The 69541-nt window shown below is 38.1% G+C and overlaps 1 long non-coding RNA gene across 1 annotated transcript; it reads left to right on the top strand.

Annotated features, from left to right (window-relative positions):
• Positions 1–9386: 9386 nt before the first annotated feature.
• Positions 9387–30970, top strand: LOC309606967. Its single transcript, XR_014232166.1, has 2 exons — positions 9387–11638; positions 11943–30970. It is a non-coding gene; the product is annotated as an uncharacterized lncRNA (long non-coding RNA).
• Positions 30971–69541: the final 38571 nt, after the last annotated feature.

Here is a 69541-nt window from a genome sequence, read left to right as displayed (position 1 = left end):
GAGTTAATCCAACAATCCTCAGGTCCAAAGTTAATTGGATTCTAAATCTCCTAAGCGCTCTCTTCCTTCCATACATAAATACATTGCTTAAAAATACCACTGGGAGCCCAAGACGTTTTAAGGGCTACAGTGATATAGACAAATGAAAGAGAAGGGAGGGGATTTACAGCTGACAGCAAGGTGATATTTCCATTAGGTATTCCTTCCACTTCAAGTTCTAGATTTGAGGCACACGTATATTTGGCCTTGGTCCAGAGCAAGTAGCTCCCAGCCTCCCCTCTAGACTCTCCATATATCCCCACGGCTTGGAATTCCTGGAGGGAAGTGATAGTTTGTACTCCTACCCTGCCTGAGGGGGGTGTGGGGCAGCCAGAAGAGGAGACACTGAGGAAGAACGGACGCTGTGAGAGCCACACTGCAAGGGCGGGCTGAATGCTTTCTTCTTCTCACCTGCTCAAGTGGGAGATAAGCATGGATATAATCCTTTCATTTTCATCTCGATTCTTTGGGCAACAACAAAAGGAACAAAGCATGGGGATAGTATCTTTATTTTAAAGCAGGAAGCATAAGCAGCTACAAAGAGGACTTTACATTTTTACCCTAAAATATCAACGTATCCAGAAAGGGGGAAATGTGTGAATAAATATGGTATCTTAATTTTTAAATTACTATTATTGACAACCCAAGAACAATACGTAAAAGTCAACTAAATGAAAGTGTCCGCACATTCCTAAATAATTGACTTTATAATGTAAAATTTCAATTTCTGGCAGGGGGTGGTTAACTCTAAACATTCTTTTTTTTAAAAATTAATTAATTAATTAATTTATTTATTTTTGGCTGTATAGGGTCTTTGTTGCTGCGCGCAGGCTTTTCTATAGTTGCCGCGAGTGGGGGCTACTCTGCGGCAGTGCGCGGGCTTCTCATTGCGGTGGCTTCTCTTGTTGTGGAGCACGAGCTCTAGGTGTGTGGGCTCAGTAGTTGTGGCGCAGGGGCTTAGTCGCTCCGCGGCATGTGGGATCTTCCCGGACCAGGGCTCGAACCCGTGTCCCCTGCATTGGCAGGCGGATTCTTAACCACTGTGCCAACAGGGAAGTCCTCTAAACATTCTTGAAAGAATCAAGCATTTCTTGGCAGTTAAAAAACACTCATTTATGTAAAATATAACAAATGGATTACAAATTAATTTGAATTACTCACTAAAACTTGGAAATCCCCCCAAACTTACAGACAACATCTATTTGTTAGATAATAAATTATAAAAAATGTAAAGAGAATTTTTATTAAGAAGTTTTCATAAATCATATCTTTCTGGCATTAGTTTGAAGTAATAAAACTTTACGTTAGTTCAAACTCAACTTCTGATAATGGGAAGTCAGCTTCTCTGGGTTTATGGATTGGTTCATGTATCCTCACCTGCTTTAGCCATCTAATAAAGTTATTGTGGGTGTAAAATAAGGTAGGAATTTGGAAAGTGTTTTGAAAAAAAAAATGTACGTTGTTAACATGGTTGATAGTTTATGCTATTGATTTAGAATATTTTTAAGATTAGACCAAAAACTTTAATCCGAACTGTAAAGCACTGCAATCACCTGGACCCCTTTGCCCACTCTGCTAACATCAACCCCGTGAGTCTCTCTCTGACTTGGCTCCATTTCATTGAAAGAGGGGCTGCGTGGTACTGAGCACGTGAGGACCACTTAAATGCTAACTCTTTTGTCCTCAAGGGAGGAAAAAGTTGTATGGAGAGGGTATGAACAATTCCAAGAATTGGTCTCAGAGATATCCTTCACTGAGAATGATTTCAAAATACTTAAAAGAGTGCTAATGGCACTGCAATGACAGGAAGTCTGATGACATGGGTCTTTCTGCTTACATTTAACTGCTTGATACTGTAGCTATGGCCAGAGGGGGAGTTCACCTTCTTTTTAGGTAGAATTCTCTTTAATTATTGGGTAGCAGGGATTCTTTAAGGGTCCTTCAGCCTAAAGGCACAGAAAGCAAGGTCAACGCTGTGAGCAGTGAAGTGGATGAAATTAAACTGCATCAAATGAAGAAAAACACATGGCTCCTTTAATATTCGTAATTTCTAAACTCTCCCTTTTAAAGCATAAAATTTGCTAATTTTCTTGGTTGGAGTTGTAAAGACCATTCAAAGTCTTTCCCTTCTGAATTGGTTTGGTAAGGCTGCCACAACGAATACCATGGGCTGGGTGCCTTAAACAACAGAAATTAATTTTGTCTCAATTCTGGAGACTAGAAGTCCAAAATCAAGATGCTGATTGGTTGGTTTCTTCTGAACCTCTCTTCTTGGCTTGCAGATGGTCTTCTTCTCCCTGTGTCTTTACATGGTCCTTCCTCTGTGTGTGTCTCTGTCCTATCTCCTCTTCTTTAAGGACACTGATCATATTGGATTAGGGCCCACCCCAAGGATCTCATTTAACTTAATGACTTCTTTAAAGACCCTATCTCCAAATGCAGTCAACAATCTGAAGTACTAGGAATTTGGACTTCAACATATAAATTTTGGGTGAACACAATTCAGTCCATTACACCTTCCAAAGCTGTTTCTGATACTTTAATTAGTCCATTGGAAGGAACCATTTATAGCAACTTCTTCTCAGAGCATTGGTGTCTTGTGCATATGGTTTCCAGGCCTTGGAGTTGAATCTAAAACAAGTTCTAAATCTAAAATATAAAACAAGTTCAGCCTTTAATTCCATATGATAACAGTTTGCTAATTCTGTATATTGAGGATCATGTAGATTTAGCATGAATTTTCGAGAACCCTTCCAGTATTATATTGTGTTTCTCTTACAATGGCTTTATTGAGATATAATTTACGTACTCAAAAAATCCACCATTTAAAGTGAACAATTCAGTGACTTTTAGTGTATGTACAGAGTTGTGCACCCACTAATCTAATTCCAGAAGATTTTCATCCCTCCCCTGCAAAAAACCATACCCATTAGGTACTGCTACTCCCCTTTTTCCCTTCCCCCAGCCTTTTGTAACCACTAACCTATTTTCTGTCTTTAAAGATTTACCTATTCTAAACATTTCATATAAATGGAATTAAAAAGTATGTCGTCTTTCGTGACTGTTTTCTTTCACTTAGCAAAATGTTTTCAAGGTTCATGTATTTTGTAGCCTGTATCAAAATGTCATTCCTTTTTATTGCCAAATAGTATTCTATTGTATGAATATATGACATTTTGTTTGGATATGTCATATTTTGTTTATTCATTCATCAGGTAGAGGACATTTGCATTGTTTCCACTTTTTGGCTATTATGAATTATGCTGCTATGAATATTTGTGTACAAGTTTTTGTGTGGATATACATTTTCAATTAGCTTTAGCATAAACTGAAGAGTCAAATTACTAGGTCAGACAGTAACTCTACGTTTAACATTTTGAGGAACTGCCAAACTGTTTTCCAAAGTGACTGCACCTTTTTATAACCCACCAGCAATGTGTAAGCATTCTAATTTCTCCACATTCTTGCCAACACTTGTTACAGCCTGCCCTTTTTTATTTTAGACATCCTAGTGGGTCTGAGAGCATATGTTGTATGATTTTTATCCTTTTAAATTTGTTAAAGTGTGTTTTATGGCCTACAATGTGGTCTCTCCTGGTGAATTTTCTGTGTAAGCTTTAGAAGAATGTGAATTCTGATCCTGTTGGATGAAGCAGTCTATAGATGTCCATTATATGCATTCTAACTGGGGTGCTGTTGAGTTCATTTCTGTCCTTACTGATTTCCTGCTTGCTGGACCTGTCCATTTCTGAGAGAGATATTGACTATCAACTAAATAGTGGGTTTATCTATTTCTCCTTGTACTTTTATCCATTTTTCTCTCAAATTTTGACTTTCTCCTGTTAGGCACATACACATTAAGGATTGTTATGTCTTCTTGGAGAAATGACCATTTGATCATTATGAAATGCCCCTCTTTATCCCTGATAACTGTCCTTACTTTGAAGTCTGCTCTGTCTGAAGTTAATAGAGCAACTCTAGCTTTCTTTTGATTAGTGTTAGCATGGTATATCTTTCTCTATCCCTTTACTTTTAATCTATGTGTCTTTATATTTAAAGTAGATTTCTTGCACACACCATATAATTTTGTCTTGTTTTATCATCCACTCTGACAATGTCTTCCAACTGATATTTTAGAACATTGACATTTAAGGTGATTATTGATATAACTGGGCTAATATCTACCACATTTGTTACTGTTTTCTATTTTTTGCCCTTGTTCTTTTTTCTATTTTTGTTTTCTACTCTTCTTCTGCCTCTGTGGTTTTAATTGAGCATTTTCTATGATTCCATTTTCTCTCCTTTCTTACTATATCAATTACATTTCCCTTTTTAGATTTTTTTTTAGTGGTTGTCCTGGAGTTGTAATATACATTTACAACTAATCCAAATTCACTTTCAAATAACACAATACTGTTTCATGGGTAGTCCAAGAACCTTATAAAAACAAAGTATTCTTAATTCTTCCCTCTTGTCCTTTGTATCATTGCTGTCATTCATTTCGCTTTTACATAAGCTAAAACCATTGAATACATTGTTGCTATTATTATTTTAAACAAGCTGTTATGTATTAAATTAAGAAAAAGGAAAACAAACATTTTAATTTTACCTTCACTTATTTCATCTTGATTGCTATTTCTTTCTTTAAGCAGATGTAAGTTACTGGTATGTCAGTTTTCTCTTCTCTCAAGAACTTCTTTTAACATTTCTTGCAAGGCAGGAAATATCCCTACTGGCTACAAATGCCCCCAATTTTTGTTTGTCCAAGAAAGTTTTTATTTCTCTTTCATGTTTGAAGGATAATTTCACAGGATACAGAATTCTAGGTTGGTGGGTTTTCTTCTCTCAACACTTTAAATATTTCACTCCACTCTCTTCCTACTTGTGTGATATCTGAGAAGTCAATATAATTTTCATTTTGCAACTCTATAGGGAAAATGTCTTTTTCCTTTGACTTCTTTCAAAATTTTTCCTTTATCTTTGATTTTATACCATTTGAATATGATATGTGTAGGTGTAGTTTTTTTGTTTGTGCTTTTGTTTTGCATTTATCTTGCTTGGTGTTCTATGAGCTTCCTGGATCTGTGGTTTGGTGTCTGACATTAATTTGGGAAATTCTCAGTCATTATTGCCTCAAATATTTCTTCTGTTCCTTTCTCTCTTTCTCCCTTCCTCTCTCCCTTCCTTTCTCCCTTCCTTTTTTCCTTCCTTTCTCCCTTCTTTCCTTCCTTCCCTCTCTCTTTCTTTCCTTCCTTCTTTCTTTATCTCTCTCTTTCCCTTCCTCCCTCCCTCCCTCCCTCTCTTCCTTCCTTCCTTTCTTTCTTTTCTTCCTTTCTTTCTCTTTCTTTGTGTATTCCCACTACAACTATGTTACACATTTTATATATATCTCACAGTTCTTAGATACTCTGTTCCATTTCTTTCAATCTTTTTGCTCTTTGCTTTTCAATTTTGTAAATTTTTATTGACATATATTCAAGTTTAGAGATTCTTTCCTTAGCTGTGTCCATCAAACAAGCATTTCTTTTTTATTGTTCCTTAGAACTTCCATCTCTCTGCTTACATCACCCATCTGTTCTTGCATGCTGTCTACTTTTTCCATTAGAGCTCTTAGCATATTAACCATGGTTGTTTTAAATTCACAGTCTGTTAATTCCAACATTACTGCAACATCTAAGTCTGGTTCTGATGCTGGCTCTGTCTCTTCAAAGTGTATTTTTTGCCTTTAGTATGTCTTATAATTTTTTTGTTGTTGTTGAAAGCCTGACATAATGCACTGAGTATAATGAATTGAGTAAATAGGTCTTTAGTAATATTGTGGGGAGGTATGGGGGAGGGGAAGCATTCTATAGTCCCATGATTAGGTCTTAAACATTTAGTGAGCTTGTGCTCCTAAGCTGTGAACTTTACAAGTACTGCCTGTTTTTTTTGCCCCCTTTAGGTGGGACAGGATAGCTAGAGGGGCCTAGAGTTGCGTATTTTCCTTCCATCAGGTTAGTTAGGCTCTGATAAAGACTTGGTAGGCTATGCCATGGTCAAATAGCTTCTCTTGAGGTCAGGCCTAATTAAGAAAAACAGAATGCTCTGACATATTTCAAAATGTCTACTCTCTCCCTCCGTCTTACAGGTCTTCACTGTGCGAACCTAGTAGAGCTCCTGGAGGTAAAACTCACAAAAATCTGCCTCCCTCTCGGCCAAGACTGGACCCCCCCTAGAGTTTTTAGCTCTCAGAGTTGGCCACATTGAGCCTCCAGTAATTCATCCATTCCAGTTCAGGTTTTCCTGTCCCAGCACTGGTTCCCATGGAGGTTCTGCTTATGGAGTTTTCTGACCAAAAATTTCAGTACATTATGTCTCTCTGTATCCACCTGTCTGCTTTTACAATTTTGGCAGCGGTGTTTTCCCCTGCAATCTCAGTTCTCTGATGGATCTAAGAAGAATTGATGACTTTCAGTTTGTTCAGCTTTTTACTAGCTGTTAGAATGGAGTGACAACTTCCAACCTCCTTAGATGCCAAACCAGAAACCGAAAGTCACCAGGGAAAATTTTAGCCTCTGACACCGACAGCGACAGCTACAGTGAAAAAAACCTAATTCATAGTCAGGTTAACATAAAGCCACATGCTAAAGGCCCAGTTACCTCAATTCCTTTCACCCAATATGTCATGTCTGACTTTCAATAAAAAAGGCATACTTAATGATATAATGTGAAATCTTTGGAGATCAGATTTTCTCTCCACTTTTACAGTTTTTTTTCTGTTGTTTGCTGTCATTGTCTGTCAATGGAAATAATCAATAAGCAATCTATAATAGGAATAGAAAGAGTTTTACTCAAGCCAAATTGAGGACTATGTCCCAGAAGACACAGATTCAAGAAGCACTAGAATTGTGTTCCACCAAACTACAAAGTGGGGGAGGCTTATATAGGCAAAACCCACAAAGTTACGCAAGTTGTTTGTCAAGAATTAGGATTGGAGCTGGCAAGAGGTAGGGATGCTTGTTAGGCAAGGATTGGTTGAGGTCTGAAATGGTTGCATAGTTACAAGGGGAGACCTTGAGACCATAAAGTTGCAGCTGGCAGCTACTAGCACATAGTATTTTGAGAACAGCTGGTGGTGTCCTTGAGTTTGATACAGTTCCAAGAATTCAAATTCTCAGGAGGAACGTGTCTGAAACCACATCCACAATGGCCACCTGGATCCAATTGGATGCCTGAACCACAGTTACTCCATTTTGACTTTTTTTTTTTTTTTAATGAATTAATTTATTTTTTTATTTTATTTTATTTTTGGCAGTGTTGGGTCTTCGTTTCTGTGTAAGGGTCTTCTCCAGTTGTGGCAAGTGGGGGCCACTCTTCATCGCGGTGTGCGGGCCCCTCACCATCGCAGCTCTCCCGTTGTGGGGCACAGGCTCCAGACGCACAGGCTCAGTAGGTGTGGCTCACGGGCCCAGCCGCTCCGCAGCATGTGGGATCTTCCCGGACCGGGGCATGAACCCGTGTGCCCCGCACTGGCAGGCGGATTCCCAACCACTGCGCCACCAGGGAAGCCCTCCATTTTGATTTTTAAATGCTTTCTTTTCTTTAATGGTTAAAGCAGATGTACAAGGCATGTTCGACAGGCCATAAGACAGGCTGTTCTAGTTAGCATAAAGTTCAAGACAAATCAAATATAAGGCAGAATGACTTCTCCATACTTCAATGTGTGAAAATTTCTTCCATCACATTGTTACTACTGTTTGCTTATGTTGCGACTTTCCTGGTCAAATTACAGAAAGTCTGTATTTTTTGTCATGTGAAGTTACCAAAGACTGTGCTTGGTTAGCTTGGTAGTCAGGTAATGGTTATTTAGAGATTTCCTTGAACCAGTAAGTCTTCCTGCCTTTGCCACAGTGCTCTTTGTGTGTGCTTGGGCACACTTTCAATGCACAGACTGGCAGTTTAAAACTCTGCCCTAACCTTCACTTCCTGTTGCATAGAGACTTATGATCAGCCAAAGGTGAGAGAAAAGGGCCTTCTCAGGATTCTCCTGAGCATTCACACTGCCCTGCACATGCCTGTGTTCTAGGTTTCCCAGAATATGTCTGGGATTTTCAAAGCCCCTTATGGACATCTAATTCCCCAGCTTTTCCCTTCAAGTGTTTTTGTCAGGCTCTTGTTAGCCTCAACTGATATCACCACCTCAGGAAAGAGTAATGTTAAACAACTGCTGCTTATTTATTTATTTACCAATGTCTTAGTGATGGTGCTGTTTCCACAGTGAGCTCTGAATTAGGGCAAACAAAGACAAGCCCTGAAAATGGATCTTCTCCAAGGAGTTGTCAAGTAAGTCAAAGAGTGACAATTATTATGCTTTTCTGGGGACTCTAACCTGTCCTGCCTCCTATAGTGGCGGTAGGCTGCTGATTTTCGTAGATACCACAGTTGTGAGGCTGTTTTTTATCATGGCTACAGTAGAGCTGGGGAGATGGGGATGGAAATAGGGAGAGACGAAAGCCACGAAGCTTGCAGTCTTACTGAGATACAGCTGTTTTTCTTGCATAAATGTGTAAATAGCCAAAGAACGACTGCAAGCATTTGGTCAATATCCAGAATTCTGAAAATGTTGATTTTCATGATTGTTGCCAGTGTTCTCATTGCTTTATAAAGGAGCGGATTTTTGGAGGACCTTATTCTGCCATTCCAGAAGTGTTTCTCTTGTATTTTGTTAACAGCATATGTTTTGATGTGATTGATTCACTACCATTTGAAACTCTCCCAGTCATGGTGAGAACTACCTGATATACAAGCACTGCTGGGAATGCTTTGCTGGGAATGTTTTGCTATCATTACCTGATGCTCAGTTTCTCCTCATGTCTCTTTTCTTGAAGGTAGCTACAAATGGAGGATAAATGAAAGAAGCTTTGCGAGGATATAAGAGAATGAATGCTAACTCAGTTAAGCAGAAACTCCCAAGGATAAAACTAATCAGCTCCTTGGATCCAAAAAATTAAAAAGATTCAGTTGTTCTCACTTTCGGGTAGATATAGTTTTCCTTCAAAGAGCATTTGAAGTAAAATACTATGTTACTTTAGGAAAGCTGTCAAGAGAGTAAATTCTAAGAATTCTCATCACAGAAAATTTTTTTTTCTTTTTTCTTTCTTTTCTTTTTATTGTACCTACATGAGAAGATGGATATTAGCTGAACCTCTTGTGGTAATCATTTCATAATATATGTAAATCAAACCATCATGCTGGATGCCTTAAACTTAAAAGTGTTGTTTGTCAGTTATTTTTCAATAAAACTGGAAAAAAAGTAAAATGAATTACAATGGTCTGCATTTAGTTGTCCTATAGAATTAGACACTTAATTATATCACCCAGAATTAATTTAGACACTTAATTATATCACCTCCTTTTGCTCCTAGCTTATAAATAGGAAGTGGCTTATACAATAAAACCTTGATTCCTAGTCTGATATAAAGCATCCACTATGTCCGGCTTCACTGGTGGTGCAGTGGTTAAGAATCCGCCTGCCAATGCAGGGGACATGGGTTCGAGCCCTGGTCTGGGAAGATCCCACATGTCGCAGAGCAACTAGAGTCCGTGCTCTACAACAAGAGAAGCCACTGCAATGAGAAGCCTGTGCACTGCAATGAAGAGGAACCCCCATGCACTGAAACTAGAGAAAGCGTGCACGCAGCAACAAAGACCCAACTCAGCCAAAAATAAATTTAAAAAAAAAAGCATCCACTATCTCCAAACTTTACAGCAAAACTGGCTATATTAAATCACAATAAATACTACCCAGTAATCTTCTTTCTATTGAAACATTGCTAAATTATTACTACCCCAGTTAATATAAGTAATTCCCTTAAGTACTGTCGGGGCTTTAAAAAATATTTGTTTAGTTGAATTATACAAGTTAGCCTCAGACCTAAAGAAAATCTTAGTGTCACACTATTTCAAGATTTAAATATAGAACTATTGAATGTTTTAAAACAAGGAAAAGGCAAAAGCAAACACTTTGCCCTCACCCTGACACACATGATCTTGCAATGATTGCTATTTTTTGAAAAAAGGTCTTTAGTTGGAAAACCAAGGTAACATGAGATGACCGCCTGATTATATATGCAAAATCAGAGTCAGAAAGGAGCCTATGAGAAGGGAGATGGTTATTTAGGTCATCCAGTCTTAGAGTATGCTCTGTCCTCCATCCCACCTTCTGAAATAACCTGGGCTGACTCATAAAGGTGGTGGCCATGGAATTATAAGCTTGAAGGTCAGTGCCTAACTAAGTTTGCTAAAGAAAGGACAGAATGCTATTTGACATGAACATATTTTTTATCATATTTCTAAAACTGTGATGTTTCAACTGTGTTGACTGAAAAACTATTATGCTGATATTTTCAGTTCTAAAAAAATTTTAAATATGTAAATTTTTTAGGAATAAGGTTTTCTTGCAGAATAATATACAAGATGCATATTTCCAGTATAAATCAAAATTTTATATTGTCAAAAGTTCAGCAATAACAGAAGTAATTAGTAAAAGTTTATTGTGCACACACCAAAAAGACATTTTGCAACCAGGGAGCACTCAAACCAAGATGTGGAATGAGGCTCAAGGGTATATTGTTAAAAAGGATCTTATGTAGTGAGAAAGCCGTAACTGTTTATTCTTTACAGCTATTGGTTACATTACTAGAATTTTCAGTGGTTACCTCTTACCAACCTTGGCAAACAGTTCAAATTTTGCTTATGATTTCCAGAGGTATAAGCAAAATATGACCCAGATCAAGACAGTCTTGCAAAATAAGCTAACTTAAGCTTTAGTTGTATGACTAAACTAGTTTTGTCTTCCCAGCAAATTTTCAAGGCTTGTCTCCATTTGTTTTTGATTTTAACAATATCTTAGAAATTCTTTCAAGTTATTTTCACATATCTTTTAAAAATTAAATGTTCATTTGTAGAGTAGTATACTCTATCAATGAGTTCTGCAATTCACAGTACATATGCTAAAATATAATCTACCAAAGTAAGGCATTAATTTCCCATATCTTTTTCATGTGATATGTTGATGATCTTCCACCAGAGAGGACATGAGATCACAACATGTGAAGAAGAATGAAAAGAAGTCTTCTAGAGAAAGATATGTAGAAATCTCATGTTGCTAACCAACTAATTATTTGAAAGGGTACCAAAGGGTATTTGGTTATTTGGTACCCTTTCAAATAATTAGTTGGTTAGAAATATTTATCATATGAAAGATATACTTTCTTATCATATATGCTATTTTTCTATCTAATTTATATTAATAAAACAATGTTAAAAAATGCTGCATATAGTTTCACAAATATTATCTGATTTACTCTATGAAATGTCAACATTACATCTTTTCTACCTAAAACCAACTTAAAGTTGTTCTTTAGAACATAAATCTCATGTTTTCTCTTGAAATAACATTTTCCATCTTCTAAACTTAAAATTCATTTTGTAACTTATAAGAGTGATTATAGATTGTTATGGATCTTACAGCTATGTGTTTGTTTGTCCTAGCATAGTTGAATTATATTCTATGTTTTAGAAAAAGTTAATAAGAGCTGATGAAAGTTAAAAGTAGTAGGTGAGGGCTTCCCTGGTGGCGCAGTGGTTGAGAATCTGCCTGCCAATGCAGGGCACACGGGTTCGAGCCCTGGTCTGGGAAGATCCCACATGCCGCAGAGCAACTAGGCCCGTGAGCCACAACTACTGAGCCTGCGCGTCTGGAGCCTGTGCTCCGCAACAGGAGAGGCCGCGATAGTGAGAGGCCCGCGCACCGCGATGAAGAGGGGCCCCCACTTGCCACAACTAGAGAAAGCCCTCGCACAGAAACGAAGACCCAACACAGCCATAAATAAATAAAAATAAATTAAAAAAAAAAATAGTAGGTGAAATTCTTAAGAGAGCACATCTTCGAGATTCTGATTGGTGTCACTTGAGTAAAGCGTTTCCAGTCAAATTCGATTGGGACATGCTAGGCTAAATGTTAAAATGCCCCTTTACTACATGACTACTCAGACCCTGCAATGTGTACATTGTTATTTACCAAGAAGACACATACAGGAGTAAGCAGGGTTTCTGAAACAGCTTTGACTACAGAATTTTAAGTTTTTGGTTATGCACCTCACAGAGGATCCATAAGAAATACTTTTCGAAATGCTGTGGAAAATGTTGATGTCACCAACCTTATTATAGAATACATTTGAGGTTTCATTGAAATATTCGGCAAGTGAAGTGATATTACAAGAGTTTCAACTCTACGTTAATACAGTCATTATCTTTGTAGATTACCTTGGAATAAAGGTTATTTAATCTATTTTGCAAAATATAACATTCTCAGTTAATAAATGAAAGATACTAATTTCAAATTTTAAATTCTAAATAAAATCTCCAGTAACACAGATCAATGGAGCAGAATAGAGAGTGTAGAAATAGGCCCATGCAGATACACCTAATTGATTTTTGACAGATTTGCAAAGGCATTTCAATGGGTTTCACCAAAATAAAAACTTCTGCTCTTGGAAAAATCCTGCTAAGAAAGTGCAGAGACAAGTCGCAAACTGGGACAAAATATTTGCTATCATATATCTAATAAAATATTTGAATCTAGAATATATAAAGAGCTTTCAAAACTCAACAATATGAAAACAAACAACCCAATTATGAAAATAAGCAAAAGATTTGAATAGACACTTCATTATTGAAGATATAAGGATAGTAAATAAGCACGTGAAAAGACTCTTAACACTATTAGTGAGTAGGGAAATGCAAATTGAAACTACAATGAAATACCGTAAACATCTATTAGGATGGTTAAAATAATAAACAAAGGGACAGCACCAAATACAACAATAAAATTGATAAAACCTAACACTTGCCAGGAAGCAGTGCAGTTAGAACTCTCATACAATGCTAGGAATGTGACATAGCATAAGCACTTTGCAAAATAGGTTGAGAGTTTCTTACACAGTTTAACATTCACTTACCATATAACCCAGCAATTCTACTCCTAGATATTAACCCAGGAGAATTAAAACATGTTCACACAAAAATCTGTTTATGAATGCTTATAGCAGCTCTATTCATAATCATCAAAAATTGGAAAGAACCCAAATGTCCTTCATTGGGTGAATGGGTAATCTGTGGTGCATCTGTACAATGGAATAAAAGGAATAAAAACTAACAATATTGGTACACGCGACAACTTGGATGCATCTCAAATACATTATGCTACCTGAAAAGAGCCAGACACAAAGGCTACATGATTCGATTATATGATATTCTGAAAAAGGTGAAACTATAAGGATGGAGTGGATACCAGGGTTTAAGGACCAGGAGTCTAAATTGTGGCTGTTGTTATAAGACTTGAGGCATTTGTCAAAATTCATATAACCATTCTTTAAAAGGAGTGAATGTTACTGTATTTAAATTTAACAATAATTTTAAAACTTCACCAACAATAAAAGGATAGAGTGGGAGGAAGAAATTTAACAACCTGTACAGAAAACTACTTGGCACAAAGGACAAAGGGTCAAATCTTCCATCTTTAAGTAGGGTGCCCATATAAGTTGTCACCCCAAATGGACACTTATGAATGAAGGGGAGATCTATGATTATTTAGAATGGGACACCAAACTAGGACTATTCTAGACACAGTGGGATGTATGGTCACATTAATATAAGGGAAATTAGAAAAACATACAAAAGAAACCATTCACAGCAATATAAATCAATGTTACTTATGCGGCAACATTCAAGAATGGTTGTGATAATGTACACTGATTTGGAAAGCCACATGCAGGAAAGATTTTGGAGTCTGGAGTCATGTAGAGCGTGATTTGAATTATGGAAACTTCTTCAATGTTTTAACGTAACAAACATGTTGAAAGTGTATCATCTGTGCTCATTTCCCTACATTGATTAATATAACCCTTACAAACAGATTGGGTTTGGGCAACATCAAGGAAGAGGTAGATACAGCTGGGGAAACCCTGTATCTAAAGTCAGTTTTGATAGAAAAAGCCCCAGGAAAGAGTGTAGAGCAGCAACAACTGGCAAAGGAAGTGGATGGCCAACAGCTTGGATTGGCATCAAGTCAGTGGTGCACAGGGCAAGCCCAGGACAGGAAAGTGAGCCAGTTACTTACTGATGGGAGACCTCTTGTTTTTCTGAAGCTATAAAATGAGACATGTTGAGATAAAGAATTAATCAAAGGGACATCTAATATGAAATAGGAGTGAAATCAGAAAGAGGAGAAATTTCAGTGGATTCAGTCATTCAATAAATATTTATTGAGGAACTGCTGTGTGTTAAGGCACCATTCTAGGTACTGAGGACACAGCAGTGAACAAAACAAAGTCCCGAGCCTCATGTGGCTTACTTCCAGTAGAGAAAAGAAAAAAAAAATATTTGTGTGTGTATGTGTGGGGTCAGTTAAAAACATAATAAAAGCTAAAAATAAAGCAGGAAAGTGGGATAAGAAGGAACATTGGGTGTGGCTTAAATTTAGAGACACCAGGAAAGGCTTCGCCAAGGAGATGACCAGGGTAAGGACCTCAGAAAGTGAGGGAGCGAGCTGTCTGTCTGGAGGAAGAGGCTTCCTGACAGAGAGCACTGCAATTACAAAGTCCCTGAAACGGGAGTGTGCCTGCTAAGTTCCATGACCAGCAATGAGGCCCACGTGGCTGGAGCACTTCATGAAGGAAGAGCAATGTGGTCAAAAAGGTGACATGGGCACCGATCATGGTGTTCAGATCATGGGACACCTTTAGAGGGTTTAGAGCAGAGGAGTGACGTGATCTGACATACACTTTAAAGGACCATTGTGGCTGCCTTGTTGAACATATTCTGCAGCTGGAAAGGAGAGAAGCAAGATGAATTAGGAGGCTCATGCACTAATCCAGCTGAGGGATACAGCTGGCTTAGGTGAGGGTGGGAGAAGCAAAGGGGATGTGAAGTGGTAGGACTGGATATATTTTGAAGTCATAATTAATAGGATTTGCTACAAACTAGCTCTGGGATGCAAGAAAAAGAAGTATAGCACCATTGTTTTTAGTCTAAGCAAACAGAAGGAATTTCCATTAACTGAAAAGCGATAGACTACAGAGGAGTAGGGGTGGGGAAGAAAGTCAGGAGCTCAATTTTGGACTCTTGGGCATCCACGTGGAAATGTCAAGAGGTAGCTGGATATATAGGCAGAGGACTGGAGATAGAAATGTGACAGAATGTAGATGGCAGCTAACGTCATGAAAAGGGATGCAATCACATAGAGAGAGGGTCTAGACGGAAAAGAGAAGAGACCCAAGGTTTGGGTCATGGAAGACTTCTCTAGAGATCTGGGTGGTATGGAGGGACAGGTGAGCCCCTGAGAAAGCGGCAAGCAGAGTGAGAGCCACGGGAACCTGACACATTGCTCAGGCCTCTGTGTATTGTCAAGGAACTGGGTCTGTGTGTCCTCTACCTGGAAAGCATATGCCCACTCCAAGAATATCGGGGAAGAGTAGCTGCTAAATAATAAAACGGCACCTTTACCAGGTGCTTACATGTGCCAGGAATTATACTAAACAAACATAAGAAGTTGCAACTATTTTTATCTTCATTTTCTTCATGAGAAACGCGTAGATTGAAGGGATTCAATAACGTGCTTGGGGTCACACCACTAGCACGTGATGAAACCTGGATTCCAATTCAGGCAGTCTGCTTTCTGAGCCAGAGGAAGCTGACAATTAGTTGATAGCAAAGTGAACACACCCTGATGAGGATCACGGCTTCAGTGTCAGGATGACTTGGGTTCTACTATCTGGTCATTAATTCTTTTGACTTTGAGCCCACGGTCAACTTTTTGGAATTTTCATCTCCCCATCAATAAAATAGGTCACCTCTATCCTGCATGGCTATGAAGTACCTAACAAATGGAATCTCTTATAATTCCTTGGCATTCTCCCACCCTTACCACCACAACCCAGACTATTATCAAGTTCATTGATTCAGTCTTCTGCCCATGGCTTGGTGGTATCTCTTTCTTTCTATTCCCACACTAGTTCAGACCACCATCATCTCTTATCTGGATTTCTTTTTGCATAACTGATCTCTCTTTCCCTCTCTCCTTCCTTCTCTCTCTCTCTCTCACACACACACACATACACACACACACACACACACACATGCACCCACACACAGCAGCCACAGTGACCTTTCCAAAATGCAAATCAGATTGGGTCACCCACACTAGTTAGAGGGTGGTTCCCTGTCACTCTCAGGATAGACCAGTTTGGAGGTGACTTTAAGCATTTCCTAGCCCAGGTTATGTTAGACTCTATACTTCTCATAGATAGCACGTTGGGAGATGGATTGAGACTGTCAGTTTGCAAGCCTGGGCCCCTCCACATGCCCTCTAGACAAATATAAATCTCTACAAAGGCAGGAACACGATCTGGATAAGACTCCAGTAAATCCCCAGGGTCTAACAGGGCATGGCATGGAGCAAATATTTCCTTAAGAATGACACATAGTAAGTATTGCTGGTTCAATGACACAAAGTATTGCTGGTTCAATGACACAAAGTATTGCTGAATGAATAAAAAAATGAATGAGAAAGAGTGTGCCAAGGCATAAACGGTTCACTTAAACTTAATCTGCAGAAGGCAGAAGTTTCAGCATTTAGGATGGGAAACTAGGAATGCTTCTAAACCAAGGTCAAAATTGCAACTGGCAAAGCATAAGAGAGAGGAGAAAGGGGGAAGGGTCGGTACTACTGAGTCACAGAGTAAACATTACGTAAAGGACCTCTGATCCTAAGGCTGGGTTAGAACCTGGATGTATGAAGCCCCCGCCCCCAGCCTTGTTTGCTCATTTTGATATGGATTTCTGAGCTGAAAAAGACAGTTTAATGAGGCAGGTGTAAACCTTGGTCACAGACAGGCAGCTTAGTACCAGGTCAAAATACTAGCAGCTTGGCACCTCCTACACACTCCTTCTTCACACAAGCATTTGGGCTCCTTGCCCCTGAAAGACTGAAAACCACCACTCTACACAAAGGAAGGGAGTAAGACTAAGACAGAGACCAAACTAGGGTCCCTAGGAGACCCTGGGGAAGTGGTGGTTGTGATGACATAAAAGAACTGGACGTGAGTGACGTATCTGCCTCCTAGGATCGGCGGGGATGGCTTCAGGTGCATATCCAAGCATGTCCTCTTGGAAGTGATGCTATACTTGAGGAATTCTCTACTTTTCTGGCCCAACCTGCATGTTTCTAGTTTTTCCTCCTGGTGTTTACTTGGTAGCTGAGCATGTTTTGGAGTTTTCCTCAAAGCGCGGTTGGTCCAAGCAGCACTGGCATTATCTAGGAATTCATTAGAAAGGCAGAATCTGCATTTTAAGATCCCTAAGTGATTTGTATGCCTATTATAACTGGGGAAGCACTCTTTTAGACAACTATCAGAGAAGAGCGAGACACCTGGGGTTCTCCAAGGGCCATGGCCCTCTACCAGCTTCGACATCCTCTGGGAAATTGTTGGAAATGCGAATCCTTAGCCCCATCCCAGAACTACTGAATCAGAAGCTCTGGGGTGGGGCCCAGCGACCTGTGTTTTAACAAGCCTTCCGGTTGCTGCTGAGGCTCACAAGTGTTTGAGAACCACCTGCCATCCAGGCAGATTGCCAGTTATCAATGCAGGCGCTGTGGGCACATGGTGCAGTGAGAGGCCAGTGCCGTAGCAGTTGGGGAAGGAGGATGAGGAGGCTAGAGCTCTTGCCAGTTGCAATTAATTAGCTGTGTGACCTCGGGGAAGGAACTTCACTAATTACCTGGATCTAGTTTCCTTAGCCTCAAAGAGAAAAGGGTATAATTTTCTTGGAATAAAGGTCCTCAAAGTACGGTTTGTGGGCGCCCAGGTGGTTTACTGAGGGCTCAGTAGGCAATTTAGTTATTATGGAGATAACTATAACAGCACTTATAATAGTAATGGTCAGAAATGTATTTTGCTTAAACGTATGACAGGAATGCCACAGAACTGTGATTTTGAGCAACGATTTGGAAATGTAAGATATGAATGCTGCAGAACCGTGATTCTCAACATCACTGCACATGCGCTCCGAGGTCTGGGCTGAACAAAGCTGATCAGTTCATCTCAGCTAACTTAGTTAACAGGGTACAGATATTTTCTCTAATGCGTTTTCACATCATTTATTTCTTATGTTTACATTTGTTAATCTCCCATCTTTATTTTTTGCAATTACACTATATTATAATCACAATTTATAAAAATGGTTCACTGGCTCATAAGTGGCTCAGTGATGCATAAAAGTGCCAATGCAATAACTACATAAATGCTATTTCAGAATAACCCTGTGGATGTAATGAATAGTATCTCGGGGTGAAGGTAGGGTGTGAACCTGATCATAAAGTGACAAGTGAATTTTCAATATAAGGATTTTGCTCAGGTAGTAGAAAGAGTGTGAATATGAACTAAAAAGATAACCTAAATATTTTCTCTTAGTCTTCACTATGTTGTCTGTTAAGAAACTTTGAGACTATGCCTTTGTGTTTGTTGCTTTCCTCACTGCCCAAAAAGGTAAATGCCATACTTTATCTAAGAAGTATGTAAATACAACATTAATGACATATAATATCTGGGTGGAAAGAAGAAAAAACTCTTGGCAGATTCCTTTATGACAATGCTAGACAATAGCACAATCCCAGTAACGTCTAGTGTGGAAGAGTTACACGTGTGTGTGCTAAGTTGGATGAAACCACTAAAATGCAAAATATGTATCTCCTTTCTGCACACAAACCTAGTGCATCTAGGATGGAGGAGAGCTCAATGGCTTTTAATTTTGCTTTCCACCTGTCACCCATGTCATAGGAGGAGGCATTTGTCATTCAGCCAATGCTCATCTTGCTGGCCAGATGCAGACTAGAAAATGTACACTGTGGTCAACACTGATGGGACAGCAGCAATGTAAGAGCCAGAAAGGGCACTGCTCTGGGAACAAAAGGGGGCCAGAATGCACATGGCTTCATTCACGGGGAAGAACTGACATTCAACAATGTGCCTCGTGATCTTGATTCAGCACTGATGGCCAAAATAACAATTGTGAAAATGATTAAATCTTGGTGACTGAGTGAATACATGTTCAGTGGGAGGAGAATGGCAACAAGTTCAAGACTGTTTTTTCCATATTTAATCACTCTGGTTATCCATGGCCAAATGCTTATGTGAATTGTTTGAAGTTACTTTTACTGAGATATGCCCAAGAGCAGAATCTCAGTAGGGTATTTCTGTCTCTACTACCTAAATGCATCACTTCATAGCCAAACAGTAGGATTTATCAAGAAGACCAAACTGTGGAACAGATGGCTTGATTGACAAGAGTCTGATTCTTTCCTTGAAATTAGTGGTTTTTTCACTTTTTAAGAAAGAAATCAATGATCTTACTAGCCATTAAACACACATGCACATACATGCATGTGCACACATACACACACACACACACATGCACAAATGATACAAAGCATATGAAGAATATTTTCCAGAGCCCCTCAAAACAACTAGAGAGAGGATTAATAATACATTACCTCTCATCTTTCAGGTTACTAATTTAATCTTACAGCTTTTGAGTGTGATGTGTATTTGATGGTACACTGTAAAGGGTCTTCTGTGAAAATGCTATATATAATTTCTTGGTCTATCCATATTCAATGAGAATATCTAAAACTATTTAAGCCAAAAATCACTTGCCACTATTTTTACCTTTAGTTTCATATTCATATTTAATCCATAGTTTATAAAACTTTCTCATCTGTTCAGTTTTTCTTTAATTTATATTCAAATCATCATGATTATTTTACTATCCTGTGTGGCACAAACATTTTGTATAATTAGCAAGGCCCACAAGTGTCTTTCACAGAAACCAAGGATTTCTTTATAGTTTGAGCCTGCTTCCCTGTTTCTCTTTTTCTAAATAAATGAAAACTCTCAGTTGGGATTTTCAGGAAAGCACCCAACTACAGGCTGCTCCAATGAGTTGCCATGAGAAATTGAATATGCAAATCATTTTTACACGCACATTTATGTAGGCAAAACACCTGCACATCTGGGTTCCCAGCAGTCCCTGTTGATTAATATGCATGTAACCCAGAACTGCCCATTACCGGGTAATAGGAATTTTAAATGCACTTGGCTCATTTTCAAGTAAATCCCTGGGTCATCAGTACTACAATTAAATGTGCCAGGTTAGATGCTCATTTTATATTAAATCAACTTCTTACCCTATGAAAAAACCTCCACTTTTGTATTCAATATGTATTTTTCCTTTACTTTGGGAAAAACAATGACTCGAGTTAACAGCAAACAATGGGCTTTACAATATAAAGAAAACCATCTGGTAAACTAGAATGTTTTACAGAGTGATTTTTTTTTTAAATGTAGGGGAGATGGCTCCTGCCCAGCAACAGCTGAAAGCCCAAATGTAACTGAAAAATACAAGCCAGCTGGCCAGGGTGCCACCAATGAATGGTATCTCCTTTTTCTGTGGCGTTACTTACAAAATTCAAATGGTACATGTATTTATTTCACTTGGGCATCTACAAAACCCTGGGGGTAGGTAGCAACAAGTGGGTTATATTTTGAGGTGGAGAAATTGAGGCTCAGCATCCCAATGTCCCATTCAAGACCTTCCAAGCAAGTGGAAGTAAAGATCAGAAGTACAGTTCAACGTAATTCACTTTCTTTGTTAAGTCTCTGCCACCATCCCTGCTTGTTCTGCTTTGGCAGTGCTCTGTCTTAGGCCTGTAGATCATTTATTCTATCCTCACTAGAAATGAAAACTTTAACCTACAACCTTTTAATTTCAATAAAATCATTTACATTTTATTCTATTTTCTTTTAAACAGGTCGCCAGGAATCTCCAGGCAGAAAATCTCCAGGAATTAATTACTTACCACACCAGACTCTGAAAAATAATGAACTCATTAGTGTAACTTACAGGAAGGGGTTACCAAATAAAACAGTCTAAGAAATATTGAATAGCTAAATCTGGCACATCTTATGACACTTCCCCCAGAAAGCATAGTTATTATGATTATTTTAAGAAATCATTCTTTTTTGTACTTCAGTAATACTATTTACGATCTATCGTTAAAATCTTACATTAATATAAGATAATACTAATAGAACTTTGTTTCAAACCAAGTGCATAGGGGGGTTTATATAAGTTCTTTTCATATATCAAGCCTTACATACTTAATTTCATTTACTTAATTTAATCCTTAAAGCAACTTAACAAGTAGTATTATTTTCATTTTACATATGAGAGAAGTAAGACCTAGAAAGGGTCTGAACTAGGGTGACTGGCTCAACTTGACTCAGCTTGTACCTGCCCCTCCCAATCCTGCCAAAAAGCGGGTTCCTTCTCCCACCCACTCCTCCAGAATTTCACCTTCTATTTACCTAAATATTATGCTTCTGTTCTTCTGAACTCAAGTGAGCATATACGATACAGTGAAGGAAAATTAGTGAAGTGAAGCAGTCAATATATAGTCCCCATAATAAGCGGCTTAGTTAAAGAATATGAAAAGAGTTCACAAGCTCAATAAAATATCCTAAAGATAAATTAGGTCCCATTTGTTTATTTTTGTTTTTATTTTCATTACTCTAGGAGGTGGATTGAAAAAGATCGTGCTGCGATTTATATCAAAGAGTGGTCTGCCTATGTTTTCCTCTAAGAGTTTTACAGTGTCTGGCCTTACATTTAGGTCTTTAATCCATTTTGAATTTATTTTTGTATATGGTGTTAGGGAGTGTTCTAATTTCATTCTTTTACATATATCTGTCCAGTTTTCCCAGCACCACTTATTGAAGAGACTGTCTTTTCTCCATTGTATATCCTTGCCTCCTTTGTCATAGATGTTCATTGCAGCACTATTTACAATAGCCAGGACATGGAAGCAACTTAACTGTCCATCAACAGAGGAATGGATAAAGAACATGTGGTACATATATACAATGGAATATTACTCAGCCATAAAATAGAATGAAATAATGCCATTTGCAGCAACATGGATGGACCTAGAGATTATCATACCGAGTGAAGTTAAGTCAGAGAAACACAAGTATCGTATGATATCACTTATATATGAAATCTAAAAAAAGGGTACAAATGAGCTTATCTGCAAAACAGAAATTGAGTTACAGATGTAGAAAGCACCTGTATGGTTACCAGGGGGTAAGGGAGGGGGAGGGATAAATTGGAAAATTGGGATTGATATATACACACTACTATATATAAAAGAGATGACTAATAAGGACCTACCATATAGCACAAGGGAACTCTACTCAATACTCTGTAAGGCCTATATGGGAAAAGACTCTAAAAAAGAGTGGATATATTGTATTTATAACTGATTCACTTTGCTGTACACCTGAAACTGACACAACATTGTAAATCAACTATACGTCAATAAAAAATTTTAAAAAAAAGATCAAAGCAATGACAAAAAAACTCTAAAGATGTGGTTCTAGTTTTCTAGTTTTTGCTCTACAGTTGTTTTACATCTCCACTGATTTTTGGAGTTTCTGGCTTTATACCATATCAGCCACCCATTTATTACCATACATTTACAATTGAGATATTTTCCCACTTCTGACACTGTGAACACATTCTCCTCTCAGGTCACAGGCTCCTTTTCTTCCAATTCTCTCTATTATTCCCAAGAATTTAGTTTTTTATTCTGCACTGAGACCTAGAATACTGTCTGGACCTCCCTCCAGTCACCTTCTTAATTTCTTTTACTATTCACTGTCCAGTTTAGAATCTATTTCTCTTTAAACTAACTTGCAAATATCCTTAACCTCCTTGACCTCTTGTCCTTCTCTTACACTTGACTGACGAAAACTCCATTCACATTTGGACAAGTCCCAGAGTCCACCTTCTCCATACCCAGATTATTGGCAAGTGGTGGATACAACCGTGCAAACTGGGGCAATATACATTTGTGGTCACTGACCTCAAACAGCTTGTGTATTTTCTCCAACAATTCTATTTTTATTCTGAGTCAGTTCATGCGCAATTTCCACAGCACTCATGTCAATACTCTCCACTCTTGTCAAGCCTTCAGTTCCCTATCTCATCATCACCTTATCCTATCTGATTCTTTCCATTCCTGCATTGCACTGTCTTAGTTGGGGTTTTCTTAAAACAAAGGCTTGAGATTATATTTAAGTTCCATGCTTTATAGGGAAGTGCAGTTCTAGGGCAGTTGGATCAAGGAAGAAGGGGTGTGAGACAGGGAAGGATGGAAAGAAAACACAAAGTGATGCATTACTCAGCTGTCTACTTCTTCATGAGATAGAAAGAGACATAGCCAGTCACTTACCCACATGGGCTATCTCTTCAAAGGCTGTACAGAATACAGGTATTAAAGAATAGCCTAATGGAATGAGGAATGAAAAGGGACATTGCTAATGGTTGCTGGTTCCTGTTCATCTCCTGTCTTTTACTGGCCAAAGTTTGCTTCATCTCCTCTACACTTCTGTCTTGTGGCACTTTGCACATTTTTAAAATTTTTCAAAATTTCTTTCTATCTTCTCCTTTTTGGATTCTATTTATACATATATCTGGCTGTCTGATGTTTCCCACAGTTTGCTAATATGCCTTTCAATTTTTATAGCTGTTTATCTCTCTGTGATTTATTTTGGGTAATTTCTACCGTTATGTCTTCAAGTTCACTAATCTTTCCTTTTGCAATGTCTAATCTGTGATTATTTTTCCTATCCTGTGCATTTTTTATATCTCAGACATTATAGTTTTCATCTCTAGAAGTTGGATTTGGGTATTTGTTTATAAGTCCCTACTTAACATATTCAATCTTTCCTCTAGCTTTGTGAATATATGGAATAAGTATCTATTTCAATGTCCTTATCTAGCCTATATCATTTGTGCCATTTCTAGATGAGTTTTGATCGATTTTTCTCATCATTATGGGTTACATTTTCCCACTTTTTTGAAAGGTTGGTAATTTTGATTGGATGCCAGATATTATAAATTTTAACTTGTTGGGTGCTGGATCATTTTTTTCTCTAAAATTATTCCTTGATTTTGTTTTCAGGCATGAGTAAATTGCTTTGAAACACTGTGATACAAGTCTAACTGATGCTTCTAGTTCCTCACATACCCCCACAAAAGATGTAGTAGGACTGGGTTAGGTACCTGTGTCCAGGGTCCCCAAGCTACCCCAAGGTTCTATGATTTGCTAGGAGAACTCCCAGGACTCAGCATATGTCATACTCACAGGTAAGATTTATTACAGCAGAAAGATAGAAATCAAAGTCAACAAAAGGAAAAGCCACATAGGGTGAAGTCTGAAGGAAATAAGGTATAAGCTTCTAAGGATCTTCTCTTACTGGAGTCACACAGAACATGCTTGATTCTTCCACTAACAAGTTGTGACAACACTTGTGAATGTTATCTACCAGGGAAGCTCATTAGAGACTAACTGCCCGAAGTTTTTGTTGGGGGCTGGTCACATAGGCAGCCTTTGCCTGACAAGTACCAAGATTCAAGACTCCCAGAAGGAAAGCATGTGTTCAGTATAAACCACATCATTTGGATGAGTGGTTCAGGCACAATGAGGCATTCTTATCAGGGAATGGTGGGAACTCTCATGAAATCCAAGGGCCAACCTTGTAAGCAGGAATGTTAAGGATAAACAGTCTCAGGCCTGCTATATTAACTGATCTGCACATAGCATCTTCTACTCCTCCTGTAAACCTACTTGTTCAAATGCCTGTCTCCCACAGACTGTAATCTCTGTGAGCAAAGAAGAAAGGCAGACTGAGCTCCATGAGAAAAGAAGAAACTATTTCTATTTTGTTCAATATTGTGTCTCCTGTGCCTAGCATAAAGCTTAGTATAAAGTAGATGCTCAATAAATACTTCTTAAATGAAGACAAAGGGTTAATATTGTGAGAATATATAGAACTCTTAAGCTATAAAGAAAAATGGGCAAATGACATAAATATTCACTAGTAAGCAAATATATTTAAATTTAAAAATTGATATTTTTTTCATGTATTAAAGTGACAAAAGTTAAAAGTTAATACACAAAGAGTGTGATTAAATAGTAACTGTTATACATTGCTGACAAGAATATATAAGTTATATAAATGAACAATTTAGTAATATGTGTCAAGAGTGTTAAAATGTTCATAATTATGTCTTAGAAAATTCCATTTAGAGTACTTTATTAAAATAAACTAATCAAGAGATGAAAAAGACAATAGATAAAAATGTTAATTGCAGCATTATTTATAATGGCAAATATCTGCAAACATCGTAAATGTTCAGTGATAGGGAAAGGTTAAAAAAATTATGGGATATAAATACAATGAGATATTAAGAAGTCAACTATAGATTACTTTCAATAAATATTTTTTGACATGGAAAAACACTGAGGATTATTAAGTGAAAAACTAAGAACTGCCAACAGTTAATACATTTTGATCCAAATTCTGTTAATATATATGTGCATTTACATATGTAAATATGTTTTATTTTAAAATATAATAAATTTGAGCTATGTAGGCTAAAATATTAGTAATTATTACTTTTGAAGCATTTATTTTATGGGGTCACTGGTCTTTTTCTCTTTTGATTTTTATGTGCTTTCTAACACACACACACTTGCATGCATATACTTCCATACAAATAAACATGTATATTCTAATTTGTTTTATTATTTGATCACTGACCAGTAACTGCTGTTGGTAGAAGGAGTCCTTGTTAGACAGCATATATGAAGCACACAAATGAAAATAAAGTATACATGTAAACATGAAAGGACCAACTCTCACTAAAGACATTGGGGGAACTCACTGATCCTTAGCTGGTACTTATCTAGTATTACTCACCATAATCAATATTTCATTCAGAGATGCATTTTTAACAGTATAATTGTTTTATTTCGGTAATTAAATACTTTTTTCATCTCTTCTTTCTATTCCCTTCCTTTATGATCTTAGGGTTATTTATGTCTGTTTCTGAAGCCTGGTATATTAAGGTATTCACAATATATTTTATATTGCCTTTGAGATTTTGATTTTACTATCTTTCATATTTTAAGTTTTAAAGTATTTGCTTTCAAAATATGAGTGAAATGTGCAATCATCAAAGGTTAATTTTCTCCAGTCTGAAAGTTTGAATACTCTGAATATTTACATAGGATTAAAGGATGTGGGGACACACACACACACACACACACAAACACACAAACACACACCCACACCTTGTAATTCTGGCTCCAAAACCCTCATAATGCTGGCTATGTAACTTGATAACAAATGATTTATTAAAAAGAATCTTCCCTGACAAGCTGTATCCTCTGCAACATGTCATTTTCATATCTGATTATAATGTTTGCATTTCATTCAAACCATTATAGACAACAGATGTTTTGATTAGTGAAGCTGGGATGGCAAATTATCTCCAAAACCTGGTTTCCTCTCTGTCTTGATTTGGGTTCTTCCTAAAGCAATCCCTGAGCCAAGGATTTGGGGGCAAGTAAATTATTTGGGAGGGAAGCCCAGGAGACTCAGTGAGGACTGGGGAGTAAGATAAAGAAGCAGGTGTTAATTATCAGCCTACTTCTGAGGGCAACCAGAGCTCATTCTCACTGAAGACCCTTTGAGACCTGTGTGGAACATGCCTCAGAAATATCCCACTGAATGTAAATTGGTGCAGCCACTATGGAAAACAACATGGAGGTTCCTCAAAAGAATAAAAATAGAGTTGTCATATGATCTAGCGATCCCATTCCTGCGCATATATCTGGACAAAACTATGATTAAAAAAGATACACACACCCCTGTGTTCATAGCAGCACTATTCACAATAGCCAACACATGGAAACAACGTAAATGCCCACTGATAGATGAATGGATAAAGAAGATGTGGTACATGTATATAATGTAATACTACTTAGCCATTAAAAAGAATGAAATGATGCCATTTGCAGCAACATGGATGCAACTAGAGATTATCTTACTAAGTGAAGTCAGAAAAAGAAAGACAAATACCATATGATACCACTTATATGTGGAATCTAAAATATGACACAAATGAACATATCTATGAAAGAGAGAGAGACTCATAGACATATAGAAAAGACTTGTGGTTGTCAAAGGGGTGTGGAGAAGGGATGGATTGGGAGTTTAGGATTAGCTGATGCAAATTATTATATATAGAATGGATAAACAAGGTCCTACTGTATAACACAGGGAACTATATTCAATATCCTGTGATCCATAATGGAAAAGAATATGAAAAAGAATATATATATATATATTCAGTTATATATGTATATAACTGAATCATTTTGCTGTACGGCAGAAATTAACACAACACTGTAAATCAACTATACTTCAACAAAATAAATTAAAAAAAAAGAAATGCCCCATTTAAGGACAAGTAAGCTGGGTATGAAATCTATTTATCCATGAATACTTCTCTGTCACTGCTTCAGGGTCGCCCCAGGGACATTAACTTTCAGGCATTTCCAGCTATCCTCAGGAGCGGTCTGCGGATGGCCACAGGCAGAGAGAAGCAGAAGATGCTCTGTGGGTGGGAGCTGTCTGCAGGAGACAGAAGCACTGACCACATCCTCTGTGTGGATCAAGATGTGGTGCATGAGAAGAAGTAACACTTTGGCTACTTCTCTTTTACAGAGACTTTATGGCCAAGAGTCACTAGCTCTGACTGTGGCTCAGCACTAAGGAGCCCTGTGATTTTGAGCCAGTTACAGAATCTCCCCAAACCTCTGTTTTCTCATCTGAACAAGGGTTTTGTTAGAAAAAGTATGTGAAACTTAGCAATAGGCAAATGGATTACTACACATTCCTACACTGTAGCTCTGAGTTTGATTTTCTATTGACTAAGCTATTTTACCACTTTGGAGGGGGCAGATGGTAGTTTTAAAATCTTGTAGCTGCGAAACTCTCCTGTCTAAGCCAACATAGACTTGTCATTTGTGAAAAAGATGGACGAGCAGGTAGTGGGGCACAGACATGCCCACCTCCAAGCCTCTTAAGAAAAGGCAAGTGACCTGTCTTGCTCCTTGATGTTCTCTAATCCCCAGGCCCCTTCTGGCTCTTTTTTGCTTCCAAAGCCCTCTTTTATAGAAGAGAAAACTGGAAACAGAGACCACCCACATGAAGAAGCGAGGGCTATTTATTCAGAATTTGCTATACAAAGGAGTCAGCCACCATCACTTGAATTTGGCAGAGACTGAAACGCAGGCAAAGGAGTGGGACAGCTTTATAGTGGAGAAAGGGAAGGCTTCAGGTGTGCCCTGATGGAAGATGTTGGCGTGGCGATGCCGAAGGCAGGGTAGCCACAAACAGGGCAGCCTATGTGATTGCTTTGGGGAGCATAATTAGCTTTCTCCTTTTGGTCCTAAGTTGGAAACGGAGGCAAATATTAGAGAGTCTGTCACTTATTAAGTACTGACTGTGTGGGACCGATTGCTACAGAAAATGTGGTTTGGCTTCCTGGACCGGTTGCTGCAGATTGTGGCTCACAATTCTAAATATTTTTATATATGGTCTGGCATTGTCCATTTGTTTATTCAGTCTCTCAAAACTGAGACTTCAGTGTATTACGTTGTTTGAGGTTCCACACATAGTGGCTAAGGTAAGACTCCATATTTCCTGTGAATTCCACGCTTAGCTTCACTGTAAAAAGTTGAAGTTTCTTTTGGTTAGGAAGTAACACAGATCCCCAAGATCTAGCAAGTAGCAACAACTAGGAGGGCTTGGCCGAAGGACTGCAGAGGTCAGCATGAGTAATCCCAAGGCCTTCCCCAAATTGAGACTTCAAAAAGGCAATAAGGAAAACTGAGGGGCTGATTGAAGATGGCAAAAGTTTTGGTATTTACATGACTTCAGAAACCCCAGGGTACTAGAACCCATGAGAATGAAGGTTATATCTACATTTGTACTTGGATATTTCACACTGGATAAGCCACGTTCTTTCCTCAAGAATCTGTAAACAGCCAGCCCTTCAAATCAGAGCTTGGCTTCTCCCCTTATCTGAGAACAGCATTACAAGCAGAACATAAGTAGCTATTGCCATGAGGATGGATCGAAAGACTCTTTGATCAGCCATTCCACTCACGTGAGCCTATCCCTAAACCAGGGATGGTAACGAAAGTAATTTAACATACATTTATAATTAATTTGTTACACTTTTCCTGCTGTTGGCAAATCATACTATTTTAGAAAAGTTCATGGAATTAATCTCCCAGAAGAGAGATGAGATGGAAAGCCTGTAGGAGTAAATTGTTCTGTTTACTTCCAAACATGTGAGTTTTAAGAGCCAATTTGGCTATAGGTCAGGGTTAATTTAGTGTTTCAAATTTGTCTTTTAGAAAACTGTATAAAGTCAAAGATTTTCTTCTTCCCACCAGATAACAGGAGGCCTGCAGTAAAGAAAACCTTTTTTCTTCTCAAATGGTTCCTATGATCTGGTAAGGGAGTAGATAATAAGTTTTCTTTTTTAACATGAAGACCATATATAGGTAAGATATGCTATAAAAATATGTTCTTTATTCAACTGTATCTTGAGAATAAAGAGAATATCGTGCATTCCTGGTATGGGTATTTCTTAAATGACTTAGAAAACAAAGGCACACGCTCATTAAATTTAGAAGTGACCAAAATTTTGTCACACTGTTAAGTAAGGAGACCAACTCGTCCTAGCTTGTCTCAGACTTTCCTGGTTGTAGCACTGAAAGTCTTGTGTCCTAAGAAACTCCTGTAGTCCTGGGCAAACTGGGATGACTGGTCAGCCTACCTAAGATTTCAGAAGATTTGAGTTTAAACAGATTCAGTTTGGAAAAATGAGGAATGGTGTAAAATGGAATTTAGTCAGGGCTAGTCCTAGGCTGTGTCCTTCAGGATAGAAAATAGGTTTCTAAGATATGGGGTAGGGAAAAATTAACTGGAGAAATATAGGGATTAGAGAGATTGCAAACTGCACAAGATTCCCAGACTTGGAGACATGAAGAAATCATTTAAGAGTAACCCCTCATTTAATGTCCAGCTAGCAATCCAAGGCAAGACAGGACTTAGATTCTGTGACACTCTTGTCTGCTTATTCTATCCCATTAGATTTTTTGGTTTGTTTCTAAGAACATCTAGAACAGTGGTTCTCAAAGTGTGTTGCCTAAACTAGCAGCAATGACACCACTTGAACCCTTACCAGAAATGCAAATTCTCAGGCTCCAGAGTTATGAATCTGAAACTCTGGGGGAGCAGCAGAAATCTGCATTTTACCAAGCCCTCCAAGTGATTTCGATGAGTGCTAACTGTTGAGAATCAAAGATTGAGACCAATCCTTCCTACATAAAACATGACAATTTAAAATATAGAATGTGGGGCAAATGGATGAGGTTACTTGGGGCCATATCAAGGGGCTAAAATGTCACTTTCTCAGGATTCAGGGATAATATTTTGGCACAGCAGATGGGAAGGGAATAGATGGCTAAATCTACTTTACCCACATGCCTGTCACTCTTTACCACCTGTGATACCAGCTAATAACCAGGAACCAATAACTAGTAACTGATGACAGACTCTTCCCTGTTTCTGATGCTCGTCAAGATGCCAGGAAACAGATGACTTCAAAATTCCTTTGTACAAACAAACCATAAAAACTGAGGCAACCTAAATAATAGATCTTTGCTTCAACCAGGTTACCAGAAACAGACACCCTAAATCCTAGGGCATCCTGTGAATGAATTCAGTCAAGGGAAAGTGAAGAATGGACCAGTAGAACAGTCGAGTCATATCCTGGTTTTGAGCCAAATTATATCACATCCTTTTCTGTTTAATCTAATAGATTCTCTCTTGTGTTTTAAAGAAAAGAGTTTGAGTCTGTCATCTTTTTCAACATCCAAAGGAGACTTTACCCAAGTGTCTGAAAGGAGGCATTTTGCTCATCAACAAAGCTAGATCTTCAGCCCATTGACAACCAGCAACCAAGGCAGGAGTCTGGCAGTGAGTCCTCAATGCCCCAAAGAGCCACGAATTGGGACAACAGCTCAACAGCACTCTCAATTCCTTGTTGTAAGAATCTCAACTTCATGGAGGAATAAATTATTTGAATGAACTAATTTGTAATTGATGATGGATGATGTCAATACATTAACCAGTATGTTTGTATGAGGAGTCGTGTCAAAAAATACTTAGCCTTAAACTAAAAATTTAGATATTCTCACATTGAAAAGTATCCAGAAATATATTGAAAACTTCAACAACCACAGCTGACATCTTCTAGAGAGGTCCCCATTTATTTAGCACATGGCTTTGTGAAGATGTCTGTATCTCAGCAACAAAACAGAAACTTTCCCCAATTTGAAGAAGCATTTAGGGCCATTTGAAATCATTCAGCTATGAACTAAATTAGACAAAGAATGTCTGTCCAACTAGGAACAACTTCCAAAGCATTCTTTTCTTTTCAAATCATCAAAACAGTATTTTCAAAGTCTCAATAGAGCACATGCATCTTCTAGTAGGCGCACTGTTTTGTCATCCAAGTTAATTCAATTGTGAGATAACTACTTCCATAACTTTTGCCTTTTCAAATTAAGGAGGCATGGTCATTGCCTTTGAATGGCCCTAACATTGAAGACTTAATAGAAGGTCAAAGAGGTACACAGGTGAAAAAACAGGTCAATTTCCACAAAAGAGCTGAATTCCAAAGCTATGCTTATGTTTAATTATGGTCTTTAACCAACATTTTTCTTACTCGGGGTTGGGGGGGGGGAGCGTATTTTTTAATGGGTGTAGCGTTGATAAAGAATAGTTTCGGTAGGAATGTGGTTTTATTTAAAATAATACTTTAGGATATAGAAATTAATAAGCATATGGAACTCCAGGACAATTTTAACTTCAAACTTGTCTCCTAGAAATAAGCAATAGAGCAACAGCCAGCAAATGCTATGCTATCCAGAATTCATCCTACAGATACATGCCAGGTGCATGTGCCTGCCTGGTGTAATTTGAGGGTCTCTAACACTTTCTGCCTTCTCTTTAATGACTATGCCTGTATCTGAATTTTTACTCTGTGTGTGTGTGTGTGTCAGAGAGACAAAGAGAGAGAGAGAGAGAGAGAGAGAGAGAGATGGGAGAGACAGAGAAATGGGAGAGGGAAAAGGAGGGAGGGGGAGCACCCCTTGAAAATCAGCTTTTTCTTCCACAATGCAAAAATGCCTGGGAGGATTTTTACTGAAAGTAATTTTAAATAAAGTATGGTCAACTTATTAGAGTTGACCTCCTTTCCGAGAGAGAGACCAGGGTTAAAGGGAAAGACCTCCAGTAACGGAGGGAGGAAAGGTGATCAAAATGCCAATTTCTTAATGTTGTTCAGGGTCTGAACTAACTAGGTACCCCCAAACTAGCGGAAGGCATTAGATGTTTTCATAAGGCAGTTTATCCAAGTAAGATGGCAACTACAATGCTGACGATTGATGATGAAGCTATAATAGTATAAAATGTTCATTGAGCACGGATTATGTACCAGGAAATACACTGGTTCATTGTTCATTTCAATCTTTTAACTTTCCAAAATAAACTATTACTCCAATAAAAGATCAGGAAACAGAGATATAGAAGCAATAAATACTCCATGTACATGAGAAGTACTTGGTAAAACTAAGAAATGACTTGATGCTTTGAATGAATAAAACTCTACTGCTCCACCCAAAGTCAAGACCTCCCCTTCCCCTGGGCTGTGGTCCTGCTCAGGGAGCATGAGTTGACTGCCTGAGGTGTTAAGACGAAATTTCAAAGGCCCACAGTTAACAGGAGTTAATTTTCCTTTGAGTCAGAACATACCCCAATTCGAGGGAGGGTGGTTCCTCAAATGGGCAGGACTCTGCTCTCCTCAAAAATTCCAAACTACTCATAAAGCCCTTGATTCAATCCAGAGCTCAGAGAGTTTGCTCTGCCTCTGGCCCTCTTCCAAGAAGCTATTTACTGGTTCTTCAGATCTGACCTAATTTGGAGACAGGCAGCATGGTTCCCTGGAATGGTTACCTCTGAGGTAGGCCTTCAGAACAGAGCTCATTTTGCACCTCTCTCAGACAATCACACACCACAGGTCTCTAGTTCACAGACATATGGATAGTATTTTACCAGGAACAGCAAAAAATGGATAGTTGAAGCAATGTTTGGAAACAGCTTAGGCAAAAACTTCAGATGGATGATTCAATGGTCTCATTAGCCAAGTAACTATCCAACTCTTGACTCTTCTATACCTTGACAAATTGGTTTTTAAACAATTGAATCCACAGGGAGTGTATACACCATTGGGAAAAAGGTAAACAACCCAGGGGCAGTATGTCTCTGAAAAGAAATGTCAGTGCCCAAATCCAGAAGCATAACACTTGGAGGCTTGAATAAAACCATCCTCAATTCCAACGGGCCACAGTCAGATGTATTATCTTTAGGTCTCTGAAGGAGAATTCCTATTACCAGATGCAAGTTGGGAGCAGAAAATTCCTTCCTTTCTATTAATCCGAGCTCTCCCATCATCTGAGGCTTACAACCACCTGGGGATTCTTGCAGAGTGGGATGCAAGAGGTGCAGAAAGGCTACAATGCCTGATTCAAGGTTTACACTCCTCCCTCTGAATGAACCCAATCCTTTTTCCCACAAGTGTGCTATGAAGAATAACTAATGAAGGATCATAAACCACCCAGACAACTTAGAGTGCAGCATAAGTGATGAATCCTATTTTTCTCTCATGGCTTTCTTTCCATTTTATATAGAGCACCGAGAGTCTGCGTTTTACGTCTGTGCTCGGTTATGTGATCCTTACGGCTTTCTGCAGGTTAACAGATGCCCTTCCTCAGCTAATACACACGTCGGGGCCCCACATGCCCGTGTTCCATGGAGACTGCTTTTATAGATGAGGTGACTGCCTATGATTCCACCTCCTGTGGTAATGACCTTGTAACTTCTGAATATGTGAAGTACAAGCTAATGAGAAGCAGGCCCCCAAATGTATCTCTGCTCCATAGAAACAGCTGTTAAGCACAAGGCAAATCCAGAACAGTTTTGAATTGGGTGTCTGTCACTGTCAGAGTCAAGGCCAAGGTTCCTCCAGAATCCATTTGGAGGGAAAGAGAACACTGCTTGGGGATAACTACCTTGTTAAACAACAGGAGAGTCTCAGAACATCATATAAACATAAATTCACTCAGTCTTCTGGGTAGGGAAGTACAGAGCGCAGTCAATGAGTCACAGAAGTCATTTGCTGGGGACTCAGGTAAACAACCACCTGTGTAACCTCAGGGTTACAACCTTCAGAGTGGAAAGGAAAGGTAATAGGGTCCCTTTCCTGACTAGCTGATTGTTAACAGGAGCCCAAAAGAATGGATGAAACAGCTCTTTGTTTCAGCTTCCAGGAGTTTATTTCAAATTGGATAGAGGCCACAGGAGGGATGAGGGATGTCTCCTCTATGCTATGAAATTCGTTCCAGCTCTGTAATAACTTATGAGGATTTTGTTTAAAACTACACTATCACTTCTGGTTTCACCTTAGACATGGAAAGAACTTGGGAATCAACACTCTCGTTATTACAACAGGAAAAATATGGGCAAAATGAAAACCAGTGATTTTTGCTTGACCCATCAGAGTACTGAAGTTGCAGGGCAAACTGTCATGTCAAAATATGGGGAGACAGAGCTGCTCAGAGGGGTACAGCTGAGACTGGCTTATCTGGAACAGAAGCTGCTAGAGCCATAAACTGGGAAGAACATTTAAATGGAAAGTGTGATGAGTTGCTGGAGGCTGAGTGTAGACCAGCGTGAGCGGGAGAAACTCCTGGGGGCCACAGTCTTAGAGGGGGCCCAAACCCTTTCTTGGCTTTTACATCTAGGAATCTACCAGGTGCTCACAGTGAAGATCCAAGAAAGATATCCTGGTGGCTCTGGAAGGGGTAGAGGAAGAATAATCTTTGTGAAATATGTCCAGAGCCTTCCACATAACAAGCAAAGGTCTGTGATCCATGGGAAAATATTTGCCAGAGTCTTATCCCAGTTGGGATAAGGTTTTTTTTTCTCAACCCTCTTTAGCCTTTCTGTCTCACCTAAGGGGAAATGTAAAGTCAATGTTGGTCAGGCTTTAAGGAAAGAGACTGGAAACATTTTAGCCAGGGAAGAAAGTAGGAGACAGGAGGCAAAAAGCTATACCACAGGAGACACACTAGTGAAAGGCACAGTCCTAGTCACAGCCCACTAAAGCACTGAGATTTAACTGGAAGGTTACAGAATACTTCCCCTCCCCACACCATATCACCACACTAACAAAGTTCTGGTATTATAATAGGGGATTACAGTTGAAAGAGTTGTAAGACACAGATTCTCTCTGAGTAGGAGAACTTAGGAAAACCTAAAGTCAAGAGGGGGAGACTCAGACAAGGACACTAGAGGAATCTGAAGCTTCTGGCATCTATAGGTACATCAAACTTTAAACACAGCCTAATTCCTGGCCAGTTTAACATAAATCCTCACACACTAAAGGCCAATTTATGTCAATTCTTTTTACCTGGTACAATACATCCAGCTTTCAACAAAAAGTTATAAGGCATTTCAAAAGGCAAACCAAAAATATAAATAAGTAAAAAAAAATTAAAAAGAAGCCAAAAAACCACAGTCTGAAGAGACAAAGGAAGTCTCAGAAGCAGACCCACATCTAACATACATACATACTCACATCTGGAATTATCAAACAGGAATGTAAAATAACTATGATTAAGATGCTAATGGCTCTAATGGAAAAGTAGACAACATGCAAGGGCATATGTGTAATATAAGAACAGAGATGGAAATTCTAGGAAAGAACAAAAAGGAAATGGTAGAAATCAAAAACGCTGTAACAGAAATGAAGAATGTCTTCCACGAGGTGACAAAAAAATTCAGTGACATTGAAGATAGATCAAGAGAAGGTTCCCAACCAGAAATACAGAGAGAGAGAGAGAGACAGAGAGACAGAGAGACAGAGACAGACAGAGAGAAAGAGAAGGAAAAGAAAACATAGTGTCGAAGAAATATGGGGCAATTGCAAAAGTTGTAATGTATGTGTATTTGTAATTCTAGAATGGAAAAAAGAGACAATGGAGAAGAAATATTTGAAGTAATAAAGGTTGAGAACTCTCTCTCTTCCTCTCCACCTCTCCAAGTTAACGCACCAAGGAAAGGCCATGTGAGCACACAGAGAGAAGGTGGCCATGTGCAAATCACGGAGAGAACCCTCACCAGCAACCGAATTGGCCACAACCTTGTTCTTGGACTTGCAGTCTCCAGAGCTGTGAGAAAATAAACTACTGTTGTTCAAGCCACTGATCTACAGTATTTTGCTATGGCAGTCAGAACAGATGAATATAGTGCTGAAATTTTAAAAAAAGTCCAGTTAGAATTCTATACCTAGTCAAATTATCTTTTATCAGTGAAGGAGATATCAGATAAACAGAAACTAAGGGAGTTCAACAGAAGCTCTGCCCTTCAAGCAATGTCAAAAGAACTTTAGGTAGGAGAAAAATGATACAGGTCAGAAAACTGGAACTCCATAAAAAAGGAATAGCATTAAAGAGGAATAAAAAAAAGCAAAATAAAATATTTTATAGTTCTCCTTTTTCATTTGTTCTAAAAGATAATTATGTGTTTAAGGTGAAAATAGCCAGGACATGGAAGCAACCTAAGTGTCCATCGACAGATGAATGGATAAATATGATGTGGCACATATATACAATGGAATATTACTCAGCTATAAAAAGAAATGAGGGGCTTCCCTGGTGGCGCAGTGGTTGAGAATCTGCCTGCTAATGCAGGGGACACGGGTTTGAGCCTTGGTCTGGGAAGATCCCACATGCCGCGGAGCAACTAGACCCATGAGCCACAATTACTGAGCCTGCGCGTCTGGAGCCTGTGCTCCGCAACAAGGGAGGCCGCGATAGTGAGAGGCCCGTGCACTGCGATGAAGAGTGGCCCCCACTTGCTGCAACTAGAGAAAGCCCTTGCACAGAGATGAAGACCCAACACAGCCATAAATAAATAAATAAATAAATAAAATTAAAATCTCAAGCTAAAAATTTGTTGTTAAAAAAAAATGGTTAAGATGGTACATTTAAAAAAAAAAAAAAGAAACGAAATTGAGTTACTTCTAGTGAGGTGGATGGACCTAGAGACTGTCATACAGAGTGAAGTAAGTCAGAAAGAGAAAAAAAAATACCATATGCTAACACATATATATGGAATCTAAAAAAAAAAAAAAAAGGTTCTGAAGAACCTAGGGGTGGGACAGGAATGAAGATGCAGACATAGAGAATGGACTTGAGGACATGGGGAGGGGGAAGGGTAAGCTGGGACGAAGTGAGAGAGTGGTATGGACATATATACACTACCAAATGTAAAATAGATAGCTAGTGGGAAGCAGCCGCATAGCACAGGGAGATCAGCTCGGTGCTTTGTGATCACCTAGATGGGTGGGATAGGGAGGGTGGGAGGGAGATGCAAGAGGGAGGAGATATGGGGATATATGTATATGTACAGCTGATTCACTTTGTTATAAAGCAGAAACTAACACACCATTGTAAAGCAATTATACTCCAATAAAGATGTTACAAAAAAAAAAGAAAACAGCAACAATGTATTGGTTGATTTTAGCAGATGGATAAGTGAAATAGTTGATAACAATGTCATAAGAAAAGGGAGGGAGGGATTGGCAATATTCTGTTACGATGTACCTGCACTACATGTGATGTGGTATCATGGTATTTGAAAGTGGACTTACATTCACTAAAAGTGTATATTGTAAATTTAAGGTAACAATTAAAATTTTTAAAAAGAAGTATAGTTCATATTCCAAGAGAGAAGATAAAATGGAATTATAAAAATGCTCAATTAAAGCCAGGAAAGGCAGGAAAATAGGAGGGAAAAATAAAGAATAAGTGCAATGAATAGAAAACAGAGACATGGTAGATATTAATCCAACCATAGCAACTTCAACCATAGCAATTACTTCAAGTGTGAATGGTCTATAAACACCAATTAAAAACAGAGACTGTCTTGTTAGGAGAGTAAATCCTAAGAGTTCTCGAGTCATCACAAGTTCTCATTACATTGCTGTTATTCTTTTTTATTCCTTTTCTTTTTATTGTATCTATATGAGATGATGTATGTTAACTAAACCTGATTTTTTCACAATATATGTAAATCAAACCATCATGCTGTGTACTTTAAACTTACAAAATGATGTATGGCAATTATGTGTCAATAAAACTGGGGAAAAACCCCCAGAGATTGTGACTGTAGATATAAAAACATACTCCAACTATATGTTGTTAGATACCCATTTTATGGATAAAGACTCAGATTAAAAGAAAAGGCATGGAGAAAGATATATGAAACGACTACCAATCAAAAGAAAGCTATAGTGGCTAAATTAATTTCAGACCAGACATACTTGAGAACAAGAATAATTATCAAGGATAAAGAGGGGTGTTACATACTCATAAAAGGGACAATTATCCAAGAAGACATGACAATCTTAAATGTACATACACCTACAAAGATAGTATCAAGATATATGAGGTAAAAACTGAAAAGAACTCTAAAGAAAAAGAGATAAATTCACCATTCTAGTAGGTGCCTCCAAAACCTCTGTCTGTAAGTGATAGACCAAGCAGGTAGAAAACCATGAGGATAGAGACAATCTGAACCATCAATCAACTTGGTCTAATTGATATTTATACAATAATCCATCCAAAAATAGCAGAATGTACATCCTTTTCAAGCACACATGGAGAATTCGCCAAAACAAACCACATTCTAGGGCACAAAACACATCTTCACAGATTTAAAATAATAGAGTTTATACAAAATACATCATCAGACAACAATGGAATTAAACTAGGAATCAATAACATGAAGATATCTGAAAACTCCCCAAATATCTGAAAGTTAACACATTTTAATTTTATTTATTTTATTTTTTATTGAGGTAACACTGATTTATAACATTATATAAGTTTCATGTGTACAACATTATATTTCTACTTCTGTATGCCTGGCAACATGCTCACCACCAAAATTTCATTTTCCATCTGTCACCATATAGTTGATCCCCTTTACCCTTCCCCCTACCTCTTCCCCTCTGGAAACCACTACTCTATTCTCTGTATCTCTGTGTTTTAAGCAATACATTTAAAAATCAATCATAAGTCAAAGAAAAAGTTTCAGGAGAAATCTCAAAACTATTTGGAAATGAATGAAAGTGAAAATACAACTTATCAAAACATATGGGATACATATGAAAGTAGTTCTTAGAGGGAAATTTTTAGCATTGAATGCATGTATTAGAGTAGGAGCACCTAACATCTATAACCTAAAGTTCTGCCATAGAAAACTAGAGAAAGGAGTGCAGTTTAAATCTAAAGCAAGCAGAAAAAAGAAATAATAAAAATTAGAGCAAAAATCAATGAAAGTGAAAACACAAAACAATAGAGAAAATCAATGAAATTAAAAGCTAGTTCTTAGGAAAAAAAATCAATAAAATTGATAAACCTCTAGCCAGGCTAACTAAGAAAAAAGAGGAGAGTAGATACCAATTACAACATCAGAGATGAGAAAACGTACATCACTATTGACCTCCTGGACATTTACAAGATAATAAAGAAATGCTATGAACAGCTCTACACCCACAAATTTGTTAACTTAGATGAAACAGACCAATTTCTCAAAAGATACAAAATATCAAAATGCATATGGACAAATAGATAACCAGAATAGCCCTATATATATTAAATAACTTGAATAAATAATTAATAGCCTTCTAAAAAAAGAAAGCTGGATCCAGATGTTTACTAGTAAATTTGACCAAACATTTAATGTAAAAATTATACCAATTCTCTACAATTTCATCTCTTCCAGAAAATATAAGCAGAGGGAACACTTCTGAAATATTCTGGTTCTACCATTGCCCTAATACCAAAACGAGGTAAAGACATTAACCAAGAAAGGAAAACTACAGACCAATATCTTAGATGCAGAGTCCTCAACAAAATATTAACAAATTGAATACATATTTATAAACACATATAGGTACAAATACATTTGTATAAATGTCATAAATCAAGTTGGATTTAGTCTGGGTATGCAAGCCTGGTTCAACATTCAAAAATTACTTAAACTAACTGATCATATCAACACACTAAAGAAGAAAGATCATACGATCATATTAATTGATGCTGAAAAAGCATTTGACAAAATCGAACATTAAGTCATCAAAAAATAACTCTCAGCAAACTAGGAATAGAGTTTCAACTTAATCAGTAACAGCTCTAAAAAAGCTACAGCTAACATCATACTTAATAGTGAGAGACTGCACCACCAGAGGGCAGACAGCAGAAGCAAGAAGAACTACAATCCAGCAGCCTGTGGAACAAAAATGACATTCACAGAAAGATAGACAAGATGAAAAGGCAGAGGGCTATGTACCAGATGAAGGAACAAGATAAAACCCCAGAAAAACAACTAAATGAAATGGAGATAGGCAATCTTCCAGAAAAAGAATTCAGAATAATGATAGTGAAGATGATCCAGGACCTCAGAAAAAGAATGGAGGCAAAGATCGAGAAGATGCAAGAAATGTTTAACAAAGATCTAGAAGAATTAAAGAACAAACAAACAGAGATGAACAATACAATAACTGAAATGAAAAATAAACTAGAAGGAATCAATAGCAGAATAACTGAGGCAGAAGAACAGATAAGTGACCTGGAAGACAGAATGGTGGAATTCACTGCTGCTGAACAGAATAAAGAAAAAAGAATGAAAAGAAATGAAGACAGCCTAAGAGACCTCTGGGACAACATTAAATGCAACAACATTCGCATTATAGGGTTCCCAGAAGGAGAAAAGAGAGGGAAAGGACCCGAGAAAATATTTGAAGAGATTATAGTCGAAAACTTCCCTATGGGGAAAGGAAAAAACATGGGAAAGGAAATAGCCACCCAAGTCCAGGAAGCGCAGAGTCCCATACAGGATAGACCCAAGGAGAAACATGATGAGACACATAGTAATAAAACTGGCAAAAATTAAAGACAAAGAAAAATTATTGAAAGCAGCAAGGGAAAAACGACAAATAACATATAAGGGAACTCCCATAAGGTTAACAGCTGATTTCTCAGCAGAAACTCTACAAGCCAGAAGGAAGTGGCATGATATACTTAAAGTGATGAAAGGGAAGAACTTACAACCAAGATTACTCTACCCAGTAAGGATCTCATTCAGATTCGATGGAGAAATCAAAAGCTTTACAGACAAGCAAAAGCTAAGAGAATTCAGCACCACCAAATCAGCTCTACAAAAAATGCTAAAGGAACTTCTCTAAGTGGGAAACACAAGAGAAGAAAAGGACCTACACAAACAAACCCAAAACAATTAAGAAAATGGTCATAGGAACATACATATTGATAATTACCTTAAACGTGAATGGATTAAATGCTCCAACCAAAAGACACAGGCTTGGGCTTCCCTGGTGGCGCAGTGGTTGAGAATCTGCCTGCCAATGCAGGGGACACGGGTTCGAGCCCTGGTCTGAGAAGATCCCACATGCTGCAGAGCAACTGGGCCCCTGAGCCACAAGTATGGAGCCTGCACGTCTGGAGCCTGTGCTCCGCAACAAGAGAGGCTGCGATAGTGAGAGGCCTGCACACCACAATGAAGAGTGGCCCCCGCTCGCCGCAACTAGAGAAAGCTCTTGCACAGAAAGGAAGATCCAACACAGCTAAAAAAAAAAAGACACAGGCTCGCTGAATGGATACAAAAACAAGATCCATATATATGCTGTCTACAAGAGACCCACTTCAGACCTAGGGACACATACAGACTGAAAGTGAGGGTATAGAAAAAGATATTCCATGCTAATAGAAATCAAAAGAAAGCTGGAGAAGCAATACTCATATCAGATAAAATAGACTTTGAAGTAAAGAATGTTACAAGAGACAAGGAGGACACTACGTAATGATCAAGGGATCAATCCAAGAAGAAGATATAACAATTATAAATATATATGCACCCAACATAGGAGCACCTCAATACATAAGGCAACTGCTAACAGCTCTAAAAGAGGAAATTGACAGTAACACAATAATAGTGGGGGACTTTAACACCTCACTTACACCAATGGACAGATCATCCAAACAGATAATTAATAAGGAAACACAAGCTTTAAATGACACAATAGACTAGATAGATTTAATTGATACTTATAGGACATTCCATCCAAAAACAGCAGATTACACTTTCTTCTCAAGTGCGCACAGAACATTCTCCAGGATAGATCACATCTTAGGTCACAAATCAAGCCTCAGTAAAATTAAGAAAACTGAAATCATATCAAGCATCTTTTCTGACCACAACGCTATAAGATTAGAAATGAATTACATGGAAAAAAACGTAAAAAACACAAACACATGGAGGCTAAACAATATGTTACTAAATAACCAAGAGATCACCGAAAAAATCAAAGAGGAAATCAAAAAATACCTAGAGACAAATGACAATGAAAACACGACAATCCAAAACCTATGGGATGCAGCAAAAGCAGTTCTAAGAGGGAAGTTTATAGCTATACAAGCCTACCTCAAGAAACAAGAAAAATCTCAAATAAACAATCTAACCTTACAACTAAAGGAACTGGAGAAAGAAGAACAAACAAAACCCAAAGTTAGCAGAAGGAAAGAAACCATAAAGATCAGAGCAGAAATAAATGAAATAGAAACAAAGAAAACAATAGCAAAGATCAATAAAACTAAAAGCTGGTTCTTTGAGAAGATAAACAACATTGATAAACCATTAGCCAGACTCATCAAGAAAAAGAGGGAGAGGACTCAAATCAATAAAATTAGAAATGAAAAAGGAGAAGTTACAACAGACACAGCAGAAATACAAAGCATGCTAAGAGACTACTACAAGCAACTCTATGCCAATAAAATGGAGAACCTGTAAGAAATAGATAAATTCTTAGAAAGGTATAACCTTCCAAGATTGAACCAGGAAGAAATAGAAAATATGAACAGACCAATCACAAGTAATGAAATTGAAACTGTGATTAAAAATCTTCCAACAAACAAAAGTCCAGGACCAGATGGCTTCACTGGTGAATTCTATCAAACATTTAGAGAAGAGATTAACACCCATCCTTCTCAAACTCTTCCAAAAAATTGCAGAGGAAGGAACACTCCCAAACTCATTCTATGAGGCCACCATCATCCTGATACCAAAACCAGACAAAGATACTACAAAAAAAGAAAATTACAGACCAATATCACTGATGAATATAGATGCAAAAATCGTCAACAAAATACTAGCAAACAGAATCCAACAACACATTGAAAGGATCATACACCATGATCAAGTGGGATTTATCCCAGGGATGCAAGGATTCTTCAACATATGCAAATCAATGTGATACACCAGATTAACAAATTGAAGAAGACAAACCATATGATCATCTCAATAGATGCAGAAAAAGCTTTCGACAAAATTCAACACCCATTTATGACAAAAGCTCTCCAGAAAGTGGGCATGGAGGGAACCTACCTCAACATAATAAAGGCCATATACAACAAACCCACAGCAAACATCATTCTCAATGGTGAAAAAAGTGAAAGCATTTCCTCTAGGATCAGGAACAAGACAAGGATGTGCACTCTTGCCACTATTATTCAACATAGCTTTGGAAGTCCTAGCCACGGCAATCAGAAGAAAAAGAAATAACAGGAATACAAATTGGAAAAGAAGAAGTAAAACTGTCACTGTTTGCAGATGACATGATACTACACATAGAGAATCCTAAAGATGCCACCAGAAAACTACTAGAGCTAATCAATGAATTTGGTAAAGTTGCAGGATACAAAATTAATGCACAGAAATCTCTTGCGTTCCTATACACTAATGATGAAAAATCTGAAAGAGAAATTAAGGAAACACTCCCATTTACTACTGCAACAAAAAGAATAAAATAGCTAGGAATAATCCTATCTAGGGAGACAAAAGACCTGTATGCAGAAAACTATAAGACACTGTTGAAAGAAATTAAAGATGATACCAACAGATGGAGAGATATACCATGTTCTTGGATTGGAAGAATCAATATTGTGAAAATGACTATACTACCCAAAGCAATCTACAGATTCAATGCAATCCCTATCAAATTACCAATGACATTTTTTACAGAACTAGAACAAAAAAATCTTAAAAATTTTATGGAGACACAAAAGACCCCAAATAGCCAAAGCAGTCTTGAGGGAAAAAAACAGAGCTGGAGGAATCAGGCTCCCTGACTTCAGACTATACTACAAAGTTACAGTCATCAAGACAATATGGTACTGGCACAAAAACAGAAATATAGATCAATGGAACAGAATAGAAAGCCCAGAGATAAACTTGCGCACCTATGGTCAACTAATCTATGACAAAGGAGGCAAGTATATACAGTGGAGAAAAGACAGTAGTGTCAATAAGTGGTGCTGGGAAAACTGGACAGCTACATGTAAAAGAATGAAATTACAACACTCCCTAACACCATACACAAAAATAAACTCAAAATGTATTAGAGACCTAAATGTAAGACTGGACACCATAAAACTCTTAGAGGAAAACATAGGAAGAACACTCTTTGACATAAATCACAGCAAGATCTTTTTTGACCCACCTCCTAGAGTAATGGAAATAAAAACAAAAATAAACAAATGGGACCTAATGAAACTTAAAAGCTTTTGCACAGCAAAGGAAACCATAAACAAGACGAAAAGACAACCTTCAGAATGGGAGAAAATATTTGCAAATGAATCATCGGACAAAGGATTAATCTCCAAAATATATAAACAGCTCATGCAGCTCAGTATTATAAAAACAAACAACCCAATCAAAAAATGGGCAGAAGACCTAAATAGACATCTCTCCAAAGAAGACATACAGATGGCCACAAAGCACATGAAAAGATGCTCAACATCACTAATTATTAGAGAAATGCAAATCAAAGCTACAATGAGGTATCACCTCACACCAGTTAGAATGGGCATCATCAGAAAATCTACAAACAGCAAAGGCTGGAGAGGGTGTGGAGAAAAGGGAACCCTCTTGCACTGTTGGTGGGAATGTAAATTGATACAGCCACTATGGAGAACAGTATGGAGGTTCCTTAAAGAACTAAAAATAGAATTACCATATGACCCAGCAATTCCACTACTGGGTATATACTCAGAGAAAACCATAATTCAAAAAGACACATGCACCCCAATGTTCACTGCAGCACTATTTACAATAGCCAAGACATGGAAGCAACCTGAATGCCCATCGACAGATGAATGGATAAAGAAGATGTGGCACATATATATAGTGGAATATTACTCAGCCATAAAAAGGAACGAAATTGGGTCATTTGTAGAGACATGGATGCATCTACAGACTGTCATACAGAGGGAAGTAAGTCAGAAAGAGAAAAACAAATATCACATATTAATGCATATATGTGGAACCTAGGAAATGGTACAGATGAACTGGTTTGCAGGGCAGAAATTGAGACACAGAAGTAGAGAAAAAACGTATGGACACCAAGGGGGGAAAGCGGCGGGAGGTGGGCGTGGTGGTGTGATGAACTGGGAGATTGGGATTGACATGTATACACTGATGTGTATAAAATGGATGACTAATAAGAAAAAAAAATAGTGAGAGATTGTACACTTTCCCTCTAAGATCAGAAACAAAGAAAGGATGTCCTCTCTCACCCCTCCTATTCAACATTATACTGAAAGTCTTAGCTGGCTCAGTAAGAAATAAAATGTACACAGATTGGAAAGGAAGAAATAAATTTGTCTTTATTTACAGATGGCATGATTATCTACATAGACAATCTGAAAGAATCAACAAAAAATTAATGGAACTAATAAGCAAGCATAGCAAGGTTGCATGATAAAATGTCAAGACACAAAGGCAATTTCTACCTTATATGCCTGCAAAGAACTTTTGGAATTTAAAATTAAAAAAAATACCATTCACAGTTTCACAAACATGCACATACATGAAGATAAATATTTAGGTATAAATTAACAAAATATTTACAGGATGAAATGCAAAACACTACAAAGTTCTAATGAAAGAAATCAGAGAAGATACAAATAAAAGATATTCCATGTTCTTGTATTGGAAGACTCAATATTATTAAGAAGGTAATACTTCCCAATTTGATCTATAGATTCAACATAATTCCAAACAAAATCCAAGCAAGAAATTCTGTAGATACTAACAATGTGATTCTAAAGTTTATATGAAAAAGGAAAAGACCTGGAAAAGCCAAAACAATACTGAAGAAGAACAAAATTGGAAGATTCACAATACCTGGCTTCAAGACAATATAAAGTTACAGAAATCAAGACAACATAGTATTGGCAAAAAGTAGACACATAGATCAAGGAAACAGAAAAACACACAGATATAATCAACTGACCTTCGGCAAAGGTGCAAAGGTCATTTAACGGAGTAAAGATTACAACATGGTGATTAGTCTTTAGATACCACACCAAAACACAATACGTGGAAGAAAAAAATGATCACTTGACTTTATTAAAATTAAACACCTCTGCTCTGCAAGAGACAATATTAAGAGAATGAAAAGACAAGCCATACACTGGGAGACAATATTTGCAAGATGCCTATCTAAGGTTGGATTTGTATCTATAATACATAAGATATATATATATAAACTCAACAATAAGAAAACAAGCAGCCCAAAGAAAAAATGGGCAAAAGATCTGAACAGACACCTCATCAAGGAGGATATACAGATTGCAAATAAGCATATGAAAATACGTTAAACATCATTTGTCACTAGGGAAATGCAAATTAAAACAATGAGATACCCCTAGATAACTATTAAAATGACTAAAATTTTAAAAAATTGACAATATCAGTCTCTGGCAAGGACGCAGAGCAATAGAAAGCGTCACTCACTCCTGGGGTGAACGCCAAGTACTACAGTCACTGTGGAGGAGTTTTGCAGTTTCTTGCAAAGCGAAAATAGGTTGACTATATGTTCCAACAATCACGCTTCTAGGTATTTACCAAATCTAAACACCACAGACTGAAAGCAACCAAGGTGTCCTTCAATAGGTGACGGGATAAACAAGCTGTGTTACATCCATATAATGGGATACTCTTCAGTCAAAATGAATGAGTTCTTAAGTCACGAAGACTTACAGAAACCCAGGCAGGGGTGGAATTTTATGCTTTAGAGCTGAGCTGTCCCATATGGTAGCCACTAGCCAGTGTAGTCACTGAATACTAAAAGGTGGTTTGTGTGATTGAGGAACTGAATTTTTAATTTAATTTTATTTAAATTAATTTAAATTTAAATATCCACATGTGTCCAGTGGCTGCCATATTAGGCAGTTAAGCTATAAAACATCGAACTGCTCCAAGTCCTCCCTTCAATTTTCTCCAACCCCAAGTCTAGTAGCTTTTCCCCCTCTCACTGTGTCTTTATTATGAGAATCAATTTAGTTAGTATTTTTTTTTTTTTAGTTTCTCTTCTTATTTGATGGACTGTCACGGTGGAGGGTAGGGATTTGGGACATGGAGAGTGGGGATAAATAGAAAAGTTGACTGAACAAAGACACTTCTGTGTTTTTCGTAGAGCACCAAATACTGCTCTAAGCATTCTATGTGGACTACTTTATTTAATTCTCATAAAATTCCTTTAAGGAAGTGCCATTATCATTTCCATCTTATAGATACACCACCTGAAGCACAGAGAGCCTTGAAATGGTCACAGAGCTAGAACGTGACAGAACTAGTCCAAGTTCACTTTGTAAACCACTGTGCCATAGTGTCTCCTGGTATCACCCTATCTTGTTCTGCCAAGGGACTTGAAATATCATTAATTTCCTTCCAATGCTTGAGAGTTGGAAGCAGTATTTTCTGGAATTTGGGAAATACTAATGATTAGTGCCTTTTTCAAATAAGCACATCAGTTCCCTGCCTTGTATCAGGGTCCTGAGAGAGTAGAGTATGGAACAAACAAGTGTTGATATGCACTGGGGAAAAGAGAAGACCTCTAAGGGCTTCAAACATTTGCATTGATCATGTCATTTTCTAGGTCAAAAACCTTCAATGGTTCCCAGTAGTCTCTGCCTGAGATGCAAACTCCTCAGCCTGGAATCTTTGTCTAACTTATCTCTGTGGCTTTATCTTCCACTCCTTGGGTGCTTAAACCCTTAGCTTCATATGTCTCTACTACCTTCTTACACCAGTCTTCCTGACTTCTTAATTTGTGATTGAAGCATCTTTCCCACCGGGATGTAGGATGTTAACTCTTTATACATCTTTCCCAATCCTTCCTCTCCCTTGAAGCCTGTGTAGAAAACACCAACCTAGTAACATAAGGCTGAGTGATCTCCTTTGTATTCCCACTGGCACTGCCCTAGCTTATGTCCACTTTACCCAAACCACCACAGTCCCTTAACTGCTTCTTCCCTATAATTCACCTCCAAAACTGCTTCCCAAAGCTACTGGCTTGGTTTTCCTAGCGAAGTTTAGCAGCTCAGAATTACTCATTACTCGTTTGCTCAAGTTTTCACACTTTCCCCACTACATGGTAATAGAAATGTTTCTTAACTTTCTTGATCCTTGGCCTTCTTGCTTTTCCCCAGACAAATTGGGTGTTTCCTTCCCAGAGCCTTTTCACGCACTGGCCTGGCACGCTCTGTCTCCAGGTGTTTAAATGGCTGGCTCCTGCATTGCAGGAAAGCCCGTGCTCACATTTCACCCTTATAGCGAGGTCTCCCATGAAAAACCTACCTAATCTAGCTCCTCCTTTATTCTCTTTTCCCTTACTCTGCTTTATTTTCCTTTGAACCATTTATCATTACCTAACATTATATATCTATTTTTTGTAGTTTCTTATTAGAATATAATTCTGCAAGGGCCCATTATTATTTGTCTTATTCACTACTCTCCCCAGCACCTAGAACCATGTCTAGGCACCCAATAGACATTTGTTAAATGAATGAGGAAATGTGAAGTAGAAACCAGAATAGCTTTGTTAATCAGAGAACCCAGTTATAAGGATGGCAAAACATACTTGCAAGTAGAAACAACTTATATACGTTATGAGTATTGTTTCTCTGGAGTTGTATTTCCCAAAAGGTACTCGAGTGAACACTTGTCCTGCATAATTCATTGTGCAAAAGTGTCATGTGGACAAAAAAGGTAATAAATGCTGCATTCTGTATCCATTTCATGGTGATACACTCTGAGCATTACCATATGGAAGGTTCTGAGCAGTCCTGCAGTAAATGATCTGGATTAGTCTTATTTTAAAGTGTCTTAAATGTATATCAGCACAGAATTCCTTCCGCAAAGAACTCCGTAGTTGGGATAGTCACCTGACAGGCAATAATTTTACCCCATCTTCTTCTGATACAGACACTGCATATCCTGGCACAGGGGTAGGCAGGCACATGATCCAGGCTGGGCCAATCATAGTGATTAGTCTAAGGGGTGGGCACATGAACCAAGCCAGGCCAACCAGGGCAGCCCTGAGAATTAAACGCTGAAACTGGGAGACAGACTTCTCTTGTCTCTTTGGTCATGGATCTAATGCTATAACTTTTAAGTAGCCTGTTTACACTCTTTGCTACATGAGAGAGCTTGTGTGTGGCAGGAGAGAAGTCAATTCAGAGAGAGACCTACATTGGAAATGTAGAGAAAGAAAGGAGGAGAAAGCAAATACTAACAATAGGTCATTTAAGCATCTAAGTCCAGTCATCCCTGAAGCTAGATCTACCCCGCCCTGATATTTCGTTACATAAGAAAATATATCTCCCCCCTTTAAAAAATTTTTTTTATTTAAAAAGAAATTTATTTATTTGGCTGCATCAGGTCTTAGTTGCAGCATGTGGCATCTTCATTGCCGCATGCGGGACCTTTAGTTGTGGCATGCGAACTCTTAATTACGGCATGCAGGATCTTTAGTTGCGGCATGTGGGATCTAGTTTCCTGACCAGGGATCGAACCTGGGCCCTCTGCACTGGGAGCATGAAGTCTTAGCCACTGGACTACCAGGGAAGTAACCCCCTCCTCCTTTTTTAGACTGGAGGAGTTTCACTAATATATATCCAACACCATTTTTTGCTGAATAGACTTTGGGAAATCCTGCCACATGGCAACCTCAGCAATAAGCCTGAGCTGTTGACCAGTGCATTCAAATTTTAAAGGACAACAAATAACCAACCAACCAACCAACCAACCAGAGCAAATGATACCCTTGTTTCTGAATAATACACAGATTTTATAAACATAGACCTACTTCCTGGATGAAATCTGCATAAACTCTCAGCTTCAAGTTGGAACAAAGTATTCAGACACAGCGTGATACTGTGCAAAAAATCAGGGCAAGCACATACAGACTCTGTAGTACACAATTCCAAGGGATGGCAATTTCACAGATGGGGTGGGTGCTATTCACAGCAGTCTTTGGAGTCTTTTTAGTCTGGCAAACCTGGCTTGCGAGTTCTGTATACCCCTATATCTTCCATCCAGGAAAGCAAGACACTTGCCTAACACCTTTCTGTCCTCCAACAGCACCTTGCCCAGAGAAGGAGCTTAATTCATGTTTGCGGATTGAATGAAACTCAGGCTGGTCCTGTTTCTTATTAACATGGCTACAGTCAAGGTTGACTTAAGGAATTCTTAATAAAATTTATTTTCAGCACATTACTTCATGAATGCTATCCTTGTAGATTCATATATATTCAGTGGTTGCTTTGGAGAAATCTAAAAATACCATCCCTTGGCACTTGCCCTAGAACAGTGTGCTGCCCTGACATAGCCATAACAGTCCCACCATATGGGAGGAAACTTGGGTACTTTCAAACAGACACTTCTTTTAGGATCAAGTCTGCTGCTGTCGCTCGGGCTTGCAGCCTCCTGAACCTCTTTATTTAGTTACAAAATTCCAGGGCTATTATTTCATAGTTAGAGGGACTTTTAAATAGCTTGTAGTTTTGGCTTTTCACCACTAGAGTTCAATCTTGCTCTTATCTAGACTATCTCATAGAAGAAAAATACTACAGCAACCCCCGAAAACAAAACAAAACACAAAGAAAATTCCCAAAGTGCTTTCTCCAATTCAAATCCTGACCTTCGGCTACTAAGAGCTGACTTTATTAATGTGCCTTTTCTTTCTGGACACACTTAAGATTTCCTGGCTGGTAGTGTCAACAAGTATAAAATTCTTGAATGCCTTTCTTACAAGTAATTTTTCAATGTTTGATAAATAATTTTTTAGATTCAGTTTGTTTATTTCTAAATAAAATATTCAGCTGTATTTACCTGCCTGATTTATGGGATATTACGCTTCTGGTCAGTGGCACTTGGGGGATCATGGCAGGGCAGTGAGAGCTATAGTAAATACAATTGCTGTTCTGGGCCTCAAAGCTAATCATTCACTGTTTTTTTTTTTTATAGATCTTTATTGGAGTATAATTGCTTCACAGTACTGTGTTAGTTTCTGTTGTACACCAAAGTGAATCAGCCATATGCATACATATGTCCCCATATTCCCTCCCTCTGGAGCCTCCCTCCCACCCTCCCTATCCCAACCCTCTAGGTCATCACAAATCACAAACCACCGAGCTGATCTCCCTGTGCTATGCTGCTGTTACCCACTAGCTAACTGTTTTACATTTGGTAGTGTATATATGTCGATGCTACTCTCACTTCGCCCCAGCTTCCCCCTCCCACCCTGTGTCCTCAAGTCCATTCTCTATGTCTACATCTTTATTCCTGCCTTGCAACTAGTTTCATTAGTACCAATTTTTTGTTTGTTTTTAGATTTTATATATATGCGTCAGCATACGGTATTTGTTTTTCTCTTTCTGACTTACTTCACTCTGTATGACAGACTCTAGGTCCATCCACCTCGCTACAAATAACTCAATTTCGTTTCTTTTTATGGCTGAGTAATATTCCATCGTATATATGTGCAACATCTTCTTTATCCATTCATCTGTCGATGCATTTAGGTTGGTTCCATGTCCTGGCTATTGTAAATAGTGCTGCAATGAACACTGTGGTACATGTCTCTTTTTGAATTATGGTTTTCTCAGGGTATATGCCCAGTAGTGGGATTGCTGGGTCATATGGTAGTTCTATTTTTAGTTTTTTAAGGAATCCCCATACTGTTTTCCACTGTGGTTGTATCAATTTACATTCCCACCAACAGTGCAGGAGGATTCCCTTTTCACCACACCCTTTCCACCATTTATTGTTTCTAGATTTTTTGATAATGGCCATTCTGACCGGAGTGAGGTAAATACCTCATTGTACTTCTGATTTGCATTTCTCTAATACTTAGTGATGTTGAGCATCTTTTCATGTGCCTCTTGGCCATCTGTATGTCTTCCTTGGTGAAATGTCTATTTAGGTCTTCTGCCCATTTTTTAATTGGATTGTTTGTTTTTTTGATATTGAGCTCCATGAGCTGTTTGTATATTTTGCAGATTAATCCTTTGTTGCTTTATTTGTAAATATTTTCTCCCATTCTCAGGGTTGTCTTTTTGTCTTGTTTATGGTTTCCTTTGCTGTGCAAAACCTTTTAAGTATGATTAAGTCACATTTGTTTATTTTTGTTTTTATTTCCATTACTCTATGAGGTGGGTCAAAAAAGATCTTGCTGTGCTTTATGTCAGAGTGTTTTTCCTATGTTTTCCTCTGAGAGTTTTACAGTGTCTGGTCTTACATTTAGGTCTCTAATCCATTTGGAGTTTTTTTTTGGTATGGTGTTCAGTAGTGTTCTAATTTCATTCTTTAAATGTAGCTGTCCAGTTTTCCCAGCACCACTTATTGAATAGGCTGTCTTTTCTCCATTGTATATCCTTGCCTCCTTTGTCATAGATTAGTTGACCACAGGTGTGTGGGTTTATCTCTGGGCATTCTATCCTGTACCATTGATCTATATTTCTGTTTTTGTGCCAGTACCACACTGTCTTGATTACTGTAGCTTTGTGGTATAGTTTGAAGTCAGGGAGCCTGATTCCTCCCACTCCGTTTTTTTTTCTCAAGATTGCTTTGGCTATTTGGGGTCTTTTGTGTTTCCATACGAATTGTAAAATTTTTTGTTCTAATTCTGTGAAGAATGCCATTGGTAGTTTGATAGGGATTGCATTGAATCTGTAGATTGCTTTGAGTAGTATAGTCATTTTCACAATATTGATTCTTTCAATCCGAGAACATGGTATATTTCTCCATCTGTTTATGTCATCTTTGTTTTCTTTCATCCGTGTTTTACAGTTATCTGAGTACAAGTCTTTTGCCTCCTTAGGCAGGTTTATTTCTAGGTATTCTATTCTTTTTGTTGTGATGGTAAATGGGATTGTTTCCTTAATTTCTCTTTCTGATTTTTGTTGTTGGTGTATAGGGATGCCAGAAATTTCTATGCATTAATTTTGTATCCTGCAAACTTACCAAATTCATTGATTAGTTCTAGTAGTTTACTGGTGGCATCTTTAGGATTTTCTATGTATAGTATCACGTCATCTGCAAACACTGACAGTTTTACTTCTTGTCCAATTTGTATTCCTTTTTCTTCTCTGATTGCTGTGGCTAGGACTTCCAAAAATATGTTGAATAATAGCGGTGAGAGTGGACATCCTTGTCTTGTTCCTGATCTTAGTGGAAATGCTTTCAGTTTTTCACCATTGAGTATGATGTTTGCTGTGGGTTTTTAATATCTGGCCTTTATTATGTTGAGGCAGGTTCCCTCTATGCCAATTTTCTGGAGAGTTTTTATCATAAATGGGTGTTGAATTTTGTCAAAAGCTTTTTCTGTATCTACTGAGATGATCATATGGTTTTTCTTCTTCAATTTGTTAATGTGGTGTATCACATTGATTGATTTGCATATATTGAAGAATCCTTGCATCCCTGGGATAAATTCCACTTGATCATGGTGTATAATCCTTTTAATGTGCTGTTGGATTCTGTTTGCTAGTATTTTGTTGAGGATTTTTGCATCTATGTTCATTAGTGATATTGGCCTGTAGTTTTCTTTTTTTGTGACATCTTTTTCTGGTTTTGGTATCAGGGTGATGGTGGCTTTGTAGAATGAATTTGGGAGTGTTTCTCCCTCTGCAATTTTTTGGAAGAGTTTGAAAAGGATCAATGTTAGCTCTTCTCTAAATGTTTGATAGAATTCACCTGTGAAGCCATCTGGTCCTGGACTTTTGTTTGTTGGAAGATTTTTTATTACAGTTTCAATGTCATTACTTGTGATAGGTCGGTTTATATTTTCTAATTCTTCCTGGTTCAGTCTTGGAAAATTGTACCTTTCTAAGAATTTGTCCATTTCTTTGTGGTTGTCCATTTTGTTGGCACATAGTTTTTTTAGTTGTCTTTTATAATCCTTTGTATTTCTGCAGTGTCAGTTGTGATTTCTCCTTTTTCATTTATAATTTTACTGATTTCTGTCCTCTCCCTTTTTTTCTTGATGTGTCTGGCTAAGGTTTTATCAATTTTGTTTATCTTCTCAAAGAACCAGCTTTTAGTTTTATTGATCTTTGCTATTGTTTTCTTCGTTTCTATTTCATTTATTTCAGCTCTGATCTTTATGATTTCTTTCCTTCTACTGACTTTGGGTTTTCTTCGTTCCTCTTTCTCTAGTTCTTTTAAGTGTAGGGTTAGATTGTTTATTTGAGATTTTTCTTGTTTCTTGAGGTGAGATTGAATTGCTATAAACTTCCCACTTAGAACTGCTTTTGCTGCATCCCATAGGTTTTGGGTTGTCATTGTCATTTGTTTCTATATACTTTTTTTATTTCTTCTTTGATTATTTCAGTGATCTCTTGGTTATGTAGTAGCGCACCGTTTAGCCTCCATGCATTTGTGTTTTTTACAGTTTTTTTCCTGTAATTGATTTCCAATCTCATAGCGTTGTGGTCAGAAAAGATGTTTGATACGATTTCAATTTTCTTAAATTTTCCAAGGCTTGATTTGTGAACCAAGGTGTGATCTATTCTGGAGAATGTTCCAAGAACACTTGAGAAGAAAGTGTATTCTGCCACTTTTGGGTGGAATGTTCTATAAATATCAATTAGATCTATCTGGTCTATTGTGTCCTTTAAAGCTTGTGTTTCCTTATTTATTTTCTGTTTGGATGATTTGTCCATTGGTGTAAGTTGGGTGTTAAAGTCCCCTACTATGATTGTGTACTATTGATTTCTCCTTTCATGGTTGTTATCATGTGCCTTATGTATTGAGGTGCTCCTATGTTGGGTGCATAAACGTTTATAATTGTTATATCTTCTTCTTGGATTGATCCTTTGATCATTACGTAGTGTCCCTCCTTATCTCTTGTAACAGTCTTTATTTTAAAGTCTACTTTATCTGATATGAGTGTTGCTACTCCAGCTTTCTTTTGATTTCCATTTGCACGGAATATCTTTTTCCATCCCTTCACTTTCAGTCTGTATGTGTCACTAGGTCTGAAGTGGGTATCCTGTAGACAGCGTATATATGGGTCTTGTTTTTGTATCCATTCAGCCAGACTGTGTCTTTTGGTTGGAGCATTTAATCCATTTACACTCAAGATTATTATTGGTATGTATGTTCCTATTACCATTTTCTCAATTGTTTTGGGTTTGTTATTGTAGGTCTTTTCCTTCTCTTGTGTCTCCTGCCTAGAGAAGTTCCTTTAGCATTTGTTGTAGAGCTGGTTTGGTGGTGCTGAATTCTCTTAACTTTTGTTTGTCTGAAAAGCTTTTGATTTCTCTGTCGAATCTGAATGAGATCCTTGCTGGGTAGAGTAACCTTGGTTGTAGGTTTTTCTCTTTCATCACTTTAAGATATCCTGCCACTCCCTTCTGGCCTGCAGAGTTTCTGCTGAAAAATCAGCTGATAACCTTATGTGGATTCCTTTGTATGTTATGTTTTGTTTTTCCCTTGCTGCTTTTAATATTTTTTCTTTGAATTTAATTTTTGTTAGTTTGATTAATATATGTCTTGGTGTGTTTTTCCTAGGGTTTATCCTGTATGGGACTCTGTGCTTCCTGGACTTGGGTGACTATTTCCTTTCCCATGTTAGGGAAGTTTTCGACTACAATCTCTTCAAATATTTTCTCAGAGCCTTTCTTTTTCTCTTCTTCTTCTGGGACCCCTATAATTCAAATGTTGGTGCGTTTAGTGTTGTCACAGAGGTCTCTGAGATTGCCTTCAATTCTTTTCCCTTTTTTTTCTTTATTCTGCTCCTCGGCAGTTATTTCCACCATTTTGTCTTCCAGCTCACTTGTTCGCTCTTCTGCCTCAGTTATTCTGTTATTGATTCCTTCTAGTGTATTCTAGAAGGAATAGTGTATTCTAGTGTATAGTGTATTTTTCATTTCAGTTATTGTGCTGTTCATCTCTGTTTGTTTGTTCTTTAGTTCTTCTAGATCTTTGTTAAATATTTCTTGTATTTTCTCAACCTGTGCTTCCATTCTATTTCCGAGATTCTGGATCACCTTTACTATCATTACTCTGAATGTTTTTTCAGGTAGGTTGCCTATTTCGTCTTCATTTATTTGGTCTTGTAGGTTTCACCTTGCTCCTTCATCTGTAACAAATTTTGTTGCCATTTCCTTTTTTTTTCTTTTTTCATGGGTGGTGCTGTATTCCTGTCTTACCGGTTATTTGGCCTGAGGCTTCCAGCACTGGAGTTTGTAGGCTGTTGGGTAGACCTGGGTCTTGGTGCTGAGATGAGGATGTCTGTGAGGCCTCACTCCAATTCCCTGAGGTCTGAGGTTCTCTGTTAGTTCAGTGGTTTCAACTCAGAGCTCCCACCACAGGAGCTTTGACCTGACCCCTGGCTCGTGAAGCAGTTCACTTGGGGGTTCCTCCTGTCTCCTTGGGCATCAGCGTTCCCCACCAGTGGCCAGCAGGCACCCTATTTGTGGGGAGATGCTAACTTGGCGTCTTCCCACACTGCCATCTTGACTCCGTCCCTAATCATTTATTTTAAAAGAATTTTTCAAAAAATAATTTAGATTTCTCCGTGAGCCTGCGATTTCCAACTTCAAAAATGACTATCACAGTTTTTCCCTTCCTTTGTACCTACTGTCTTCAGATATATTTCTGTTGAGACCTAAAATCTCAAAATTTGCTTCCTATAGAAGCAGTGCCTACAAAACTTCTCATACATGTCTGGAGCAGCTCAATCAAATGAATTTAGAAAGTGAATTTGGAATTTAGAAAATGGGTTGCAGGCATGGATGTATCATTATTCTAGCTTCTTAGGCTCTTACTCTTTGAAGTCTCTCTTATGTATCACAGATCACACTTGATGGCTACCTTGAAATGAGTTCATCTTCACTGTATAAAGAGGTTTTCCCTGAGGTTGGACCCAGTTAGGACAGAGAGAAAACCATACTGACTTACATAATATCCATTTTTGGACAAAAGACTGAGAAAAAAAAATTTGAAAAATGGCATCTCATAACCTTAGCTTTTGTTTTACAAACAATCCAGCCCCATTTTATAAATTAAAGTATAAATAAGCATGAAGTATGTTTTTCCATCATTTATCTTTTGAGGGGAGGTGGGTGGCAGGAAAATAACTTCAGTGGCAAGAAAAAGAACATTGACCAGAGAGGGACCAAAGACATACTTTTTCATAATTTTGCTAAGAGTCAAGCTATAACTCCCAGGACCTCTAAAAATGATGCTGTGCCAAATGAGGGATATATAGTAATAACTAATATTTACTGAGCATTTACTATGTGCTTGGTACTTTATGTGGTTTACTTCATGTCATCTTCACAACAACCTCCTGAGTGAAGGTTGATTCTCAGTCCCATTTTACAGATAAATAAAAAATAACAGAAGTAATTTGATGACAGACACCTAGAAGGTAAATGGTGGAGCTGGGAATCAGATGCAGGTCCCCACCTGAACAATGTGGTGGATAAGGGTTCCACATTTAGATGGTCTGAGCTGTTTGAAGTTACAGATGAAGAGAATGGTTACAACTCTGATATAAAAGAATGGCCATATCTAGGCAGAACAGCAAAAAAGACTTGCAGGAGAAGATCAGCAGGAATTAGATGATGAAACAAGATGTACTAATGGTGAGCTTTACCATCATCTGGGGTTTCATAACAGAAATACTTCTCAAATAGCTGAAGGATGCAGGCTCCTTTACCTCCAAGACAGAGAGCATGGTCATGTGGTAAGAACCTCTCTCAGTCAAGTGCCTAAAGTTTATACCATTTGTAAAAAGGAGAACCTTGAAACTGACCTTGAAAACTCACATTTGGTATTAGTGGTTGTGATAAATAATTATGCTCAGATTGGCTCTATGCTGAATTATCTGCATTCTCATTCCAGAGTAATTTGGGCACTGCCATCTAACATCTTTGTTATCACTTTTACATTCTGGGTTAAACAATCCTGCCTCCCAGCAAAGACTATTGCAGTAGCTACCCATGATGAGCTATTCATTCATTCATTCATCAAATATTTATTAAGAACCTACTACATACCAGGTATTACTAGGTGCTGAAAATATGGAAGAAAATAAAACAAAACAAAATTAAAAAAATAAAAATCTCTGCCTACAATCTGGTAGGGGAGATGAAAAATAAATAAACAAATGAGGCAAGCATATAGTATGCATGATGGTGATAAGTTCTATGGAGAAAAATAAAAATGGGAAGGGAGATAAGGAGTGCCATTGTCCAAATCACAGAGCTAATAAGGAAAAGGTGCAGACATTCTGGGTCTTAACCCAAGTTCTTCTGCCCACCAGAATGCTTCTCTATATACTGTAAATGCCTACATAGGAGACAACACTGAGTGAACCATGCTAACCTAATTTTCTAGGCCTGGTTAATTTCATCCATGGCAATATAAGGATTAGCTGCTATTTTCCAATAATAACTCTTCAAATACACTTGTTACATGGAATATAGTTAATTGAAATTATGGTTTATTTATATGTATGGAATATGTACCCCCTCTACATTAAAATATGTATAGCAGTTGACAAAATTTGGTGCAAAATAGACTGTAAGAATTATAAATTATAAGTAAATTTTTAGTTGGCTGTGCATGGAAAGATAAACAAAATAAACCAATTAATAATAAAAATAGAGTAAAGATTATGTGAGTGGCAGCAAGTACAGGCAATATCAGGCATTTGAAATGAACTCACTACTACTATTAGAAACTGAGTTTGACTATACATTTCCTAGTAGTTAAGAGAGAGAAAACCACACTAAGTTACATAATATTCATTTTGTTTTGGACAAAAGAAGGCAGAAAAATTTCCTTGATAGAAACTTTTTCTTGCAGCTGAATCCTTTTTAAAATTTCATGGGCCAATAGCAAAGAATATATTTAACTTTGTAGGAGGCACATTACCTGCAAGAATCATTTAACCAACCTTCTCTAATAAATAAAAGCATAAATGAAGTTGGCATTTCTGGGGGTAAACAGGTGAGATAATGTGATTCACGTATTCTGTGTCCTGCATACCTTATTTAACAATGGGGAAAGAATGAGAAAATGGATAGTTAACGTTTCCATGAGTTCTTCCTCAAAATATTAATTATAGTAAGTAAATTTTTGAGAGGTGTTATATTAAAATCAGTTCCATGGCTGGCAAAAATTATAATAAGACAAAAATAACAGCTGCCTCAAAATGACAGTAGCAACTAATAACTATTACTTACTGGGAGCCAAGAACTGTGCTGAATATTTTACAAGCATTATTTCATTTAAATTTTCCCAAGACTCTCTAAGTTCTGCTATATTTTCATTTTAAGGATGACAAAACTGAGGGTCAGAGAAATTAGACAAGTCTCCAAAAGTTTCTTCCCAGCTTGTAAATGGTAGACCTCAGATTTAGACATGAATCTTAACTACTACTCTATGATTACTCTTCTTTCATGTAATTATTCCATATCTTTTTTGGACAATTACAACAGCCTACGTCCATGAGACCTAAACATTACGATCTAGATCAAAATAACAAGGGTAAGAAAATGACATAACTGTAAATATTACATGAAATAAGCTCTACAGTTTATCAAGATAGAAAAAGAAACAAGGAACAACTTGTCACTGGTATAGCTCAGACCGGAATCCCTCTTCAGGTCCCAAGATAATGAGAAACAGCTGTGACTCATAGCCGACTGATATTTCAGAACCAAGGACAGAGGCAGATATCCCTTCCACTAGAGGGCAGGGTGATCATTGCGTTGAGAATGCTTAGCGGCCAAAAGTGATTCTCCAACAGGCAGAAGGCTAGCTCAATTTTCACAGCCTCACAGCGATCAGACAGGGGGCCAAAAGCCCTTAATTGCTGCAGATAATAAATTTAGATCTTTTTAAGGATTTTTGCAGTGGACACCTCAGGTTTTGTACTTGGTAGCCACAGTGTCAAAGAGCTAAAAAATTTTTTAAAAAGCGCAAAATATCAAATAGCAGAAAAGAGTTTTTGGACAATGTGGATTTGAAACTCCCTTCATAGCCATTGTATTAATGTTGGTTGATTTCATATTTACCTATTGAACGACAGCAATAAATGTCCTTTCTAGGGCATTTTTGGAACTAGGATTATCTAGGCTATTAAAATATTAGGAGGGGGAGTTCTGGGATGGGCATAACAAAATGGTTAAAAACGTGGGCTTTGGAGTCAAATAGATCTGGATTTAAACTTGACTCCATCCCTTATCCTCTATGTGACTTTGGGTGAATGATAACATCTCTGCACCTTAATTTCATCAACTATGAAATAGGAAAAAAAAAATACACATCTTAGAAAACTGTTGTGATGACTGAGTCTGTAAAGCACTTGGCTTGAAGCCTGGCACACAGTGCTTCACAGATCATGACCACCATGATGATGATGACGATTCTGCTTTGTGAAGGAAAAGAGAGAAATGAAGACCTCAAGGTATGTCAACTTACATTACTTAAAATAGTTTATGCATCTCAAGCAAATTTATATACAAGAAATGTATATAACCATTTACTTGTTCATTTACTCATTCATCAAGGATTTATTAAACATCTACTGTGTGCCAGGCAAGATGAATACAAATGCAGTCATTAAGACAGCTCACAAATACTCTGGCACATGGTAAGAACTGAGTTAGCCTACGAAATGAGAGCAGTGATATGCATCACTGCCATGTCAAAGATTCAAAAGCTACTACCGTGTGCTTTGCCATGCTTTTCTTCTCCTCACCCCAAAACAGTGTACAGTGCTTCAGACAGTGTTTGCTCTGCCAGCCTGGGTCCCTGAATGAGAATGATGACAATGTGGAGGACAGACTCTAGCTGACCCTTGATGGACATAAAATATGCCCAAGAAATCAACTTTTTAAAAAGTCATTTAGATTTAGGGTCATTTATTACCTCAGCATAATCCAGGTCTATCCTGGATGGTGTAAGGCTGTTGCTTTTTAAGCACTTACATCATTCAGAGGTGGGGGGAGGAGGGAAGCAAACAGGTAAACGACCAACTAAACTGTAGTGAAAAGGCTATAAGAAATATAAGAGCAAAGTGTTATGGAGCAGAAGCCAAAACAATAACTTTGTGATGTGGTATGGGGGAAAGTTTGACAAAAAATGTGACATCTTATTGAACTTGAAAGGGTGACTATGAGCCTATCCGGTAGAGAAATAACTGGTGAGGGTGAAATGCGGAACTCCATTCCAAGCAGAAGAGACACTATCCAAGGAGAGAGAACACAGCCACAGACTCAGGGATATGTAAGGCTTGTGGACAGGGTGCTGTTCTGTTAATTATCCATGCTGTAACTGTATGCAACACTAAGAACGAGGCAAAGGGGTGAGGTTACATTCTAATAACCCCGTGATGATATCAGTCTTACTAGCATACCCACTCAGATGATATTTTGTATAATACTTTGCTTAAATTCTACTTTTGGCCAATAGCCACAGGCAAGAGGCATACAATTTGTTCAAAGCAATGCTGGACTGCAAATCAGAACCTCTGGCTGCTAATACAGGCTGCGCCACTCACTAGGGGAAACCTGAACACACCACTTATTTTCTCTAAGCTTCAGTTACCTCACTGGTAAACCCAGTGGCACGGCCTAGATCATAACTGGTCCCTTCCAATTCGAAGACCGTTTCTAAAGCACATTTGAGAACTTCACTGTCCTCTTGAAGAGACTTACATTTTGGCCTAATTCTGAAAAGTATTAGGCCATTGGCATGATTATAAATGGAGAGCTATTGGCTGTTGTCACTAAAACCCCAGATTGCGTCAAGATCTGTAGCAGACCCTGTTAGGCTCCCATCTATTTCTCCTTGGGCATTGCCACTGTAGTACACTCTTAAATTCCAATGACTGTGGGCCTTGTCTGGTGGCCAGAGCTTACTTTGCCCCACTGGAGAGGCTTGAAATCCGGACAATTAATGTCCCTTGGGAGCAGTCATCAAAAAGGACTGTTATTTGTTAGCATATAAATGCCCAGGTTCCCTTTTCTCCAGACCGGGTGATCCTGAGGCTGGAAACCCTCAGAGTTCCCCAGCAGGGTTAAGTTCCCATTACTCACAGTGATAACTGGTTTGACAAGGCACATTTTATTGGTTGCCTCCCCTTTCCTGTGTCACTTCTCACTCATCTATTGGGGTTTTCTGGATTCATTTCCCAAATAAACCACCTGCACATGAATCTTTATCTCAAGGATCTGCTCCTAGGGACCTCTAAGACAAATGCTAGCACATGGGTGAATGCATTCCTACACTATTCTATCAATTATTTCTGTAACTGGTATAAATTTACCTTCCACACTTGGGCGCAAACACCCCCCACATTTTAATTAATTAAATCTGACTCTGAAGCCTTATCATTATTTGGCTGTCCATGTTCCTTCCACTATCTCAGGAGGCTGATGCAATCTACAAAACTTGGAAAAAGACCTCTGGCCCCAGTGCACCATGGTGGTCACCTAAATGCTCACTATCCAGACCTTCCTAGTGATTCAAGGGTGAGTAACTCCACTCCCTCAAGCATGCAAGCATGGAAATGTTTGCAGTTGTTCACAAATATGTGGAACTTGGTGGCCCTACCACTTCCTGGGTAAACTGGAAACCCATTATTTCTTTTTTCTGTAGAAGTCCTGTTCTGGTTCAGGGCACTCAACCCTGTTCCCCCTTGAATTTCCAGTGCTGGTAGCCATTTCCTCTGACTTTGAAGTAATCCAGCCTACTCTTCTGCAGGGTCTAAAATACAAAAGCTATTTCCTTTCTGTCTGAATGTCTGAGTTTGTGTTGAGTATTGGTGTGTGTGTGTGTGTTTTGTGTGTGTGTGTGTGTGTGTGTGTGTGACAGAGACAGACAGACAGACAGAAAGAGACAGAGAGGGGAATTACTTAATTTTCCTGAAAACCCAACACTGCTCTCTCTTTCTCAGAGACAAGAAATATAATGTCTTATTCCTCCCTGATAGTCTACAGTCTCCCCAAAGAAAAGAAAGTAATTAGCGTTGAGGTGTTTGTGGCTGTTATTGTGGTTGTTAAAATAACTCATCATGTTACCTTGTAAAAGTCTGAAGAACTTCAGGCACCTAGGAGCTTGCAGGGATAGAGAAAAAGGAAATGGGAAATAAGCATTAGCTCCTCTTAGGATCAATAGGAGCCTTCTAAATATGACTTTTTCATTAGAGGAGCTCAAATCTTCAGAAGTTTTACTCCTTTAGGCATTTAAATAGTGAGTAGGTTGTCTATTTCTTTGTAATAACCTTGGGAGAGATAACCACTGATATAGTGACAGTGGTTAGAGGTAAAATGGGACAGGTACTTTTGATGACTATGCCACTCTCCGAGAATAAGTGTTTTTTTTTTGTTGTTGTTGTTTTTTTAATAGATATGACTAGGATTTCAGACCTTAACCTTAGTAACAGATAGGGCCAGTTTAATAAACACAATGGATACTGCTTCCCTTCATATGAATGAAAAGAAGCCTTCTTAGGGGAAAAGATTTCTAGTATAGGGATTTCATTTTCCTACTTTCATTTTCAACTAGTCAATCTCTTTTCTCTATGCTCTGTAATACACAGATTCAATGCAGACCCAAACAGTTAAATATCTGAAAAAGGGAAAATTTATATGTCTGAATAAGGACAGTCAGTTGCATTAATGAGACCGGGCTGCTAATGATGTCAGAGTACAAATTTGATCTCTAGCAAATTTATCAATTTCCAGTTGATCTATGACCTCATCCCCTCCTATCAATCCCCTGCTCACGACCCCTAATGCTTTCCAAGAGGTGACTAGTTATGTGTCTGGTTATCAACTCAAATATTACCACCGCCACCAAAAAATATCAAAACAAAACTCTTAAACAACAAATTCAGGCAAGGATGGAACGCAACAGGAAAGAAGTGAGTAGGTAAAATATTTTTTTTATTGGGAGGATAAGGTTATAAGTGATTTACTCACTGGTAGGGCAATTCATGCTACTCTGCTGAGTTACTTATGAACGTAATCTGATTCTAGTTGTTATGGCAACATACAAGAAAAAATGTAGAAAGAGTTCACGATTAAATCTTTTTGAAGGGATCCAAAACATTAACTGTAAGTATGAGAATTCTGTAGAAAATGTTATTTAAACTCTTTCTCAGAGCTGTGGCTGGGCTGCAAGGGATGTCTGCCTGCAGCTGCTCAGGCGGTATAATCCCCTCTGAGATGAGGGCAGCAAAGCGATGAACATTTGAAGAAAAATAGAAGTCTTGCTTTGCCCTCAAGGCATCTCTTTCTAACTCTCCCTTCTATTAATATGCAAGGCGTGAGGCCTTAAATGTCACATCCATGTCATATTCTAATGCCTATGCACTGTGGAATCAAAGTGTAGAATTCTTTCGCCAACATGATTTGGGCTTAAAAAAAAAATCCCATTAACCAGAAGAAAAGGTCAAAAGCATAATTCTTAGCTTTCCTTCAAATTTTCTACCAAAATGAGGACAAATTGGGATAAAAAATTTCCCAGGCTTTTAAAACATCATTTTCTTAGTTTTCCAGTAGAAAATAGTGCCCTGAATGAAAAAGTCACAAAGAAACCCATCAAACTCCCTTTTATCATACCTGAATAAAAACCTATAGCTTCGGGGCTTCCCTGGTGGCGCAGTGGTTAAGAATCTGCCTGCCAGTGCAGGGGACATGGGTTCGAGCCCTGGTCTGGGAAGATCCCACATGCCGCGGAGCCACTAAGCCCGTGCAACACGACTACTGAGCCTGCGCGTCTGGAGCCTGTGCTCCGCAACGGGAGAGGCTGTGACAGTGAGAGGCCCGCGCACCGCGATGAAGAGTGGCCCCCCACTCGCCGCAAATGGAGAAAGCCCTCGCACAGAAACGAAGACCCAACACAGCCAAAAATAAATAAATAAATAAATAAATAAATTAAAAAAAACCCAAACCCAAAAAACCTATAGCTTCATACAGGAAAGGAAACTCATAAAACCTTTCAGGGAGAGAGGCCACTGTTCTATCTTCCTTTAAAATATTTTTTATTGTTACTGTTTTTCAGAGGAGAGGCCTGATATTTTTCTCACCACCACGCACTTAACAATGGTACTAAGAAAGATAGTAAACCATCGATCGTTATTTCCATTTCCAGAAAAACAGAACTCGTTGTGTCAATGATGGACCATCAGCATCTAATTCTGCAACTCTCTTGCACACAACTCTCGAATCTCTATTTCACATTGATGAGAATTCAACTGGCTTTAGTGACTGAGAGTTTACGTGAGAACTTGAACCAGGCTAACTTTCCCAGTGGCTTGCCAAAAACTGTCTGCCGCTGTCAGCATTCCTCTGTGCAAGCTGCTAGGTGGGATTAATATATACTTCTTTCCACTTCTCAGTAGATACAAGTTATCAAGGTCACCCAAGAAACATTTCTATTCCAACATGATTACTACATAGGCTTTGGTGTAAGTACTTAAGTAATGCCAGAGCTGTAGGTGATGCTTTGTGCTGGTGGGAGATGTGAACACACATATCCTACTTTGTTATAAAAGACACACCTTTCTGATTAGCCTTCTTCCAGTCTGCTACTCTGTAATTCATCCATTGGTCCTATCTTCCCTTCTAACGTGGAAAGAATTCACTCTTCAAATTCCACACTAGTGGCTTGTATCTCTCTGTGTGTGCAGCACGCTTTCATATACAAACATTTGAGCCACACTCCTGCAGTCAGCAATAATTGCAACCTGAAGCTTATTACAGTAAGACAACGTTCTGTGGCTTCAGTAAATCTATCTGAGATGTTGCATTTTTCTCATGGTCACCCTCAGAGCATGTCTTTTAAGTCAAACTGTTTATTGCACTGAGTGACTGAAGAACTGGACCCTAGGAATGCAGTGTGGGGGGAAAAAGACACTGTCCCTGTCCTCATGGAGTTTGGGTCCTGCTGATAGAGACAGGTGTTGAGCAGATAATTACACAACCTGTTTAGCTGCATGGTGATCAGTTTAATGTGGAGAGAGACAAAACTGATGACAAACAAATTTAAATACTCTTCCAGATAAATATTTTCTCTCTTTCCTCTCCTCCTCTTTCTCCTTCAAAGAGCTTGGGGGAAAGTGATCAGTATATTCTGTTCACATGACTAATCAGCAACCATTGAATACTCTGACAACACCAGATGTCAATTCCAAGATGCAGGGCATCTGGTCTAGTGCATGAGAAACAGCACAGGTAAGAGCAGGCTTGGACTCTTAAATGTGCTCTGAGGCATCTTGGAGGATCTCGGGGAACTTCAGGACAAGATGAACAACTGGTGTTCCATCAGCCAGCACCCTCTTGGGAATTTCCTGTGGCTTCAAAATGCTCCCAGAGATGTTGCTTCCTCACGTAGCCTTTACTGACACAGGGCGTTCACCAAAGCCAGCATGGTGCCCTTATGGCCATTGCATGCTGCTGATTTTCTTGGTAAGGGAAAAACCAGAAATGATATTTGAAGCCCTTGTCACTGGGAAAAGATTTGTGAGCTTTGGGGAGAGAAAAAAAAAAAAAAAAAACAAACAACTTTCAGGAGCCAGGAGAAAAGCACTGAACCAAGAACCAGGAGATGGTGGTTATTGCCCTGGCTCCATTATTAAAAATTTGCTCCGAAATGCTGGGCAGACCGTTTCACCTCTCTGGCCTCATTCATGAGAAAATAAGTTGGTTAGATCAACTCTAAGAAAGACAGGTTAACCAAGTGTCTAACAAAATGGACTTTAGGGACAGGCAGATGTGGATTTGCATCATTTTTCTCCCATTTTACTGGATGAGTAACTCACAAGGGTTACTTAGCCCTGCTAAACCTCAGTTTCTTCTTCAGTAAAGTGGACATGATTATAGTACCTACCTCACTGGGTTGTTTAAGAATAAAATTATTATTATTATTGTTTTTTGCTGGATGTTGCTTTTTACTATTTTTTTATTTTAGTTTTATTTATTTTTATACAGCAGGTTATTAGTTATCTATTTTATACATATTAGTGTATGTATGTCAATCCCAGTCTCCCAATTCATCCCACCACCACCACTCCCCACCCCCTGCTTTCCCCCCTTGGTGTTCATACGTGTGTTCTCTACATCTGTGTCTCTATTTCTGCCCTGCAAACCGGTTCATCTGTACCATTTTTTCTAGATTCCACATCTATGCATTAATATACGGTATTTGTTTTTCTCTTTCTGACTTACTTCCCTCTGTATGACAGTCTCTAGGCCCATCCACGACTCTACAAATGACTCAATTTCGTTCCTTTCTATGGCTGAGTAATATTCCATTGTATATATGTACCACATCTTCTTTATCCATTCGTCTGTCAATGAGCATTTAGGTTGCTTCCATGACCTGGCTATTGTAAATAGTGCTGCAATGAACTTTGTGGTGCATGTGTCTTTTTGAATTATGGTTTTCTCTGGGTATATGCCCAGTAGTGGGATTACTGGGTCATATGGTAATGCTATTTTTAGTTTTTTAAGGAACCTCCATACTGTTCTCCATAGTGGCTGTATCAGTGTACATTCCCACCAACAGTGCAAGAGGGTTCCCTTTTCTCCACACCCTCTCTAGCACTTGTTGTTCGTAGATTTTCTGATGATGCCCATTCTAACTGGTATGAGGTGATACCTCACTGTAGTTTTGATTTGCATTTCTCTAATAATTAGTGACGTTGAACATCTTTTCATGTGCCTCTTGACCATCTGTATGTCTTCTTTGGAAAGATGTCTATTTAGGTCTTCTGCCCATTTTTGGATTGGGTTGTTTGTTTTTTAACATTGAGCTGCATGAGCTGTTTATATATCTTGGAGATTAATCCTTTGTCCATTGATTCGTTTGCAAATATTTTCTCCCATTCTGAGGGTTGTCTTTTCATCTTGTTTATAGTTTCCTTTGCTGTGCAAAAGCTTTTAAGTTTCAATAGGTCCCATTTGTTTATTTTTGTTTTCACTTCCGTTTCTCTAGGAGGTGGATCAAAAAAGATCTTGCTGTGATTTGTGTCATAGAGTGTTCTTCCTATGTTTTCCTCTAAGAAAAATAGTGTCTGGCCTTACACTTAGGTCTTTAATACATTTGGAGTTTATTTTTGTGTATGGTGTTAGGGAGTGCTCTAATTTCATTCTTTTACATGTAGTTGTTCAGTTTTCCCAGCACCACTTATTGAAGAGACTGTCTTTTCTCCATTGTATATCCTTGCCTCCTTTGTCATAGATTAGTTGACCATATGTGTGTGGGTTTATCTCTGGGCTTTCTATCCTGTTCCATTGACCTATATTTCTGTTTTTGTGCCAGTACCATATTGTCTTAATTACTGTAGCTTGTAGTACAGTCTGAAGTCAGGGAGTCTGATTCCTCCAGCTCCTTTTTTTCCCCTCAAGATTGCTTTGGCTATTTGGGGTCTTTTGTGTCTCCATAAAAATTTTAAGATTTTTTGTTCTAGTTCTGTGAAAAATGCCATTGGTAATCTGATAGGGATTGCATTGAATCTGTAGATTGCTTTGGGTAGTATAGTCATTTTCACAATATTGATTCTTCCAATCCAAGAACATGGTATATCCCTCCATCTGTTTGTGTCATCTTTGATTTCTTTCATCAGTGTCTTATAGTTTTCTGAGTACAGGTATTTTACCTACTTAGGTAGGTTTATTCCTAGGTATTTTATTCTTTTGTTGCAATGGTGAATGGGATTGTTTCCTTAATTTCTCTTTCTGATCTTTTGTTGTTAGTGTATAGGAATGCAAGAGATTTCTGTGCATTTAATTTTGTATCCTAAGAATAAATTTAAATAGAGGAAATAAAGTGTTTATCACAGTGCCTAGCTAAGTGCTAGCTATTATTCTTTACAGGTTTAGAAAATTTATATACTT

Source organism: Balaenoptera borealis (assembly GCF_965194805.1).
Source record: "Balaenoptera borealis genome assembly, chromosome: 12".
Taxonomy (NCBI): Eukaryota; Metazoa; Chordata; class Mammalia; order Artiodactyla; family Balaenopteridae; genus Balaenoptera; species Balaenoptera borealis.
This window is presented reverse-complemented; position numbering and strand designations above follow the sequence as displayed.